General features: G+C 44.1%; 2 protein-coding genes across 2 annotated transcripts in view; both read right to left on the reverse strand.

The window, feature by feature from the left end:
* Positions 1-12,663: 12,663 nt before the first annotated feature.
* On the reverse strand, positions 12,664-40,997 carry LOC116509476 (tripartite motif-containing protein 54-like). The gene is made up of 10 exons (XM_032218627.1): positions 40,830-40,997; positions 35,514-35,674; positions 34,032-34,197; positions 31,681-31,776; positions 26,708-26,941; positions 22,953-22,975; positions 22,720-22,844; positions 19,387-19,625; positions 16,659-16,889; positions 12,664-12,765 (listed from the first exon to the last, which is right to left on the reverse strand). Exons 1-10 carry the CDS (start codon positions 40,995-40,997, stop codon positions 12,664-12,666), a joined length of 1,545 nt encoding a protein of 514 aa, XP_032074518.1.
* A 10,717-nt stretch (positions 40,998-51,714) lies between these two features.
* Positions 51,715-72,089, reverse strand: part of DNAJC5 (DnaJ heat shock protein family (Hsp40) member C5) — a 97,380-nt gene continuing 77,005 nt past the window's right edge. Inside the window, exons 3-6 of the mRNA XM_032218141.1 lie at positions 66,094-66,211; positions 62,371-62,584; positions 57,895-58,066; positions 51,715-54,083 (exon numbers count right to left, since the gene is read on the reverse strand). Coding sequence (XP_032074032.1) covers positions 53,980-54,083; positions 57,895-58,066; positions 62,371-62,584; positions 66,094-66,200 — 597 coding nt within the window. The 5' untranslated portion in view covers positions 66,201-66,211 and the 3' untranslated portion in view covers positions 51,715-53,979. The remainder of the gene's footprint in view (positions 54,084-57,894; positions 58,067-62,370; positions 62,585-66,093; positions 66,212-72,089) is intronic.

Genomic DNA, 72,089 nt, shown 5'->3' on the forward strand with positions numbered 1-72,089 from the left:
TAGGTTTAGGGTTAGGGTTAGGTTAGGGTTAGGTTTAGGGTTAGGTTTAGGGTTAGGTTTAGGGTTAGGTTTAGGGTACTGAGTGCTTGGGAATGCGCGGATTTGCCCTCCGCGATTATGTCATCGCGGTAGGGTCGCGTTTTTCCTTAGCGCTTCGAACAGCGCAAATTAGTCTTCGCGCTTATGTCTCCGCGGATAAGGGCTTCGCGGATTTGTGGTGGAACCCATTTCATGTTCCTATTATTTATCCATTGATACCAGGTTTCCCAAACTGTATCATATTCTCAGTCTTCCTTGTCCCTTGACTCCAATGTGAGTTTATCCATCTCTGCGCAATCAAGAATCAGCGTGGCAGGCTGGGGAATTCTGGGAGTTGAAGTCCACCAGGCTTAAAGTTGCCAAGGATGGAGCCCCCTGCTCTAGAAAGGACATCGTTCTATGTGTTTTTGTATTTATGTCACCATTCTTCCCCCCATAGTGGATTGCATTTAAAAAAATAAAAAAATAAATGAATGTATAAACATTTTATTTCAAGGTGTGGGGCAGGGACACTCCAACACAGTCAAGGTAGGCATTTTCCAAATTTTCAAACCCAAACCTTTCACTTTCCATGGTCTGAAGACAACCACGCTCTTCACTAGGATCCAGGCAGGTTTCAGCACCAAGAACAGCTCCCGCCCCGTCCATTCGGAGAGAAGCAATCTAGAACTAAGGAGAAATTTCCTGACAGTGAGAACAACAAATCAGTGGGACAAATTGCCTCCAGAAGTTGTGAATGCTCCCACACTGGAAGTTTTTAAGAAGATGTTGGACAACCATTTGTCTGAAGTGGTGTAGGGTTTCCTGCTTAAGCAGGGGGTTGGACTAGAAGACCTCCAAGGTCCCTTCCAACTTTGTTATTCTATTCTATTCTATTCTATTCTATTCCATTCAATTCAACATGCTAAATGAGAAAAAAAAAACAAAAGGAACAATACTGGACAAAGGAGAAATTTCCTGACAGTTAGAACAATTAATCAGTGGAATAGTTTTCCTCCAGATGTGGTGGATGCACCATCACTGGAGGTCTCCAAGAAAATATTAGACAGACATTTATCTGGGATGGTATAAAGTCTCCAGTCTTGGGCAAGGGGTCGGACTAGAAGACCTCCAAGGTCCCTTCCAGCCCTATGATTCTGCCCATTTGGTAGTCTAGTGAAAAGAAGGATTAGGGGAGATATGATAGCAGTTTTTGAGGGGCTGCCACAAAGCGCCTGAAGGCAGGTCAAGAAGCAATGGATGGAAACTAATCAAGGAGAGAAGCAACTTAGAACTGAGGAGAAATTTCCTGACAATGAGAACAATTAACCAATGGAATAGTTTTTCTCCAGACGTTGTGGCTGCGCCATCACAGGAGGTCTTCAAGAAAAGATTAGAGAGCCCATTTATGTGGGATGGTAAAAGGTTCGGGGAAAAGGGCGGCATATAAATGAAATAAATCCAAATCCAAATCCAAACCTAGAACTAAGGAGTGTTTCGATGCCTGGAGGCTGTTAGGATCTGGATGGGGGCGAACAAACTTGTGCTCAATCCCGATAAGGCTGAGTGGCTTTGGATGTTGCCCCCGAAGGACTGCTTGGACAGTCCATCCTTAACCCTGGGGGGTGAAAATTTACACCCCCTCAGAGAGGGCTCGCAATTTGGGAGTCCTCCTGGATTCGCAGCTGAAACTGGAACATCATCTGTCGGCTGTGACCAGGGGGGGCTTTCCCCAGGTTCATCTAGTGCACCAATTGCGGCCCTATTTGGACCGGGAGGCACTTCAAACGGTCACTCATGCCCTTGTCACCTCGAGGCTGGATTATTGCAACGCGCTCTACATGGGGCTACCCTTGAAAAGCGTTTGGAGACTGCAGTTAGTTCAGAATGCAGCCGCGCGAGCGATATTGGGTGCACCGAGCTATACCCACGTTACACCTGTCCTCCGTGAGCTGCACTGGCTGCACCAATTGGTCTCCGGACTCAATTCAAGGTGTTGGTTATCACCTTTAAAGCCCTACATGGCTTAGGGCCAGGATACCTTTGAGACCGCCTGCTGCCACATACCTCCCAGCGGCCAGTAAGATCCCACAGATTGGGTCTCCTTCAGATGCCGTCAGCCAGACAGTGTCGGCTGGCGGACCCCCGGAGGAGAGCCTTCTCTGTGGCTGCTCCGACTCTCTGGAACCAGCTCCCCCCGGAGATCCGGACCATTCCCACTCTCATGGCCTTCAGGAAAGCTGTAAAAACTTGGCTGTTCCGGCAGGCCTGGGGCTGTTGACCTCACTGTTGAGGTCCAGCCCCAACTAGAATGAATGTATGAGGGTGTTTGTTGTTTTTAAATTGTTTTCTTTTGTTGTTTTGTGTGGTTTTTTTTTCTTATATTTTTTGTAAGCCGCCTGGAGTCCTTCGGGATTGGGCGGCATATAAATATATTTAATAAATAGATAGATAGATGGATGGATGGATGGATAGATAGATAGATAGATAGATAGATAGATAGATAGATAGATAGATAGATAGATAAATAGATAAATAGATAAATAGATAAATAGATAAATAGATAAATAGATGATAAATAGATAAATAGATAAATAGATAAATAGATAAATAGATAAATAGATAAATAGATAAATAGATAAATAGATAAGGAGGAACTTCCTGACAGTGAGAACAACTAGCCATCGATGAAGCAACGGTTTGCCTTCCGAAGTTGTAGTGCCCCATCTCTGGAGGCTTTTAAGAACAGGCTGGAGAGCCCTTTGCCTGAGATGATATAGATGCTTCTTCTGCTTGAGGAGGGGGCTGGACTAGGTGACCTCCAGAGTCCCTCCCAACTTTGTTTTCCTGTGCAGGTTCTCTCCAGTGTGAAACTAGAACACGGCTTAATTCCTGAATCAGATTAAATGGGGTGGCGGGGCGGGGGGGGGGAGATCCAGCCCCCGAGTTCCACCGCAGTTACTGCCACGCAGCTCCCCTCCCTTACATCATCACCAACATCACAACTCCACCAATTTTTTTTCCCCTGCTCCCACAGCAGGAGGGAGAGTCTTGAAATCTCTCGGCTATAAATAGCATTGCAAGCGTTAACGTCGCTGAGAGTCCGGGACTGCAATCCAGCGGAGGGAAAAGACGGTGAGTTCAAATCCATCTGGGAAAAGCCCACCCACCCCCTTTTTGGGTTGAGGGCTTCGGGAGGATTGACCTGTCCAGAGCAAGGATCTCACTAAACAGCAAGTGCAGGAAAATTTAGGTGGGGGATGCTTGCAATTTAGGGGCTTCCGTCTGGAATGGAGAGAGGGTAGAAAACGTTGGAGGAGGATGGGATTATGAATGCTACGTGGACTAATGGACCAAGGAACAGGTGAGGTGGGAAAGGAGAAGGGCAAGGGAGAAAGTAGAATAAGAAGAGGCTTGAGAGAAGCAGCGTGTGGTTGAGTAGGTTTCTCCAATTCATTCTTTTTGATGGTGATAGAATGGTATACAATCCTATTCATTTGTATGAGGAGCCTCAAATAGCCCACGTCACGCATGCTTTCCAAAAGGCCACTGGGTTTTCTTGGGAGTTTTTTTCCCCTTGAAAATGTTTCGCTTCTCACCCCCAGAAGCTTCCTCGGTTCTGAAGCGAAGAAGCTTCTTGAGTGAGAAGAATAGAAATAGAATAGAATGCGATAGAAATAATAGAAATGGAAATAATAGAAATAGAAATAATGTGGGAATGGAAATGGGGATGGGATAGGATAGGATAGAATAGAAAAAAGGAATAGAATAGAATAGAAAAAAAGGAATAGAATAGAAATAAGGAATAGAATAGAAATAAGGAATAGAATAGAAATAACATGGAAATTGAATTAGAATAGAATAGAACAGAAAAAAATAAGAAATAGAATAGAATAGGAATAAGAAATAGAATAGAAATAAGGAATAGAATAGAATAGAAATAACATGGAAATTGAATTAGAATAGAAAAAAATAAGAAATAGAATAGAATAGGAATAAGAAATAGAATAGAAATAAGGAATAGAATAGAATAGAAATAACATGGAAATTGAATTAGAATAGAATAGAATAGAAAAAAATAAGAACTAGAATAGAATAGGAATAAGGAACAGAATAGAAATAGAATAGGAAAAAAAAAGAAATAGAATAGGAATAAGGAATAGAATAGAATAGAATAGAATAGAATAGAAATAAGGAATAGAATAGAATAGAAATAACATGGAAATTGAATTAGAATAGAATAGAAAGAAAAAATAAGAAATAGAATAGAATAGGAATAAGGAATAGAATAGAATAGAGAATGAAAGAATAGAATAGAAATAACATGAAAATTGAATTAATACAATAGAACATAATAGGAAGGGACCTTGGAGGTCTTCTAGTCCAGCCCCCTGCTCAAGCAGGAGAATCTATACTATTTCATACAAGCGACTGTCTAGTCTCTTCTTAAAAACCTCCAGTGATGGAGCAGCCACGATTTCTGGAGGCAACTTCTGTTCCACTGGTTAATTGTCCTCACTGCCAGAAAATTTCTCCTTATTTCTAGGTTGCTTCTCTCCTTGATTAGTTTCCATCCGTTGTTTCTTGTGCTGCCCTCAGGTGCTTTGCAGAATAGATTGATCCCCTCTTCTTCTGGCAGCCCCTCAAATCCTGGGAAAAGTAAAACGTTTTCAAGGAAAATAAAAACCAAGATAATCCGACTGTCTTTTGAAAAGCACCTTTGGCTGGCCCATAAATCATGAGCCAAATAGACTGCAGTAGATGCACGCAATAAACTAAGCCTGGCAAACTTAAACCAAGGCTTAAACTAATCCAGTCATCTGAAAATAGGTATTTGTTTTAAATGTGTTCTGCAAATGCAGGCTGGTGGTGGGTTGAGAGCAATCCTTCCCCCTCCTTAACACTGGAGTAGGAAGAAAGAGATTCATAGAACATAGAATATAGAATAATAGGGTTGAAAGGGACTTTGGAGGTCTTCTAGTCCAGCCCCTTGCTCAAGTATGAGGTTCCAAAGTGAGGCTTAAGTTTGAGCTGCAAGGATGGTCACAAATCCCTAATTTACATGGAAAGATTGAAAAAAAGAGATTTGGTTGACCCCCTAGGAAGGCAGACCTTCATTAAATGGTACACTGAGGGCTGTGTTGTAGTAGTTTACTTGTGGTTACCAAATATGTTGGAAGGGACGATCAGAGAGGAGTAAAGAGCTTTCTGATATGGTTGGTGAGCTGGTATCCCATCCAACCGAGTCCTCTTCTGAGGTAGAGAGAGGCTGGTGGAAGAAAAAGTTTTTAGGGGATTAATGAATGTGTGGAAATGTCTTAGATCCAGGTCTAATCAGGGCTTAAAAGCTGTGAATTTTGGAGAGAGGAAAGAAGGAAGGAAAGAAGGAATGAAGGAAGGAAGATGAGAGAAAGATATGAAAGATGAAATGGAGGGAGGGAGGAAGATGAGGAAAAGAAATTATAGATAGGGAGAAAGGAAGGAAGGAAGGAAGGAAGGAAGGGGGAGGAAGATGGGGAAAAGAAATTATAGATAGGGAGAAAGGAAGGAAGGATGGATGGAAGGAAGGAAGGAAGAGGAAGATGAGAGAAAAAATGATAGATAGGAGAAAGGAAGGGAAGGAAGGAAGAAAGAAAGGAGAGAGAAAGGAATGAAAGTTAGGGAGGAGGGAGGAAAGATAATTAGAGAGGGAGGGACAAAGTTTGATAGGAAGGAAGGAACTAAGTGGAGACAAAGGAATGAAGGATAGGGAGGGAGGGAGAAAGGGAGATAGGGAGGGAGGAAAGATAATTAGAGAGGGAGGGACAAAGTTTGATAGGAAGGAAGGAGGGAGGGAGGGAGCGAGGGAGGAAGGAAAGAAGGAACTAAGGAGAGAGAAAGGAATGAAGGATAGGGAGGGAGAAAGGGAGGGAGGAAGGAAAGATAATTAGTGAGGGAGGAACGTTTGATAGGAAGGAAGGAAGGAAGAAACAAAGGAAGGAAGGAAGGAAGGAAGGACAGGCTTATCTTTCCTTGTGGAGGCAACCTGTTTAATCAGCTCTCAAAAGTAAACTTTTTACCACATTCATAAATTGAAGGAGCATTGAAATAGCCATATACGGAGCTTACCTGTTGTGATTTTCAGATCTGTAACAGGCAACATTCTTACCTGAACTATTAGCTTGATGTTAAACCCCCTTTAAATGCTGTTCCTTCTGTTAGATAATTTAAGTCCCCGGACACAAAGAGAAGCCTTTTGACACTAGGGCATTTCTCAGAATAATCGCCGGATTCTCCCCTAGGGTTTGGCGATGGCCTTCAAGATTTCTCCTGGGCTTCTCGTCCTTCTGCTGTTTCTCCCACCGACATCCTGTCTCCCGCTGGCCCAGCTTCTGCCGATCAATGACGTGGGTTGGGAGCCGGTGTGGCTGAGCCCCTCCACCTGGAGAGACCCCTCTTTGGGACCGCTGTCCAGCTCCGGGGAAGGGATCTTCCCAGAATCAAGATCTCCCAGATCCTGCCCACCCACAGGGGACCGATCCCAGCCGCAGAGAGCATCAAGATCAGCCTTTTCCAACAAAAGACGAGACGGACGGCCGAATTCCTTAGACTTAACTTTCCACCTTCTCCGAGAGTTCCTACAAATGGCTCGAGAAGAAAAAATGGTTCAGCAGGCACGGAATAATAAAATACTGCTGCATAATTTAGGCAAATGAGGGAGGGGGGCAGGGCGGGGGGGGGCGTGTCAGTTACCTGTAGTCCAATGGATCATTCATTTTACAACTGTGTATTTTTGTAAAGAGCCGTGTGTCGTTTTTGCACAGGTAGTCCTCAAACCAACGATCACAGTCGGGGCCGACATTCTGATCGTTGAGCGGAAGGCCTTGTGAATGAGCCGTGCTGGATTTTACGAACCTCTTCTTCAGCAAATCCCTGCAGTTGTTAAGTGAATCCCTGCCGTTGTTAAGTGAATCGTGGGGTCGTGAAGCCAAACCGGCTTCTTCGATTAGCATTGCTTGTCGGAAGGTTGCAAAAGGGGATCACACGAACCCGGGTCTCTGTAGGCTAATTGCCAAGGACCTGAATGTGGGCCACGGGGCCACAAGGATGCGGTGATGGCTACTAAGGGGGGGGGGTTGTAAGCCGCTTTCTTCGGCGCTGGTTGTAAAGTCGAAGAAATCCTTAAGTCAGTGTTTCTCAACCTTGTCAACTTGAAGATGTCTGGACTTCAATTCCCAGAATTCCCCAGCCAGCATTCGCTGGCTGGGGAATTCTGGGAATTGAAGTCCAGACATCTTCAAGTTGACAAGATTGAGAAACACTGCCCTAAGTGAACAGTTGTAAGTGGAGGACTATCGATAGAGGTTACAATGCCTGGTCTTGATTCAGAGAAGTGCTTCTCAACTGAGGCAGCTTGAAGACGAGTGGACTTCAGCTCCTAGAAACGCTCAGGCGAGGACGAAGGGAGGGAAGGGATTTGCGGCCCAGATTTGCTAAGTTGTTCACTTCTGTCGTATGTATTTCCTCCCCAATGGATTAAAGCCAGCGCTTGCTTTAGGAATGGACCTGTAAAGTGTGCTCAATAAACTTTATTCGAATCGTTGTTGTTAGGTAAGCTCCCCGTTGGGAGAGCGAGTGCGTTCAGAGAAGCGTTGTGAGAGTTGTGTTGGAGAACACACAAACCAGCATACAGAGACACTGCAATTTAAATAGGCTTTTTACTTTCGTGGAAATAGAGATATCAGAGTCCATCAAACAGTCCAAGTCATACACGGATAAGACAGTCAGTCATCAACGTCTTTCAGGTAAGGGATAATCCAAATAACAGTCCAGTATCATACAGTCTGGTACTCAAAGTTTGCTAGCAGTTGCAAAACATACAATAGCTCACGGCACTTTCTAACAGCCAGCTTCCAAAACACTCAGATCAGATCAGCCCAGCATCTAACAAAACAGAGAGCTAACAGTCATTGTGGCTCCCTCTTATGGCCGATTGAGGAAACAGCAACCAATCACAATTTACAGTATGATTTAAAGAAACAGGTACAACATTGTTACATGATTTATATATTGCCAACCCAACCGTTAGATTATATTAGTAACAATTGTCTCTTTTCTAAAACTGGGGCTAAGACACAGGCCTGGTGGCCTGACAGAAACAGAGATGACAAAGGGAATTTCTCCTGATTCAATCATTCAAACAAATAGCCCTCAACTTACGACCACAATGGAGCCCAGGATTCATGTTGCTAAGTGAGAAATTTGTGAAGTGAGTGTCACCCCGCCGCCCCCATTTTACGATTTTCCTTGCCGCATTTGTGAAGCGAAACACCGCCATTGTTCAATGAGTCACGCAGTCGTTAAGTGAATCTGGCTTCCCTATGGACTTCCCTGCTAAGAAGTTCGCAAAAGGGGGTCGCGTGATGCCGGATCAGTGCGACTGTCATAAATACAAGTTAGTTGTCAAGTGTCTGAAAGCCAATCATGTCATGCTGCAATGGTCATAAGTGTGAAAAATGGTCATAAGGCCTTTATTTCAGTTCTGTTGTAACTTTGAATAGTCATTAAATGAACGGTTGTAAGTGGAGGACTACCTGTGCCCTTTTTCTATTATCTTGAGCTTTTTTTTAAAAAAAAAACACACCCTGTCTTCTAATACTTTCAATTGCAAATTTGCTTGCAACTGTTTATAGCTTAAAAATCTCTGATTTGCACATATAGGTCCAAATCTGTGCATTATGTATGCAAATAAACCCAAAGATCCTGGAACTGGAGCAATCCGATTATTAAATCATTACCGTAAATTTGAGCTCATTTATTTAACCTCTCTCCCCCCCCCCCAAGTGATAGGCGGTGGTCCAACAGGGGGCAAAGACTACAGAAAACCTGGGGTGGTTCTATCGAGAGCAGGATTTCTCAACCTTAGCGTGATGGCTGGGGAATTCTGGGAGCTGAAATCCACATGTCTTAAAGTCACCAAAATTGAGAAACACGGATTTAGGCTACTCCTTGTTTAGTGCAGGGACCCAGATTGAAGCATCTCTGAGAGAGAGAGAGAGAGAGAGAGAGGGAGGGAGGGAGGGAGGGAGGGAGGGAGAGAGAGAGAGAGAGAGACAGAGAGAGAGAGAGAGAGAGACAGAGAGAGAGAGAGAGAGAGACAGAGACAGAGACAGAGAGAGACAGACAGAGAGAGACAGAGACAGAGACAGAGAGAGACGGAGAGACAGAGAGAGACAGACAGAGAGAGACAGAGACAGAGACAGAGAGAGACAGACAGAGAGAGACAGAGACAGAGACAGAGAGAGACGGAGAGACAGAGAGAGACAGAGGGGCAGAGACAGAGAGAAAGACAGAGAGAGAGAGACAGACAGACAGAGAGAAAGATAGAGAGAGAGACAGACAGACAGAAAGACAGACAGAGAGACAGACAGAGAGACAGAGAGAAAGACAGACAGAGAGACAGACAGAGAGAAAGAGAAAGACAGAGAGAGAGAGAGAGAGAGAGGGAGAGAGACAGAGACAGAGAAAGACAGACAGAGAGACAGGGAGACAGGAGAGGAATGGGATGGGATGGGATAGGGTAGGATAGGATAGAATAGGATAGGATAGGATAGGAATAGGAATAGGAATAGGAATAGGAATAGGAATAGGAATAGGAATAGGAATAGGAATAGGAATAGGAATAGGAATAGGAATGGAATAGAATAGAACAAAACAGAATAGAAAAATGAATAGAAGAGAAGAGAAGAGGAATAGAAGAGGAATAGGAATGGATTAGAATAGATTAGATTAGAATAGAATAGAATAGCAATAGCAGTTAGACTTATATACCGCTTCATAGGGCTTTCAGCCCTCTCTAAGCGGTTTACAGAGTCAGCATATCGCCCCCACAGTCTGGGTCCTCATTTCACCCACCTCGGAAGGATGGAAGGCTGAGTCAACCTTGAGCCGGTGAGATTAGAACCGCTGACCTGCTGATAGCAGTCAGCTGAAGTGGCCTGCAGTACAGCACCCTAACCACTGCGCCACCTCGGCAATTCTTTATTGGCCAAATGTGATTGGACACACAAGGAATTTGTCTTTGGTGCAGAATGCTCTCAGTGTACATAAAAAGACAAGATACATTCGTCAAGAATCAGAAGGGACGACCCTTAGTGATAGTCATAGGGTACAAATAAGCAATCAGGAAACAATCAATATAAATTGTAAGGATGCAAGCAACATGGTTACAGTCATAAGTGGGAGGAGATGGGGGATAGGAACGATGAGAAGACTAATAGTAATAGTAATGCAGCCTTCGTAAACAGTTTGACAGTGTTGAGGGAATTATTTGTTTAGCAGAGTGATGGCATTTGGGAGAAAACTGTCCTTGTGTCTAGTTGTTCTGGTGTGCAGAGCCCTATAGCGTCATTTTGAGGGTAGGAGTTGAAACAATTTGTGTCCAGGATGTGAGGGATCTGTAGATATTTTTACAACTCTCTTTTTGACTCGTGCAGTGTCCAGGTCCTCAATGGAAGTCAGGTTGGTAGCCATTGTTTTTTCTCCCGTTCTGATTATCCTCTGAAGTCTCTGTCTGTCTTGTTAATGATAAATTATTAATAAATTACTACAGGTCATCCCCGACTTACAACATTCATTTAGTGACTGTCACTAAATCACCATTTGTGACCTTCTCAACCGGCGTCCGACAAACATAATCGACGGAGGAATCCAGATTCATCTTAGCCACTGTTACTCCCTTAACAACTGCATTCATTCACCTAACAACGGAGGCAAGGAAGATCGTAAAATGCGGGGGGGGGGGGGGATTCACTTCACACACGTCTCGCTTAGCAACCGAAATTTTGGGCTCAAACTGTGGTCGTACACCGAGGACTCTCTGTCACCTCTTGCAACGGAGCTTCTTGTCTTCCTACGGGAAGATCTGACCGGATGACAAGGGTCAAACCTCGGCTAGAAATTTGGGATGTGTTGTGGCCCAGCAGGAGCCGTTGGAGCTGCCACCAGACTCTGACAGCGAGGGGCCCTATGAGTCGGCTCTGGAGGATGTGGAGGACCCTGGACAGGGTTCCGACTCCAAGCAGGACGCAGAGAGGCTGGTTGGCCACCAAGAGGCACCTGAGCCTTGGACCAGTGGGGAGGAGACAAGGGAGAGTGATCTGGACGTCAGCAGTGGGGAGGAGACAAGGGAGTTGTTCCTAGATGCCCGGCACCGGAGAGCTAATAGGCGTAAGGAACAGTTGCGCAGTTACAGGAGATAATTGCACTCAGCTGGTGGTCATTAGGTTCCTCTCCAGACTATAAAAGGACTGCTTGTGCACACGCCCCTTTTGCAGAAGTCAACGCAGGAACTAATGTCGGAGGACATTATTGTGAGCTTGGCAGGCTGGATTGCTGCCACGGCTTATCTGTGCTGGATTGCTGCCAAGCCTTATCTGTGCTGGATTGCTGCCAAGGACCTGTCTGTCTCTTAATTAAATGCCGTGACTTATCTTTGGCTCAGAGTGTGTTGGTGTGGGACAAGGGAGGTCAGAACAGGATGTTTTGCAGAACAGTGTCACCGTGGACCAAGAGAAGTAAGGTAAGATCATTCGGAGGCACGGGATAAGATACCATCAATACGCGGACGATACTCAATTGTATCTGTCCGCCCCGTGCCAACTCAATGAAGCGGCGGACGTGATGAACCGAGGTCTTGAGGCCGTTATGGACTGGATGAGGGCTAACAAGCTTGTACTCAACCCGGAGAAGACTGAGTGGCTGTTGTGCTTTCCTCCCAATAATTCGATCGGTGTTCCATCGCTCAGGCTGGGGGGTCAAACTCTATACCCCTCAGAGAGGGTTCGCAACTTGGGAGTCCTCCTGGACCCACAGCTGACTTTTGACCATCATTTGACGGCTGTGACCAGGGGGGCATTTGCCCAGGTTCGCCTGGTGCGCCAGTTGCGACCCTACCTGAACCGGGAGGCCCTCACAACAGTCACTCGGGCCCTTGTGACCTCTAGGCTGGAATACTGCAACGTGCTCTACATGGGGCTGCCCTTGAAGAGCATCCGGCGACTCCAGCTAGTCCAGAACGCAGCCGCGCGAGTGATTGTGGGTGCACCTCGGTTCACCCACATAACACCTATCCTCCGCGAGCTGCGCTGGCTACCTGTTGATCTCCGGGTGCGCTTCAAGGTGCTACTTATCACTCATAAAGCTCTTCATGGTAGTGGATCTGGGTACTTGAGAGACCGCCTCCTGCCAATTACCTCCCTGCGACCAATAAGATCACATAGATTAGGCCTCCTCCGAGTTCCATCTGCCAGTCAATGCCGACTGGCAACTACAAGGAGGAGAGCCTTTTCAGTAGTAGCTCCGACCCTTTGGAATGATCTCCCCGTGGAGATTCGTACCCTCACCACCGTCCAGACCTTCCGCACAGCCCTAAAGACCTGGCTATCCCGTCAGGCCTGTGGACAAAGATAACTGCCCCCACCCGAATGATGAATGAATGTTGTTTACTATTTTATTTCTATGTATTGTTTGTGTCTATTGTCTGTATACCCCCCCCCCTTTATTTTACGTAAGCCGCCCTGAGTCCCCTCAGGGAAAAGGGCGGCCTATAAGCATCAATAAATACCAAATACCAAATAGGTAGATCCGACCTCCCGCCAACTGGTCTTAATCGTGGAGCCAAAGGGTGGGGTTGAAGCAGCTGCTAAGCAGAGGTTCCGCGAAGTCCTCACTTCTCCATCGGTCAGCCGCGGGACTGGAGACAGAAGGCTGGGGAAAAACACGAGAAAGGCTAGGAGAATCAAGAACGGCTTCCATACATAAAGATGGAAACAAGAAGGCCTAGACTCTAGACTTAAGTTCACACAGTGTATCAGGTCAAGTAAAAGTCTAGTAACTACAACTGCGTAACACACTAAGCTTCCAGATGGAAGAGAGTAGCTCAGGGTCGAACTGGAGGGAGGGGGGTCTCTGAGCTTGCTTGTTTTCTTGCAGATGTTTCGTGACCCAACTGTTGTGGCCCATCAGCGGCCAGGAGAGCTGGCAGCAGAGTCGGACAGTAAGTCAAGGACTACCTGTACTAAAAACCTCTAGTGTTGGAGCACCCACAATCTCCAGTGGCCAGTTGTTCTACCGGTTAATTGTTCTAACAGTCAGGAAACTCCTCCTTAGTTCTAGGTTGCTTCTCTCCTTGATTAATTTCCATCCGTTGCTTATCATCCTGCCCTCAGATGCTTTGGAGAATAGGTTGAGCCTCTCTTCTTTGGGGCAGCCCCCGAGATATTGGAAGGCTGCTATCACGTAGAAAAAGGTGTATTAATAAACCTACACCTCAGGAAGAGAGCCGGGTTAATTCATGGCTTATTTCCTTAATGACTCATCCTGATGACTCATTGCAACCAGTTCTACAGAGACCACTCCAGTTGCTTTGGGACGAGAGTGGGAAGGGATGCACCTTCGGGTATAGTTTTAAAAAGTCAAAATGCCAATCATCGTGATGGGATCAAAGCCCGGCCTGCCTTTAATGTATATTGTAGGCTTTTAAGATTTCTGTTGTAATTCCCCACACCAATAAAGAGCATTCTAAAATCCTAGCTGTGGCTGATTTTTTTAAAAAGTCTTTTAGTTTATCACATCTTATACCAAACTGCATCAAGACCATTTTAAAATGTTACTATTTATATTTATATTTATATTTATATTTATATTATTTATATTTATATTTATATTTATATTTATATTTATATTATATTATTTATATTTATATTTATATTTATATTTATATTTATATTTATATTTATATTTATATTTATATTTATATTTATATTTATATTTATATTTATATTTATATTTATATTTATATTTATATTATATTTATATTATTTATATTTATATTTATATTTATATTTATATTTATATTATATTATATTAATATTAATATTATATTATATTTATATTATATTATATTTATATTTATATTTATATTTATATTATATTTATATTTATTTATATTTATATTTATATTTATATTTATATTTATATTTATATTTATATTTATATTTATATTTATATTATATTTATATTTATATTATATTTATATTTATATTTATATTTATATTTATATTTATATTTATATTTATTTATATTTATATTTATATTTATATTTATATTTATATTTATATTTATATTTATATTTATATTTATATTTATATTTATATTTATATTTATATTTATATTTATATTTATATTTATATTTATATTTATATTTATATTATATTTATATTTATATTTATATTATATTATATTTATATTTATATTTATATTTATATTTATATTTATATTATATTTATTTATATTATATTTATATTTATATTTATATTTATATTTATATTATATTTATATTTATATTTATATTTATATTATATTTATATTTATATTTATATTTATATTATATTTATATTTATATTTATATTTATATTTATATTTATATTTATATTTATATTTATATTATTATATTTATATTTATATTATTTATATTTATATTATTTATATTTATATTTATATTTATATTTATATTTATATTTATATTATATTATATTATATTTATATTTATATTATATTTATATTTATATTTATATTTATATTATATTTATATTTATATTATATTTATATTTATATTATATTTATATTATATTTATATTTATATTTATATTTATAGTTATATTTATATTTATATTTATATTTATATTTATATTTATATTTATATTTATATTTATATTTATATTTATATTTATATTTATATTTATATTTATATTTATATTATATTTATATTATATTATATTTATATTTATATTTATATTTATATTTATATTTATATTTATATTTATATTTATATTTATATTTATATTTATATTTATATATATTTATATTTATATATATTTACATTTACATTTACATTTACATTTACATTTATATTATCTATATCTATATCTCTATCTCTATCTATATCTCTATCTATATCTCTATCTATATCTATATCTATATCTATATCTATATCTATATCTATATCTATATCTATATCTATATCTATATCTATATCTATATCTATATCTATATCTATATCTATATCTAATCTATATTATTTACATTTACATTTACATTTATACAACTGCAGCTAGATTAACCCAACCTGGATTGAGATCTTCACTTGATCATGGGATTCACTGGATAAATTTGAATTTATCTTTCAATCAAAACATGTCTCACAAGATTTTTGCATGGAGAAAAGAAACCAGAAGGGATAATGCAAGGAGAATTAAATATGCAACACAGGTTGTCCTTGACTTACAACAGTTCATTTAGTGACTGTTTAAAGTTACAACAGCACTGGAAAATATGGCTATTTTTAACACTTATGACCACTGCAGCTTTCCCATTTGTCATGTGATCAAAATTCAGATGCTTGGCAACTGACTCATATTTATGACGGTCCTGGAGTCACGTGATCCGCTTTTGCGACCTTCTGACAAGCGATGTCAATGGGAAAACCAGACTCACTTAACAATCTGGTTACTAACTAATCAACGGCAGCAATTCACTTAACAACTGTGGCAAGAAAGAATCTTAAAAAGCAGAAAAGATCACTTAACAGCTGTCTCGCTTAGCAACAGAAATTTTGGGCTCAATTTTGGTCAAAAATCAAGCACTACCTGAACTGTAGGAGCAGGAAGATTCTCAACCATCCAGCTCATGGCTATCCCAAAAGTGCTTTTCCAAAAGGCATCTGGATTTTCTTGGATATTTTTCGTTTCCTTGAAAAGATTCCGCTTCTCGTCTTCTTGGATGAGAAGCAAAATGTTTTCGAGGGAATAAAAAGCAAGAAAGTCCAGTTGCCTTTTGAAAAAGCACCTTTGTGTTGTGACCAGCCAGTAGCCAGCAGAGCTGGCAGCAGAGTCGAACAGTGAGGAGGTTGGGGAGGAACCTGGGCCAGTCCTGGAGTCTGGGGAAGGCTCTGACGAGGGCTCTGCGTTGGAGGCAGAGAGGGGGTCAGGGACGTCTGACAGTTCTCAGCTGCCTTCGGAGTCGGAGATTAGTGAGGCAGAAGAACAGCTGGAGCCTGTTTCTGGTGTGTGCATGCGCAGAACTGCCAGGAGAGGGGAACAGCTAAGGAACAAGGACTGACTCAGGAGTAAAGGCACAGGTGGATGGTGAATGGCCCCTCCCATAGGGAATAAAGAGGAGCGAAAGGGGAGTGGAGTTTGCAGGAGACAATTGGTTCAATTCCTTAGGGTGAAGATCTCTTCCTGATTTCTTGCCAAGTATTGTCTGCTACAGCATGGAGTTTGGAGGATATCGGCCTGGCAACTCTCCAAGCCTGATAAAAGTCTGTAGTTGTGAAATCTCTTGAAAGACTGTCAGCCGGGACTTTGCTGGAGAGGAATTCCCTTTAAACTAAATAAATGGGTTTTTTTATCGTGACAAGGGGTCTGCTTCGTGCTCTTGGGAAGCCTAGGTCAGAACATTTTGGGAGCACCTGTTCTGTAAAGAAATAATTTCAAAATGCATACAATTTTTTATGGGGCCCAGAAATCTTTTGGGGGGGGTCATGACTTGACTTCATTCAATCACTCAGAGGAACCTCAATAGCTAATAAGGTAGCAAACCTGGCTGGTGGTGGATGCCATTCCGTGTAGCAGGACATGTTCTCCTTCAGGTTCTCGGTGGCTTTCCTGGCCACCACCCTCTCCGTTCTCTGATGAGCTCTCCGTGGTGCTGAAATCTTCTCCAGGAGATTGCTCCATGCTTTGAGGAGGTCCATTATCTGCTAGGTCACCCTCAGGCAGAGGTGAGGGTGAAGTGGAATCGGTCACCTGGAGTCCTCCATCAAGCTGACCCTAAAACATATGCATATCCAGAAGATGAAAAAAAAGGGAATGTAAATCTGGATATTCAACAAAATCCTGGATTTGAGAATGTTGTGGTAGCTTTGGGCCCATTTCCATATCGGATCACCAGGCATAAATCAATCTACAATAGATTTGTTTAAAAATAAATCCAGTTGGGGGGGAAAAACTATCAATCTACCCGTTTCCTTGTAGAAAGAGTGTAGAGTTTCTAAGACACTTCTTAACTGGGTGTATACCACACATTGAACGTAAATCCTAGGAAATCACCAGCACTCGCCTAACGTGATTCCCAAAACAGGCTACATTACAGTAAAATCTTGATCGAAACTCAAGGGAAAGAGCTATCTGTTATCGGGTGTGACTCACGCTGTTGTCTTGCTTAGCAACAAAAATTCTGGTGCCAATAATGGTTGTGAGTCAAGGACTACCTATATCTGGAATTTGAACAATATGGGCATAAGAATCATTGGGCACATGAGCGTCTAACTAACATACCAACATGAAAGACCATTCATGGTTAACCTGATTACTGAACTAAATATTCTGTGTCCTCAGCTTCTTCTATGAAACCATTTCCCAGGTGTTTGGAGAGTAGTAAACTGCCAGAGTCACTTCCGAGAGAGGGGGGACCATATAAATGTGGTAGACTGTTTGTTTGTTTGTTTGTTTGTTTGTTTGTTTGTTTGTTTGTTTGTATTGATGGATGATTGTTTGGATGGATGGATGGATGGATGGATGGATGGATGGGTGGGTGGGTGGGTGGGTGGGTGGGTAGGTGATTGTATGTATGTAAGATTAGATGGACGGATGGGTGGGTGGATGGGTGGATGGATGGATGGGTGGATGGATGGATGGATGGATGGATGGATGGCTGGCTGATTGTTTGGATGGATGGATGGGTGGGTGGGTGGGTGGGTAGGTGATTGTATGTATGTAAGATTAGATAGACGGATGGGTGAGTGGATGGGTGGGTGGATGGATGGTTGGATGGATGGATGGCTGATTGTTTGGATGGATGGATGGATGGATGGATGGGTGGGTGGGTGGGTGGGTGGGTGATTGTATGTATGTAAGTTTAGTTAGATGGATGAATGGATGTTTGTTTGTTTGTTTGGATGATTATTTGTTTGGATGGATGTTTGTTTGGATGTTTGTTTGAATGATGGATGGGTAATTGGATGGGTTTGTGCGTGTGAGAATGTGGAGAGAGAGAGAGAGAGAGAGAGAGAAGGTGATCATGTTTTCCTTCACTCTTCTATTCTCAAAGTCAAAACCATCTGATTCCTTCAATCTCCTCTTCTAAAACTTAATTTCTTAATTTTTAATTCTTAATTAAAAACTTAATTTCTAGCCCCCTGGGAAAATCCTTTCTTGGTGGTGCCCACTAACATGAAGTTCAAGCTGGTGTCAGAGCAAAGCAGGAGTAAGGGGAATAAGGGACGCTTCTCACATGAACCAACTGGGAAAGTGAGAACTGAGAAACTTTGCATCGAAACTATACTCAATCAAGAGAAAAGAAAGTAGAAAAAGGAAGAAGATGGCAGAGGAAGAACCAAGCGGAGCTGGAACAAATTGCTTCCAGCTTTTCGAGTGTCAGGCTCAGATCCATCTTTGGTCAACGTTCTTTCCCATGAGGTCAAGGTCGGGCTGCTGGCACCTGGAGTGGAGTCAGCGAAGTGTGGCGGCAGCTGAAACAGGGGATTGATTGGGCCATGTGATGCGAATGTCACTGGACGGGGCAGGGTGTGGGTTTTAGTGTGACTTCGCGGGATTTCAGATTCGGATTTTCCCCAGAAGTGCCAATATGAATCTCCTCCTCTTAATAAAATCTTACTTTGATGGACTTTGTCTCAGGAGTTCTTTTTTTTTTTTTTTAATATGATTTTTTTTATTTTAACACACAAAAAAAATCATCCTTCATTACATCTTGTAGAAAGCATGTCGATTGGTTACAGATAACCTTCATGCATTTCTTCAACAGTCATTACTTATAGTTCATATTATATTATATAAATCAAAAATCTTTGCATATCTTATTATCAATGTATCACAATTCTCATTTCACTACCATTATTTGAACATGTTTTTACCTCAAATCATTCATACTTTTTTTTTTTAATTAAAAAAAAATTTTTTTTATTTTGTTACTTAAACAACACATGCCCACACCAGTGGGAAAAGAAAAAATCAAAAAGTCAAAAACACAGAGAAGACAAAAAGAACCAAAAACAAGGCGGGGGGGGGGGGAGAAGAAAAACAAAAGAAGAAAAAAGAAAAAGAAAAAACACAGGTATATATTATAAAAAAAGTATATCAGCTGGTTACAACATGTTTTGGTGCATCTCTTCCATTAATTCATATTAATTCAAATATCTTAACTCAGGAGTTCTGAATTGCAACGAGGGGTTAGGTGGAAGATGACCTTAACCCGAATCAGAAATCTGAGTGGGATCTCTGGATCAAGAGATCGGGATTGGGCTCTTACCTGCTGGCTGGACCATAATTCTTGGCTCCTTTCAGCTAGAGATGGAGTGAGCTCTGGGGTTGAAGCTCCTCCCGCAATGGCAGCACCATTCCTCGTCCCGTTGACCAGAGGAGATAATCCTTGCCAAGGGTCTTTGAGGTTCTCATCCCTCTCACCACCTTCTGCTTCAGCCTCTCCTAAGATGTCTTCTGATTCCCCACAGCCCCCTTCTTCCTCAGCCGCCAATTCGGGGTCTTCAACTAGAACAAAGACACATGGGATGAACATCAAACGCTTTCAAAGATTCCAAGGACTTCCTTGGTTCATTTTTTCCCCCACTTTGAAAACATTTTGCTTCACATCCAAGAAGCTTCTTCAGTTCTGAAGAGCCAGTTCTGAAGAATTGAAGAAGCTTCTTGGATGAGAAGCGAAATGTTTTCAAAGGGGGGAAAAAAACGAAGCAAGGAAGTCCAATTGCCTATTGGAAAAAGCACTTTTGGGACAAGACTGACCTGGATGATTGAGAATCTTCCTAGACAATGAAAAGGCATTCAACAAAGGACACCACAATCTACCGTATTTTTCGGAGTATAAGATGCACCATTTTCCCCTCAAAAAAGAGCTGAAAATCTGGGTGCGTCTTATACACTGAATACATTTTGTGCCTCCCAAAACCCCGCCCCCTTCACCAAAATTGCCATGCATAGCCTTTAGGAAGCTTTTAGAGAGCTCCTGTGAGCTGGGGAGGACAGAAATAAGCAGAAAATAGGCCGTTTTTTGCTCAATTCCACCCCCCCAGTACTTAGGAGCACTATATAAGCCTCCTAAAAGCTATCCATGCCCTTTTGTTGGCAAAATACATGCCTGTTTTCACAAAAAAATGGGCCATTTTTTTGCTCATTTCCCCTCGACCTCTCCAGGAGCACTCTACAAGCCTCCTAAAGGCTATACATGCCCTTTTTTAAAAAAAAAAATGGGCCCATTTTCACGAAAAATGGACCGTTTTTGGGAGATTTGCACAGTGCAAAACATTTTTTTTAAATTTGCCTCTTCAAAACCTTGGTGCATCTTAGCAATAGCAATAGCAGTTAGACTTATATACCGCTTCATAGGGCTTTCAGCCCTCTCTAAGCGGTTTACAGAGTCAGCATATCGCCCCCACAGTCTGGGTCCTCATTTCACCCACCTCGGAAGGATGGAAGGCTGAGTCAACCTTGAGCCGGTGAGATTAGAACCGCTGAACTGCAGATAGCAGTCAGCTGAAGTGGCCTGCAGTACTGCACCCTAACCACTGCGCCACCTCGGCTCCTTCAATCTTATACTCCAATGTGTCTTATACTCGGAAAAATATGGTACTTCTTGGTAAGTTGGAAAAAATGGGATAGATTGCATCACCACCAGATGGATTCGTAACTGGCTGACAAGCCGTACTCAATGAGTAATCCTTAATGCAGTGTTTTTCAACCACTGTGCCGCGGCACACTAGTGTGCCGTGACATAGTGTAAGGTGTGCCGTGGGAAAATTACTTTATATATAGTCAATATAGGCACAGAGTTAAATTTTTTTAACATTTTCTAATGGTGGTGTGCCTCGTGATTTTTTTTCATGAAAAAAGTGTGCCTTTGCACAAAAAAGGTTGAAAAACACTGCCTTAATGGGTCTACGTCATGGGTAGTCAACCTTTTTATACCTACCGCCCACTTTTGTATCTCCGCTAGTAGTAAAATGTTCTAACCTCCCACCGGTTCCACAGTAATGGTGATTTATAAAGTAGGGAAGTAACTTTACTTTATAAAATTTATAAAGCAGAGTTACAGCAAACCCCTACCGCCCACCATGAAAGCTGGAACGCCCACTAGTGGGCGGTAGGGACCAGGTTGACTACCACTGGTCTATGTCTTCATGGAAGGAAGGAAGCAGTGGGGTACCACAAGGTTGCGTTTTAGGCCCAGTACTCTTCAATAACTTCATAAACAACTTTGATGAGGAAATAGAAGGGGAACTTACCAAATTTGCAGATGATACTAAGTTGTTAGGAATAGCCAACAACCTAGAAGATAGGCTCAAGATCCAGGTGGGTCTTGAGAGACTTGAACCCTGGGCCCTAACTAACAAAATGAAATTCGATGTAGAGAAAAGTAAAGTCTTAACACCTAGGCAAGAAAAACCCAAAGGACACATATAGACTGGATGAAACAAGGCTTAATAGCAGTGACTGGGAGAGGGATCTTGGAGTCTTAGTGGACAACCAGCTAAATAGGAGCCAGCCGTGTGCAGCAGCAGCCAAAAAAGCCAATGCAATTCTCAGTTGCATTAACAGAGGGATACAATCAAGATCAAGGGAGGTACTAATACCATTCTATAAACCCTTAGTAAGACCACACTTAAAATATTGTATCCAGTTTTGGTCACCACACTATAAAAAAAGATGTTGAGACTCTAGAAAGAGTGCAGAGAAGAGCAACCAGGATGATTAGGGGACTGGAGGCTAAAACATACGATAGACAGTTGCATGAACTGGGCATGGCTAGTCTAGTGAAGAGAAGGACCAGGGGAGACATGATAGCAGTGTTCCAATATTTGAGGGGCTGCCACAAAGAGGAGGGGAGGGGGCTATTTTCCAAAGGCCAGGCAAGGAACAATGGATGGAAACTGATCAAGGAGAGATTCAACCTGGAAATAAGGAGACGTTTTCTGACAGTGAGAACAATCAACCGGATGGGACAGAAGTTGCCTTCAGAAGTTGTGGGAGCTTCATCACTGGAGGCTTTCAAGAAGAGACTGGACTGCCATCTGTCAGAAATGGTGTAGGGTCTGCTGCTTGGGCGGGGGGTGGGACTAGATGACCTACAAGGTCCCTTCCAACTCTATTATTCTGTCTAATCAGTAGAAAAGCTTGTCTCCCAGAATTGTGAGTGCTCCATCACTGGAGGTTTTCCAGAAGAGACTGGACAGCCATTTGTCTGAAATGGTATAAGGAGGGGTTGGACTAGAAGATCTCCAGGGTCCCTTCCAGCCAGGGGTGGGTTTCAACCGGTTCGCGGCGGTCCCCGCGAACCGGTTGGTCGGCAAACCTGGAAGTAAGTAACTTCCGGGAACGGCGAAGGGCCCACCCCCCCGCCTGCGCTCCTTACCGATCTTTGAAGGCTTCTGCGCTTCCACACAGGCGCATGGCACATACAGCGCCTGCGTGAGTCTCCGCGAGCAGCTGGAGCATCGCGCAGGCGCTAAGACGCATGCATGAACTGCGCGCGTGCACGAGGACGCCCCCGGCCCCGTTCCAACCGAACCAGTTGGAACGGGATTAGCAACCCACCCCTGCTTCCAGCCCTACGATTCCATGATTCTATGACCTTTAATGAAATCCAGCTGATAGAGGATCCGTTCCTCCGCATTGAAGTCCACCGTGTAGTGTTCCATGTTGTCGTATCCCGGCTCCAGAACCTCTGGCTGGCAGCTGTCACTCACTTCCAAAATTCTGAAGGAAGGGGGAGGCACACAGTTACACGTGGAAACCTTCGGTTTTATTCATTTTTTTTTTGATTCCCAAAAGCATGGATATTCTAAGAGAATAAATCATACTCACTTTCGGATGAGAACTTTGGCGTTCTGAGACATTGGACGAAAGAAGATCAAATCCAAAAAAGAAACGATGTAAGAAAAACAGTGTGAGAAAGCAGTTAGCAATAGCAATAGCAGTTAGACTTATATACCGCTTCATAGGGCTTTCAGCCCTCTCTAAGCAGTTTACAGAGTCAGCATATCGGCCCCAACAACAATCCGGGTCCTCATTTTACCCACCTCGGAAGGATGGAAGGCTGAGTCAACCTTTGAGCTGGTGAGATTAGAACCTCTGAACTGCAGATAACAGTCAGCTGAAGTGGCCTGCAGTACTGCACCCTAACCACTGCACCACCTCGGCTCGCGTCGAAGGAAGGGAAGGGGGGAGAAGGAGAAGACAAAGTAGGAAGGGAGATAGAGAAAGAAAAAGAGGAGGAAGAGGAGAGATATAGAGAGAGAAAGAAAAGGAGAAAATGAATGAAGTGAAAGGAGGGAGGAAGGTGAAAAAGGAGGAGCAGGAGGAGGGGAGATGGAGGCAGAAAGGAAAGGAGAAAATGAATGAAACAAAGGTGGGAGAAGAGAAGAAAAGAGGAGGAGGAGGAGGAATCAAGAGAAACTTGGCTACTTGAAGGAAAATCCGAATCAACCCTGAGCCGGTGAGATTTGAACAGCCGATCTGCAGCTAACAGTCAGCTGAAGTAGCCTGCAGTGCTGCACTCTAACCACTGCACCACCTCGGGTAGGATACGGGGTCATCCTTGACTTAGCATTCATTTAGTGACCGTTCAAAGTTACAACCGCACTGAGAAAAGTGACTTATGATCGTTTTTCACACTTGCAACATGCCCTGGTCATATGATAAAAATTTGGATGGCAATTGACTCATATTTATGAAAGTTGCAGCATCCTGGGCAGAGGTGGTATTCAGGCGAACCTTTAGCTCCGACGATCAGCTGCTCCCCCCACCCCCACCCTATCTTGTCCTTTAGTTCCTGCTTTCTAGCTTACAATACAATAGCAGAGTTGGAAGGGACCTTGGAGGTCTTCTAGTCCAACCCCCTGCCTAGGCAGGAAACCCTATATCGTTTCAGACAAATGGCTGTCCAACATCTTCTTAAAGGCTTCCAATGTTGGGGCATTCACAACTTCTGGAAGCAACTTCTGTCCCACTGATTAATTGTTCTGTCAGGAAATTCCTCCTCAGTTCTAAGTTGCTTCTCTCCTTGATTAGTTTCCACCCATTGCTTCTTGTTCTACCCTCAGGTGCCTTGGAGAACAGTTTGACTCCCTTTGTGGCAACCCCTGAGATATTGGAAGACTGCTATCATGTCTCCCCTGGTCCTTCTTTTCATTAAACTAGACATACCCAGTTCCTGCAACTGTTCTTCATATGTTTTAGCCTCCAGTCCCCTAATCCTCTTTGTGGCTCTTCTCTGCACTCTTTCCAGAGTCCCCACATCTTTTCTACATCACGGTGACCAAAACTGAATGCAGGATTCCAAGTGTGGCCTTACCAAGGCCTTATAAAGTGGCATCAACACTTCAAGTGATCTTGATTCCATCCCTCTGTTGATGCAGCCTAGAACGGTGTTGGCTTTTTTGGCAGCTGCTGCACACGCCTGGCTCCTATTTAAATGGTTGTCCACTAGGACTCCAACTTCCCTCTCGCAGTTACTACTGTTGAGTGGAATCTTGGAGTCCTAGCTTATCTCAATCGCGCGGCACAGCTGATTCCCCTCCCCAGCTGTTCTACTTACCGTTGCTGACTTGGAAGATAAGCAGCTGAGCTTCTAAATGCTCCATTTTCACCGCTTCGGCCACACATGCGCTCATCGAATGGGATGTTAAACCGGCCGCATCCCACCCTTGATCTCGGGGTCATGTGGTCCTCAAAATAACCAACCCTACCTGCATTTCTCTTTGTAGTCAAACGAGATGAGCTTAGCTCAGGAGCACCTTGGCTTTTTATAACTAGCAGGGCAGCCATTTTGTGACACTGCTTGAAATTCTACCAGGCCATAAAGATGAGCCTTAAATATGCTGCTCTATAGTATAAATATAATATACTACAGTATATACTACACTAAATATACTTCTCAAAACTACATTGTAGTTCAGAATGTGTACAGAATTTGTCCTTGACCTACAACAGTTCATTTAGCGAACGTTCAGAGTTAGAACAGCACTGAAAAATATGACTATTTTTTAACACTTAACGACCATTGCAGCTTTCCCATTGGTCACATGATCAAAATTCAGATGCTTGGCAACTGACTCATATTTATGACGGTCGCAGTGTCCTGGGGTCATGTGATCCCCTTTTGCGACCTCCTAACCAGCAAAGTCCAGATTCACTTAACAACCATGACCAGGAAAGTCGTAAAATGGGGCAAACTCACTTAACGAACATTTCACTTGGGCTCCATTGGGGTGATAAGTTGAGGACTATCTGTATCATCATCATCATCATCATCCTCTTTTAATGACCCCGTAATCCCTCGTGGGGTGGAGCCTGCACAACTGAATGGAGCTGAGTCTTTACTGGCCCGATGCCTTTCCTGTTGCCAATGAGGAATTTTATTCGGCAGATATAGTATTAGTGTGCCCAGAGAGAGAAATATCTGCCTCTACCTGGGATCGAACCCACAGCCTCCTGGTTGTGAGGCAAGAGTTCCACCATGGCACCACCCTTGAGTACTACCTATATATGTTACATTTTGCTGGTGTCAGGGCTCCAGAATGCAGCCGCGCGAGCGATACTGGGTGTATCTAGGTACACCCACATTACACCTATCCTCCGTGAGCTGCACTGGCTTCCTACTGGTCTCCGAGCACGATTCAAGGTGCTGGTTATCACCCTACATGGCCTAGGACCCGGATATCTTCGAGACCGTCTTCTGCCGCACACCTCCCTAAGACCGATAGAATCGCACAGGATGGGCCTTCTCCAGGTGCCATCAGCTGGACAAGGCCGGCTGGCGACACCTCAGAGTAGGGCCTTCTCTGTTGCTGCTCCGGCCCTATGGAATGAGCTACCCCCAGAGATCCGGACCCAGAGGTGGGTTCCTACCAGTTCGCACTTATTCGGTGGAACCGGTTCGTCAAATCTACCGAACCGGTTAGAAGAGGTTACACCAGTGGACCCGGAAAGCAGGCCACACCCACAGAAGAGGTTCCAAACTTTTTTGAAACCCACCACTGGTCCTTGGATATGATTATTCTACACTATCATGCTCCCATTTATAAAACTCAGGGCCTCTGTGAAAGGTGAGGATGACTACTGCGTTTGTGGTGCAATCAGAACGTTGCGTGTGTTGAAGTTGTTTTAACGCAAACCAAAGATGCCTTTTAAAAAACAAGTTTACATCATATTCTTATGCATGCCAGTGCAGTGAGAGAGGTAATTTAAGGTGGTTCTGACAAGTGTCGTCGGCATCTTCATATCCGGTCACATGGGTGGCAAGCCACTCCCACAAAGGAGGCCACACCCACAGAGTAGGTTCGAACAATTTTTGAAACCCACCACTGTCCGGACCCTACCCACTCTCATGGCCTTCCGAAAAGCTATTAAAACCTGGCTATTCCAGCAGGCCTGGGGCTGTTGACCTCTGGATTGAGGTCCAGCCCCGCTTAGATTGGGTGTATGTTGTGTCTTTTAAATTTGTCGTGTTTTTATCTGTTTTTAATTTTTCTCAATGTCTGTTTCTGTAAGTCGCCCGGAGTCCTCCGGGATTGGGCGGCCTATAAATTAAATAAACAGTTAAACAGTTAAACTCTTACCTGGACAAAAACAGACATCTGAGGCTCTTCCATGGATTGCAAGGCTGTGTCCACCAGCTTGGAAGAAGATTCGATGTGGTCACTGCAAACTTTGCTCAGCTCGTTCAGGTGCTGGGACTTGCTCTCCTGTTCATACGTGATCCTTTGAAGCATGATCTTCCTCCGTTCTTCCAAAATTGCCCCCATGCGGTCAAACTTCTCACCCAGCGCCTGCTTCTGAGCTTTGCAATTGGCCTGCTCGAGAAGGAAGGATCAGGTGATACAGCCAGGTTAGAGGGTCTTGCCAGGGTAATAAACCATGGTTTGTTGCCGAGGTTGGGTTTGCCCAACAATACACTTTGGTCGGGTGGTGGAAGATACAACTGGCGGATTGTGTTATTTGAACCCAGGGTTGTGAATGAATGACCTCAGAATAACAGAGTATCAGAGTTGGAAGGGACCTTGGAGGTCTTCTAGTCCAACCCCTTGCTCAAGCAGGAAATCCTAAACCATTTCAGACAAATGGTTGTCCAATCTCTTCTTAAAAACTTCCAGTGTTGGGGCATTCACAACTTCTGGAGGTAACTTCTGTTCCACTGATTAATTGTCCTCACTGTCAGGAAATTTCTCCTTAATTCCAGATTGCTTCTCTCCTTGATTAGTTTCCACCCATTGCTTCTTATCCTGTCTTCAGATGCTTTGGTGAATAGGTTCACCCACCCACCCACCCTCTCTGGAGAAACCCCTGAGATATTGGAAGACTGCTATAATGTCATCCCTGTTCCTTCTTTTAATTAAACTTGTCAGGGCAATGACGATTTAACAGCTGACCAGCTGCTGTAAGGCTGCACACCAAGATCTTCACCACATGAAGATGAATCTACAGGGTTACTGCCACTTTAAGAAGCTGTATATATAAGGGAGCCCATGTGAGGACATCTCTCTCTCTTCTTGTGTATTAGTTTCATAGCAGTTCTCCATGTAGAGTATGAGATTGATTGATTGCTTAACTGTGCCTAGAAAGTGTGTGTGTGTCTGTGTGTGCGGCACATGCGCACGCGCACACACACACACACACACACACACACACACACACACACACAGCATATTTTTGGTGTGTAAGACGCACCTTTTTCCCTCAAAAAAGAGGCTGAAAATTTGGGTGCGTCTTATACACTGAAGATAGCATTTTTTGCCTCTAGAAACTCCGCTCCTTTCACCAAAATGGCCATGCATTGCCTTTAGGAGGCTTTCAGAGAGCTCCTGGGGGCTGGGAAGGCAGAAATGAGCGAAAAACAGGGCATTTTTTGCTTAATTTTGCCCCCCCCTTTATATATATATATATATATATATATATATATATATGTATATGTATATGTATATGTATATGTATATGTATATGTATATGTATATGTATATGTATATGTATATGTATATGTATATGTATATGTATATGTATATGTATATATGTATGTATATGTGTATATATATATATATATATATTTAAAGTCACAACCCCTGGTATGCCCAAATATGGGAGGAAGGTCACACTTCCACTCTCTGTCTTCGGCTCGTCACAAGAGACCATCCAGACAGAAACCCAATATTTTTACTGTTGCCTTTTTGTTATATTTGTTATATTTATGCTGATAAATAAATAAAGGGAGACTAGTATAGATCTATTTCAAGCTATTTAGCTCTCATCAGCTAGCCATACCCTTGCTGGGAATCGAACCTGTGCTCTATTGCCTCTAAGGCAGATGTGTTAACCATTGAGCTACAGGGCTTGACTCCTTATCAGCCAGGCCAGGGTGAAAGGTATATATTTTAATATATATAATTAATACATACATACATACATACATACATACATACACACACACACACACACACACACACACAAACTTGAAAGAACTCAAAGTGTTTGAAATCGCACTGGGGAGATGATTTTTCCCTTGGTACCTTCATAAATACTTGATTCATCCTGAATCACATCTAGAATGATGCCATCAAACAAATTTAGATAAAAGTCTTTTGCACCTTCTATTTTTTTATATATCTTTACTCGCTCCATCTTTTATATCCAGCTTGTGGGTGAAGAAATACAGATAATCCTTGACTTTAAACAGTCTGAAATGGCATAGGGTTTCCTGCCTAGGCAGGGGGTTGGACTAGAAGACCTCCAAGGTCCCTTCCAACTCTGCTATTGCATTGTATTATTAAGTTCATTTAGTGACCATCTTTCAAAGTAATGTGGGGACTCAAAAAAGTGACTTATGGCCATTTTTCACACTTATGACCATTGCAACACCCCCATGGTCATGTGATCAAAATTCAGCCCCTTGATAACTGACTCACAATTATGACGGTCGCAGGGTCCTGGGGGGGAGGTGTCACGTGATCCCCTTTTGCAATCTTCTGACAAGCAAAGTCAATGGGGGGAAGACAGATTCACTTAACAACCACGTGACTAATGTAAAAAGGGCAGAGATTCACTTAGCGATGGTGGCAAGAAAGGTTGTAAAATGGGACACGGCTCGCTTCACAAATCTCTCACAAAGCAACGGAAATTCTGGATTCAATTATGGCTGTAAGTCGAGGACTAGCTGTACACTATGGATCCGTGATGGCGAACCTTTGGCATGCCTCCCTCTCTGCGGGCACGCGAGCTGTTGCCCAGGCTAAGCTTCACCGTGTATGCGTGCGCACCTCCTGCCGGCCAGCTGGTTTTCGGGCCTCTCCTGGGCATGCAGGAGACGTGCACGCATGTGCGGGGGGGGGGGTGTCATGCGGGTGGTGGTGGTGGTGTGGTTACATGCAAATGTGCAGGGTTTGGAGGAGCACTGGGGTTGCGCCCCCCCCCCCTCTGCGGCTCGTGTTTACTCCTAGGAGGCTTCAGGGAGGCCCGCTAGGCCCAAAACAGAGCACAGGGGGGGTCGTGTGCATGTTTGAGGCAGAGCAGGGTGTGTGTGTCACACTAATGCGCGGGGGGGCAGGGAGAGCACAGGGGGTTGTGTGCGCATGCGCAGGGGAGGGCGGGGAGCATTGCATTATGGGTGTGGTCACAGGCGGACACGATTTCAGCACACAAGGAGAAAAGAGTTAGCCATCATTGCTCTAGATAGTCCTCAACGTACGACCACAATTGGGACCAAAATTTCTACTGTTAAACAAGATGGCTATTAAGTGAATCGTGCCGGATGCTTTCATCTAATCCCTCAGAGGTGGGAGTAGAACTCACCTGGGGATTGGCCCAAAGTCACCCAGCCACTTTTTCAGGCCGAAGATGGGACTAGAACTCACCGTCTCCTGGTGATTGGTTCAAAGTCACCCAGCCACTTTTTCAGGCCGAAGATGGGACTAGAACTCACCGTCTCCTAGTGATTGGCCCAAAGTCACCCAGCCACTTTTTCAGGCCGAAGATGGGACTAGAACTCACTGTCTCTTGGTGATTGGTTCAAAGTCACCCAGCCACTTTTTCAGGCCGAAGATGGGACTAGAACTCACCGTCTCCTGGTGATTGGTTCAAAGTCACCCAGCCACTTTTTCAGGCCGAAGATGGGACTAGAACTCACCGTCTCCTAGTGATTGGTCCAAAGTCACCCAGCCACTTTTTCAGGCCGAAGATGGGACTAGAACTCACCGTCTCCTAGTGATTGGTCCAAAGTCACCCAGCCACTTTTTCAGGCCGAAGATGGGACTAGAACTCACCGTCTCCTGGTGATTGGTTCAAAGTCACCCAGCCACTTTTTCAGGCCGAAGATGGGACTAGAACTTACCGTCTCCTGGTGATTGGCCCAAAGTCACCCAGTCACTTTTTCAGGCCTAAACTGGGACTAGAACTCACCGTCTCCTGGTGATTGGCCCAAAGTCACCCAGCCACTTTTTCAGGCCGAAGCTGGGACTAGAACTCACCGTCTCCTGGTGATTGGCCCAAAGTCACCCAGCCATTTTTGCAGGCCGAAGATGGGACTAGAACTCACCATCTCCTGATGATTGACCCAAAGTCACCCAGTCACTTTTTCAGGCCTAAACTGGGACTAGAACTCACCGTCTCCTGGTGATTGGCCCAAAGTCACCCAGCCACTTTTTCAGGCCTAAACTGGGACTAGAACTCACTGTCTCCTGGTGATTGGCCCAAAGTCACCCAATCATTTTTTCAGGTCTAAACTGAGACTAGAACTCACCGTCTCCAGGTGATTGGCCCAAAGTCACCCAGTCACTTTTTCAGGCCTAAGCTGGGACTAGAACTCACGCTCTCCTGCTTTCCAGCCAGGTGCCTTAACTACTAGAACAGTGATGGCGAACATTTTTCTGTTCGGGTGCCAAAAGGGTGCGGGTGTGCGCGATAGCACATGGCCCACACCCATAATGCAATGCCCTTCCCCCGCGCACATGCACGCAGGTCTCACTGAAGCCTCTGGACTTCCGATAGGCCCACTGGGCCATTTTTTGCCCTCCTCAGGCTTCAGGAAGACTGGGGAGGGCGAAAACTGCCTCCCCCGTCCTCTGGAAGGCTGAAAATCAGCTGGCCAGTGCACACATGCGCGCTGGAGCTGACGTAGGACAACTCCTTGCGTGCCCTCAGATATGGCTCTGCATGAACCATTGGTTCACCATCACAGCACCAGATCAAACTGGCTCATTTGCAATATGCAAGGGTCACCTAACCACACTCTGCGGTGGATTTTGCTGAAAAATTCCGCTTTTTCAATTGTCAGCAAAACCTCACCCCTAGCAAACAATGGATTCCCATTTATGACCGCTGCATCCCCTTAATGACCGTTGTAAAAATTGTCATAAAATCGGGATGGTCACCGGGTTGGGCAGGCAGCATTCCGGTCATAACTCCAGGACTACCTGTATTTCTCTGTTCCACTTAACAGAGCATTCACTTGGGTGAATGCAGCGAGTGAAAAATGTTTGGGCGTGTGAAGGAGGCTGGAAGACATTCCTGGTTTTCAGAAGAAATGGGAAGAGGAATCAGGGCCCACCTCAATATTCCTGCACCTGCCTTGGAGTTCTGCCATGTAGGTTTGGATCCGGTCATTAGCTGCCACGAGGGCCCCGATTCCAACGGTGAGCTCCGCCTAAATGGGAGAGATCGGAAGCAGATGGCCTTGCGGTTAAGATATTTATTTATTCACATCCCACCTTTATCATCTTCTTATAAACAACTCAAGGCAGCAAACATCTTGATCTTACTATTTTCCTAATAGTAGGAAATAGCTACCCTGTGGAATGGGGGGGGGGGGCAGAGAGAGAGAGTGACTGGTCCAAAGTTACCCAGTCGGCTTAAAGGTGAGACTAGAACTCCCAGTCTCCTGGTGATTGGCTCAAAGTCACACAATTGGCTTTCATGCCTAAAGCAGGACTAGAACTCCCAGTCTCCTGGTGATTGGCGCAAAGTCGCCCAGTTGGCTTTCACGCCTAAAGCAGGACTAGAACTCCCAGTCTCCTGGTGATTGACGCAAAGTCACACAGTTGGCTTTCATGCCTAAAGCAGGACTAGAACTCCCAGTCTCCTGGTGATTGACGCAAAGTCACACAGTTGGCTTTCACGCCTAAGGCAGGACTAGAACTCATAATGTCCTGGTGATTGACCCAGTCATCCGGCTTGTTTTCATGCCTAAGGCAGGACTAGAACTCACAGGCATCTTGTGATTAGCCCCAAATCATCCAGCTAGTTTTCATGCCTAAAGTGGGACTAGAACTCACCATCTCCTGGTGCTTCACCCAAAGCCACTTAGCTGACTTTCATGTCTAAGCAACCAGTCATAAGGCAAGAACTAACTAGCCTTTTAAGACAACAGGCCCAATCACTCCCTTTAATAGATTGGAGATGGCGCAAATTGCAAACCAAACATACTCAGAGGTAGAAAAGTTGTTCTAAAACACACTAAGCAGTTCCATAAATGTTAAGTATGCCCTTTTTATGTTGTAATAGTGTGTGTACATGTGGGTATAAAAATAATTTTTTCTTCTTCGGAATTTCATTTTAATGTGTGCCATTGTGCACATAGAAAAATGACTATATAAAGCTTGTCTTGTCCCATTTTCTCTCCTCTCTTCTCTCCTCTTCTCTTATTCTTTTCTCTCCTCTCCTCTATTATTTCTCTCCTCTCCTCTATTCTCTCCTCTCCTCCTCTATTCTCTCCTCTCCTCTCCTCTATTATCTTATCTCATCTCCTCTATTATTTTCTCTGCTCTCCTCTATTCTCTCCTCTCCTCTCTATTATTTCCTCTCCTCTCCTCTCTATTATTTTCTCTGCTCTCCTCTATTCTCTCCTCTCCTCTCTATTATTTCCTCTCCTCTCTATTATTTTCTCTGCTCTCCTCTATTCTCTCCTCTCCTCTCTATTATTTCCTCTCCTCTCCTCTCTATTATTTTCTCTGCTCTTCTCTATTCTCTCCTCTCCTCTCTATTATGTTCTCTGCTCTTCTCTATTCTCTCCTCTCCTCTCTATTATTTTCTCTGCTCTCCACTCCTCTGTTCTCTCCTCTTTATTATTTTCTCTGCTCTATTCTCTCCTCTCCTCTCTATTTTCTCTGCTCTCCTCTCCTCTGTTCTCTCCTATTATTTTCTCTCCTCTCTCCTCTCTATTATTTTCTCTCCTCTCCTATGTTCTCTCCTCTCTATTATTTTCTCTCCTCTCCTCTATTCTCTCCTCTCTATTATTTCCTCTCCTCTCCTCCTCTCCTCTCTATTATTTTCTCTGCTCTCCTCTCCTATTATTTTCTCTGCTCTGCTCTCCTCTCTCCTCTCCTCTCTATTATTTTCTCTCCTCTCCTCTCTATTATTTCCTCTCCTCTCCTCTCTCCTCTCTATTATTTTCTCTGCTCTCCTCTATTCTCTCCTCTCCTCTCTATTATTTTCTCTCCTCTCCTCTATTCTCTCCTCTCCTCTCTATTATTTTCTCTGCTCTCCTCTATTCTCTCCTCTCCTCTCTATTATTTTCTCTCCTCTCCTCTATTCTCTCCTCTCCTCTCTATTATTTTCTCTCCTCTCCTCTATTCTCTCCTCTCCTCTCTATTATTTTCTCTCCTCTCCTCTGTTCTCTCCTCTCTATTATTTCTCTCCTCTCCTCTCTCCTCTCTATTATTTTCTCTCCTCTCCTCTATTCTCTCCTCTCCTCTCTATTATTTTCTCTGCTTTCCTCTCCTCTGTTCTCTCCTCTCCTCTCTATTATTTTCTCTCCTCTCCTCTATTCTCTCCTCTCCTCTCTATTATTTTCTCTGCTTTCCTCTGTTCTCTCCTCTCTATTATTTTCTCTGCTCTCCTCTCCTCCTTTCTTCTCCTCTCTCCTCTTTCATCTTATCTTATCATCTGTAGGCCGGGACACACCTTCTGCTTTGTGCAGATGTCCGAGAGTGGAGCTACTTCGCATTCCTTGTGTTCCCCGAAAACCTTGCACAGGGAGCACGTGGGAACAGCGCACGTCACACAATAAATGTTGATCCTTTCCTCCTCGTGCTCTTCACAAGTTGGGTGCTCAGTTTTCAACAGAGGCCTGTTAAAGAAGGAAGAAAAATATGGGGGGGGGAATATGCAATGGGAGGGATAGATCTCCCCAAGATTCTCAGATCCCCTTTAATTTTTGTTAAAATCAAGTTATTTATTTATTTATATATAAATATTTTGAAGACAGTGTACTGTCCTGGCATTTAATTTTACAAAAGAAGAAAATAACAGATATACTGATAGTAATATTAATAATGCATATAGTAATTATAACAATATTTGTAATTGTATTAGCTTATTTATAATCATATTAATTTGACTAGCTCTTATAATTGTAAACAACATTCATACTTTATTTATGCATAACAATAATCTTTCTTCATCTAATTTCTACCTCTTATCTCTAACCATCGATAAAACCTATTTCCACGTTAAGTAATACTTTATATCTCCTTTATCTTTTATTTTCAATGTCAAGCCATCCATCTCTGCACAGTCCAATATTTCCCGAACTACCGTATTTTTCAGAATATAGGACGCACCTTCCCCCCTAAAAGAGGGTGAAAATTTGGGTGCGTCTTATACACTGAATGTAGCCCCTCCCATCCTGCGCCCCTCAACCTTTGGCCTCTGCCTCCCAGCCATTTACCTCCTTGCAGCAAACAGGGAAAATGGGGATTGAAGAGGCTGCAATAGGCTATAGCTAACCCTGCAGCCTGAAACAGCTGATGATCGGGAGGCCACTTAAACTGAAAGTGAAACTTGCTGTTTGCTTCAGGAGGCAAACAGCTGGGAGGCAGAAGCAGATTTTTTTTTCTTGTGCTAATTAGGCTATTCGCTGCAAGGAGGAAAGTCAATAACTATAAACGCCTATAGAATGTTCAGATTATTAGACTTATTTTTTAAAGACTGCTTTGTTATTGTTCTAGAAAGCTTAACAAAATGAAGCTTTTAAAAATAAATGCTTGATCTGAAGAGGCCCAGTGCTATTGTATCTTCTTTTAAATGGCAGAGAAGAACTATACTTCCAGAAAGGACATCCATTTTTAACAACATCCGTACAAGTATAGTCTGAAATGTAACACTAGAAACAGTGTATTTTCTCTGTACTGATTGCTGTTTGTTGCAAGGAGGCAAATTGCTGGGAGGATGAATTCGATTTTTTTTTTTTGGCCTTGTTTCCCTCCCCCAAAAAGCTAGGTGTGTCTTATACTTCGAAGCGTCTTATACTCCGAAAAATACGGTATGTTTTCATCAAATCCTCTTTAATTCTGCATTGGGTCAAATCCATTTAATAAACCAATCAATGAATTCTGCCCACATTTGGGGATGTGGCGCGAAAGACTGCTGAGAAAGATAGCCAACCTTTCTGGTCCCCTGGCTGACGCTTGTTTGTAGATGTCGATGATGTTCTCCACCAGCAGATTCCGCTGCAGGCCGTAAATGCCGTGTCTGTCCAGGACAACTTCGTGGCGGCACGATGGGCAGCGAAATCTCCCTGCAGAGCCCAAGCTTGTCCCCCGAGACTGTGGGGTGCAAGAGACCATGAATACACCGATAGGTAAGATGGTAGGTAATAGGTTTGGAGCGGCTTTGCTGTAGAGATCTCCATGGAGCACTCAAGTGCAGTTGAAACCATCAAGGTATTTAGTTGGTTAAAGGGAGGGGGAAGGAGGAGGAGAGGAAGAGAAGGAGAAGGGGAAGGAAGTGAAGAAGAGAGAGAGAGGAGGAGAAGGAGAGACAAAGGAGAAGGGAGAGGAGAGGGAGGAAAGGGAAGGAGGAGAAGGAGAAGGGAAGGGAAGGAGGAGAAGGAGAGAGAGGAGAGGCGGAGGAGAGACAAAGGAGAAGAAGGGCGAGGAGAGGGAAGAAAGGGAAGGAAGAGAAGGAGAGAGAGGGAAAGTGGAGAAGGAGGAGAGGGAGAGGGAGGAGAGGAGAAGAAGGGATAGGGAGGAAAGGGAAGGAGGAGAAGGGGAAGGGAAGGAGAAGGAGGGAGAGGGAAAGTGGAGAAGGAGGAGAGGGAGGGAAGGGGAGGAGAGGAGAAGGGATAGGGAGGAAAGGGAAGGAAATTTCTCCTCAGATCTAAGTTGCTTCTCTCCTTGATTAGTTTCCACCCATTGCTTCTTGTCCTGCCCTCAGTTGCCTTGGAGAATAGTTTGACTCCCTCTTCTTTGGGGCAACCCCTGAGATATTGGAAGGCTGCTGTCATGTCACCCCTAGTCCTTCTTTTCATTAAACTAGACATTCCCAGTTCCTGCAACCGTTCCTCATGTGTTTTAGCGTCCAGTCCCCTAATCCTCTTTGTTGCTCTTCTCTGCACTCTTTCTAGAGTCTCCACATCTTTTCTACATTGTGGTGACCAAAACTGAATGCAGGATTCCAAGTGTGGCCTTCCCAAGGCCTTATAAAGTGGTATTAACCCTTCATGTGATCTTGATTCTCTCCCTCTGTTGATGCAGCCTAGAAGTGTGTTGGCTTTTTTGGCAGCTGCTGCACACAGCCGGCTCCTATTTAAATGGTTGTCCACTAGGACTCCAAGATCCCTTTCACAGTTACTATACTATTGAGTAAGGTACCACCTATACTGTCCCTGTGCATTTCGTTTTTGTTGCCTAAATGTAGAACCTTCCTCTTTTCACCCTTGAATTTCATTTTATTAGATAGTGCCCGATGTTCAAGTCTGTCAAGATCCTTCTGTGTCTTAAGCCTAACTTCTGGAGCGTTGCCTATTCCTGCCAGCTTGGTGTCATCTGCAAATTTGATTGCTCACCATGTTAGAATGCTTTCTTGAACTGCCTTGTATTTTTGCCCATCTCACATTTCAAAAACGGGGCACCTCGGGGAGCAACGCAAGCAGTTCCAGAAGTTGACATATGCCCCTCCCTCTTTGCAGCCCACATCTCTCCAAGGTCAGTGGTTCAATGCTCAGCTCTCCAGGGGTTAGGAGGGGGCCTAACTAGACCAGCTCCAGCAAAAGGGCATATTATTTTGGCAAGGAAGCCAAACACCGACTGGAGCCAAGCCTCGATATCCAATAATAGCGCAAAGGCAGGTGTCGGTGATCCCCAAGGAGAGACAAAGGGCTAGAAACCAGAGCATTCAAAGACCTTCAGTAATTGTGACTTGGGCCCACGAATGTCTGGGAAGAAATTTCGATGGCCTATATTGCATGCGCGCGCATGGGCACACACACGGCTAGACTTGTGGAAGATCTCAATCACATGTTTATTTATTTCTTTGTAACGTGGCTTTAATATGTGTGTGTGTGTGTGTGTGTGTGTATATGTATGTATGTACCGTATATACTCGAGTATAGGCCGACCCGAATATAAGCCGAGGCACCTAATTTTACCACAAAAAAACTGGAAAAGTTATTGACTCGAGTATAAGCCTAGGGTGGGAAATGCAGCAGCTACCGGTAAATTTCAAAAATAAAAATAGATACCAATAATGTTTTTGAATATTTATTTCAAAGAAAAACAGTAAACTAGCGGTGTATTCAATGAAATACTTCACTCACCTCATGATGCTGATGTCCCGCTGTGATGATGATGTCCCGTGCAGCCGCGGGAGCGATGTCCCGCCTCCTATGACACATGGCACAGTGATTCCTATCATTGGATCACTGTACCAGAGGAGGTGGGACATCGCTATGTGGCTGCTTGCCATAACAAGGAGGAGGTGGGACATCGTTGCAGAGCGGCAGGAGGGGGAGGAAGGGGAATCGTAAGATAGCCCTGCATTACATTAGAATGTGAGGAGGGGGGATGGTGCGGTGCGCGCTGCGCGGCAAACTGACACAGAGGGAGGGGAAACTCACAGGGGCACTGGGCCATTCACGAGTGTCACCCAGCGGCATGGCCCCGCCCCTTTTTCTCCTCCATTTCGGGCAAATTTTTCACTGACTCGAGTATAAGCCGAGGCGGCTTTTTTCAGCCCAAAAAGTGGGCTGAAAAACTAGGCTTATACTCGAGTATATACAGTATGTATGTATGTATGTACGTATGTATGTATGTATGTATGTATGTATATATATATATAAACACACATGTGTTGTATTTATGCTGATAAATACACATATATACATACACACACACACATACATACACATATATATCCAAAATAGGGATGGGGGTGTTATTGGTTTAACCCTTTGTATCTTGCGTTTGTTGTTGTTATGTAAGCAGCTTAGAGTTCCTGAGATTACTGTATTTTTCGGAGTATAAGACGCACCTTTCCCCCCTCAAAAAAGAGGCTGAAAAGCTGGGTGCGTCTTATACACTGAGTACAGCATTTTTTTGCCTCCCGAAACCCTGCCCTCTTTGCCGTGCAGAGCCTTTAGGAGCCTTGCAGAGTGCTCCTGGGGGCTGGGGAGGGCAGAAATGAGGGAAAACCAGGCCATTTTATGCTCAATTTTGCCCCCCCCCCAGCCCCCAGGAGCACTCTATAAGCCTCCTAAAGGCTCTGCATGGTTATTTTTCTGACAAAAAAGGGGGCCCGTTTTCATGAAAAATCGACCATTTTTTGCTCATTTTTGGGGGTGCCACCCCCAGGAGAACTCTATAAGCCTCCTAAATGCAATTCATGCCCCCTTTTTTTAAAGGCCCATTTTCGCAAAAAAAACAGACTGGTTTTGGAGGTATGCAGAGTGCAAAACATTTTTTTTTTTAATTTGCCTCTTCAAAATCTTGGTGCGTCTTATACTCCAGTGTGTCTTATACTCTGAAAAATACAATAAGTGGGCAGCTATATAAATTCTCATAACACACACAAAAAATAAATCCTGCAAGGTGGGTTGGGGTGGGAGAGAGTGAGACAGAAAGGGACAGAAAGAAAGAGAGACAGAAAGAGAGACAGAGAGAGAGAGAGAGAGAAAGGAAGAGAGAGAAAGAAAAAAAAGAGAGACAGAAAGAGCTTATGATTAAGATCAGGAATGATATAAATTGTTTAAAGTTAGCCTAGCAAGGAGGAGCTAAGTTCAATTTAAAGATGTTATCAATTTCCTACTCTTTTTTTCAAATATATTTTAGACTGTTTTTGTTAAAGATTTATACCATGTATTGGTTCTGGGAAGTCAGGGGAGGGAAGGTTGGGGGGAGAGGGGGGAGGGAGGGAAGTATATTAGGCTTGAGGAGGGGTGTTAGGTTTTAAAGTAATATGATTGTACATGTATACTGTCTTCTCTTATTTTTTCTTTAAAACTAAGATATGTGATGTATATTGAAATGGAAGTATAAATACCATCAACACAGAATGGAGTTTGCTCAGAAGCTGAAATACACCAAGTGAATGAGAGGAAGAGTGGGAAGCAGAGGAGAGAAGAAAGGTAGGAAGAGAGGGATAGGAGAGAGGGCAAAGGGGGGGAAGATGAGGAGAATAAGGAGGAGTGGAAAGAGGAGAGAGGAGAAGGACAAAGGAAGGGGAAGTAGAGTAGAAAAGGATGATGGAGGGAAGAAAGGAGGTAAGGAGGGGGAGGAGAGAGGCAGAAGAAAGTGGTGTATGGAGAGCAGAAGAGCCAATAATTGGTTTTTATCTTTTTTAGTTTTTTTTTTCCGGGAGTTGATGGCAAGATGAACTGATGTAATTATTAATTAATACAATATGATATTGGTTATGTAACAGTGTACATGTGATTATATATTATGAAAATGGAAAATAAAAAAAGTATTTTATCAAGAAAGAGAGAGAGAGAGAAAGAAAAGAGAGAAAGAAAAAAGAGAGACAGAGACAGAAAGAGAAAGACAGACAAAGAGAAAAAAGGAAAGGAGAGTGTGGAAGGAAGGAAGAAAAAAGAAAGAAAGAAAGAAAGAAAGAAAGAAAGAACGAAAACAAGAAAACAAGAAAGAAAGAGAAAAAACTAGCCCAAAGCAACTCAACTGGCTTTTATGCCTAATCAGAGGTGGAGTCCTACAGATTCGGCACACAAATTATTTTGCCCGCCCCAGCGCTATTTAGCCACATTTTCTAAGCTGTGCACATATGTTCAAGTCGTGCATGCGAGCCAAGCACATGCGCGGGCGGTTGTGCATATGTGAAGAATGTGCACACTCACATTTTTTGGTGCGCGGTGAACCAGTGAAACCCACCTCTGGACAACTGTACCTATTCTCTGAAGAACAGAATATCCTAAAGGTAAAGGTTCCCCTCGCACATATGTGCTAGTTGTTCCCGACTCTAGGGGGCGGTGCTCATCTCCGTTTCAAAGCCGAAGAGCCAACGCTGTCCAAAGACATCTCCATGGTCAGGTGTGCGGCATGAATAAAAGCCGAAGATGCACAGAACTCCTATTTTTTTCCTACTTGCATTTTTTACATGCTCTCGAACTGCTAGGTTGGCAGAAGCTGAGACAAGTAACGGGAGCTCACTCTGTTATGCGGCGCTAGGGATTCGAACCACCGAACTGTCGATCTTCCTGATCGACAAGCTCAGCGTCTGAGCCACCGCGTCCTTTCAGAATACCCTAGTCGCCCACAAACACTTACAATGCAATCCCAACCGTCTTGTTTTCCCATCCGCTTGAAATCCTGTGATCTGCTGTGATCCTTTGAAACCTCTGAGGGCACCTTCCCAAACTCCCCCAAAGGGTTGACCCAACTCTGCTCCCCGATTCTGAGAGCCAACTGCTCCAGGTTGAGAAAACATTGCCATTAATCTGCTTCGAAAGGTTCCCCACCCACAACTGACCTGAAAAATGTCATTGGCGCATTTCCGGCAGAGGTTATGTTGACATGGAAGAATGACCACAGGCTTGGTGAACATCTCCAAGCAAATAGGGCAGATGAGTTGCCTCTCCAGGTTCTCCATGGTGGGACAATCTCTCGGGTAGGACGTGTACTCCATGTGCTTCGACATGACCAGGGTCCAAGGGAGCCTTGTTTGTGGAGGTGCAGCTCCTTCTGTGTGTCCTTGCAAGACACGGCGGTGGGAAAAAGCTGGAGATGGCCAGAAGCGCCTGACGGCTTTGTGTTCCCCAGGGGTCTGCCACGTTACTTGAAGGCTCCAGAAATATAACCGTGGTGTCATGCTCCCCACCAGTGGTTTAGGTTTCGACTCAGTCTTAAAGGGCCATTTCAGCTCAGATGCAAAAGTTGGCATCTCAAAGGTGGAAGGAAGGATTAAAATTTTGGAAGGAAGCCAGAGACGACTAGGACTAGGGGTGACATGATAGCAGGGTTCAAATATTTGAGGGGCTACCACAAAGAAGAGGGGAGGCCCAATTTATTTTCCATAGCATCTGAAGGCAGGACAAGAAACAATGGATGGAAACTGACCGAGAAGCAACCAAGAATTAAGGAGAAACTTCCTGACAGTGAGAACAATCAGTGGAACGGCTTGCCACCAGAAGTTGTGGGTGCTCCAACACTGGAGGCTTTTAAGAAGAGAGTGGACAGCCACTTGTCGGGAATAGTACAGGGCAGCGGTGTCAAAGTCAATTTCATTGAGGGCCACATCAGGGCTGTGGTTGACCTGGGCAAGGGGAGTGACTAGGGGTGTGTGGCCAACTGGGTGGGCATGGCCAGCTTAACAACATTCACTGGGCATGGCTGACTGGGTGGGCATGGCCATCTTAACAACACTCACTGGCCGTGGCTGACTGGATGGGCATGGCCATCTTAACAACACTCACTGGGCATGGCTGACTGGGTGGGCATGGCCAGCTTAACAACACTCACTGGGCATGGCTGACTGGATGGGCATGGCCATCTTAACAACACTCACTGGGCATGGCTGACTGGGTGGGCGTGGCCAGCTTAACAACACTCACTGGGCATGGCTGACTGGGTGGGCATGGCCAGCTTGACACCACTCCCCAAACTGCTGGCATGTTTCCTCTTCACATTGGGTAGACAGCGCCGCAGTGACGCGAGCTGGCCCCTTATCATTTCCAGGATGGCCTCATGACCACTGCTGAAGCAAGAGACCCTATACCAGGGGTGTGGAACACAAGGCCCATGGGCCAGATCCGGCCCATGGGCTTTGCATTTGATACCCCTGGTATAGTCTCTTGCTTCAGCAGGGGGTTGGACTAGAAGACCTCCAAGGTCCCTTCCAGCTCTGTTATTCTGTAGTCTTTTTAAGAAATTCTTTCTGGTACATGGATGCAATCCGGTTCTTTTTAAATCCGATTACAGCTGGTCCTCGACTTACAACCACAATGGAGCCAAAACATTTATGTTGCTAAGCGAGACATTTGTTAAGTGAGAGTCCCCCCCCCAATCTGACTGTTAGGAAATTTCTCCTTTGTTCTAGGTTGCTTCGCTCCTTGATTAGTTTCCATCTTGCACCGAAGGGGTCTGTAACATCCTTTCCTCTCTGATGTGATGGGGGTGAAGGTAGTTGTGTAGGTCACCTGGCCCTAAGCCGTGTAGGGCTTTAAAAGTCACAACCAACACCTGCACCGAATGCAACTTGCACAGCAGAGGTGTGTTATCTTTAGGCCTGTGTGGCTGCATTTTCTACCAACTGAAGCTTTCAGATACTTTTTAAGGATAGCCCCATGTAAAGTGAATTGCAATGGTCCAGTTGCTTTCCAGCAGACCTGGGTCACCTCCCACCCAATATCCTTCCAGCTATATTTCTTAATCCAAGCAATAGTGCATTAGACTTACCTGCCGCTTCACAATGTTTTTACAGCCTTCTCTAAACAGTTGAGAGAGTCAGCATCTTGCCCCCAACCAAATGGGCCCTCATTTTACTAATCTTGGAAAGATGGAAGGCTGGGTCAACCTTGAGCAGGTCAGGATCGAACTCCTGGCAGTGGGCAGAGTTAGCCTGCAATACTGCACTCTAACCAGTGAGCCACCATGGAAGGACGGCAGATCAAAGGAGAAAGGGAAGAAGGAATAGCACTTAGACCTATATACCGCTTCACAGTGCTTTCCAGCCCTAAGTGGTTTACAAAGTCGGCCTCTTGCCCCCAACCATCTGGGTCCTCATTTTACCCACCTCGGAAGGATGGAAGGCTGAGTTTGATCCTTGCCCGGCCAGGATCAAACTCCTTGCAGCCAGCAGAATTACCCTGCAATACCGCATTCTAATCACTGCACCACCATGACAGACAGACAGATATACTAGATAGATAGATAGATAGATAGATAGATAGATAGATAGATAGATAGATAGATAGATAGATAGATAGATAGATAGATAGATAGATAGATAGATAGATACCTGTTGTGGCCCAGGAGGAGCCTTTGGAGCTGCCGATAGCAAGGAACCCTATGAATCTGCTATGGAAGATGTGGAGGACCCTGGGCAGGGTTCAGACTCAGAGCAGGGACCAGAGAGGCTGGTTGGCCACCAGGAGGCGCCTGAGGCATGGAGCAGTGGAGAAGATCAAAGGGAGTTTGTCCCTGACGCCAGGCAATGGAGCAGTGGGGAAGATCAAAGGGAGTTTGACGTCGCCAGGCAACGTCGGGCAGAGAAACGGAGGCAGCAGTTACGGAGACAGACTCATAAGAGATAATCAAGCCCAGGTGGTTGTGGCTTGGCCCCTCCCAAGAGAGTATATAAGAAGAGACTTTGGGAGGAGTCCTTTTGCAGGACACAACCGTTTGTAACAATCTGGAGAAGCTCTCGCCTGCATTGTCTGTTGGAATCTGGGTTGCTGCCAACTTCATGCCTGTGAGTCGTGTTTGGGCTTTCAGCCAACAGGATTGTAATTGCTGTAACTAAAGAGTGGCAAACAGCTAAGCCTGTGTCGGCGTTAATCACCAGACGGAGGGGGGTCAGAACAGATACCGTAGATAGGTAGATAGATCTGTAGGTAGGTTGGTAGGTAGATAGATAACAATAGCATTAGCTGTTTACATATACCACTTCACAGTGCTTTACGGTCCTCTTCAAGAGGTTTACAGAGTCAGCCTCTTGCCCCCAACAATCTGGGTCTGCATTTTACCCACCTCGGAAGGAGGGAAGGCTGAGTCGACCTTGAGCCGGTCAGGATTGAACTCCTGACAGTGAGCAGAGTTAGCCTGCAATGCTGTATTCTAACCGTCTTCAAATCTAAGACTGAAATTTGCAATGCAGACAGGGGGAGGAAGGAATTAGAAGTGGCTGCTTATTGGCTTTCTTTTGGAGAGAAATTTAAGTTAATTCCAACTTTTATCCCCAAGGACGGAAGGAGCTCAATTGCTGAGCAATACGGAACAGAATCTTTCTCTTTGTTTCATGTAGTTTGCCTCTTTTCTCTTTAATTAAACCCCTTTTGTTTCATTTTAACACAAGCTTGGCTGGCATTTTCGGCCTCGGCAATGTTTAAGTTGAGTGGACTTCAACTCCCAGAATTCCTCAGGCAGTACTGGTAGTCCTTGACTTACGACAACAATGGAGTCCGACATTTCTGTTGCTAAGACAGATGTGAATTATTCCCCATTTTATGACCTTTCTCGCTACAGTTGTTAAGTGAATCACTGCAGTCATTAAGTTAGTAACACGGTTGTTAAGTGAATCTGGCACCCCCCATTGATTTTTCTGATCAGAAGGTTGCAAAAGGGGATTTACGTGAGCCCAGGGACACTGTTGTTACTTCGAATGGTCATTGAACAAATGGTTGTACGTTGAGGACTAGCTACACCCGTGATGGCGAGTGTAGGAGTCATTTGTTAGGGCATGCAAGGCGTTGCCCTGCCAGCTGACTTCGGCCTTCTTGATTGGCTGCCTTTTTCGGGAACAGACTTCCCATTTGTGCATTGGGCCATTTTTCGCGCTCCAGAGACTTCAGGAGGCGAAAAACGGCCCTACGGGTAACCTGGAAGTTTGGGAACGGTGACTTCTGGTTTGCCTAGGGCTGTTTCTGGCCTTCCGGAGGGCCTCCAGGGGGCAGGGGAGACTGTTTTCGCCCTCCCCAGGCTCCTAGAAAACCTCTGGAGCCTTAGGAGGGTGAAAAAAGCATGCCAAAATTGGGGGGAGCCTTAGGAGGGTGAAAAAAGTGTGCCAAAATTGGGGGGGAGGGGGGCATGCACGGGTATGTGTGTGCCGCACGCATAGCATTATGGGTGTGGGCACGCCCGCTCATGGCACCCCCCTGCATTCCCCCTGCTTTTCGCACACGATCAAAAAAAGGTTAGCCATCACAGATGGCTACATACCTCCCACATACCTCCCAGCGTCCGATAAGATCACACAGGATGGGCCTTCTCCAGGTGCCGTCGACTAGACAATGTCGTCTGGCGGCTCCTCGGAGAAGGGCCTTCTGTGTAGCTGTCCCAGCCCTATGGAACGATCTACCCCCAGAGATCCGGACCCTGCCCACTCTCTCGGCCTTTCGTAAGTCTACTAAGACCTGGCTATTCCGGCAGGCCTGGGGCTGTTGACCTCATGACTGAGGTCCAGCCCCACTAAGACTGAGTGCATGATGTGTTGTTTTTTTTAACCTGCTTTCTTCCCTATTTTATATCTTTTGTATTCTTTCAGTTGTTTTTATGTAAGCTGCCCGGAGTCCCTCGGCATTGGGCGGCATATAAATTCATTAAATTTACAATTTATGGATCTAAACAATGAATCCGGCTACCAGTTATGGATTTTCTCTTCACTTAAAATCCATTTTTGGCTAGAAAACGGCAAACGATTGTAGCGGAGAAGAAAGGGGAAAAAAATGCAAATGAAGCCAAGAGGTTTTTTTTTTTTTGCCATGAAAACATTTATTTTACAATCTTGGTTTCTGGTAATTTAGCAATCTTTATTTTATTTTATTTTTTCACTTTTTAAGTTCCTACTCAGACATACAATACATAAATTACCATGCTAAAACAATAATAGAATTCCTTCTGGAACTGGAGGTATGTACAGGAGCCTCAGGACCTGCGAGTGTTAACAATCCACAAAGTGCGTATAAGCCACAGTTACTTACATACAATTCAAAGGACGACCCTTTAAATAACATAACAAAATATATATATATATATGTTCTATGTATATATATATATTTATATAATTGCTTTTCAAATGCATCTATACTTTGATTGTTTTTTTTTTCTTTTTCATGATTAACTTTTTGTTTTTGTTTTATTTTTACTTTTTAACACATTGGGATATCCCCCCCCCAATTCCCCCCCTTCTCCCATCTCGCAAATATAAGTGCAAAAAGAAAAAGAAAAAGAAAAAACAGTTACCTCGACAGGTTACATGGATTTCAAGAGGTCGCAGTAAAATCTAAAAATCTTCTTAAGTGAATGATGTGCACCCAACATCCGTTGGTGTTTCACAACCTTGTTTTTTTGGAACGTTAACAGAACTCAACCAACACGTAAAACAAGATATACTGGCCAATTTACCCCTTAAGTCCAGGAATCGCCAAACTTGGCAACTTGAAAGACTTGTGGACTTCAACTCCTAGAATTCCTCAGCCAGCATGGCTGGCTGAGGAATTCTGGGAGTTGAAGTTCACAAGTCTTCAAGGTTGAAAATCAGTACCTTAGTCCATTCCTTATATACATGAGACCCACTAAAATTGACTAAATACTAGGGAAATAAATTCACCCCCACCCACCCCCCAAAAACAACAAACCTTAAGAAGAGCAGGCATAGGAGGAAGGGATGAATGGAACAACTTGCTTAACAAGATGAAGCTGGCTCACATTCACACAGAGACATCCACACCCGACGAGAAAAACGGAACATCCTTGAAGGGCTGGTTGCTTGATAAGAGGTTTCAATCAATCCCAGAGAAATAATTTAAAAAAAACTGTTGAAAAGATCGACAATGAAATAAATTCTGTGACCTGCATGGTGCAGTTACATGATTGTCTTGATTGCCTCCATAAATCAAACTTCCACCTGTCTATTTCAGCGGTTTTCCCACACAGACATCGTGAGGAGGACCACCAAACCTTCTCCAGAACGTTTCGGCCAACAGGAAAAAAACAACAACAACAACACAGGAGTTTTTCCAGCCAAGACGAAGGCGGGCTGGTGGGATGAACCAAACCATTGAATCTTGCCACCGACCCTGTCTGCTCTATCTGGTAGCTTCATGGCCTTCAGAGACCTGAGAAGGGGACCTGGGGGAAGGAGACCTTCGCAGGTGGCTGGAGGACGTCCCTCCTCATTTCCTTTGGATGGTGTTGAGGATGTTGGAGGGGAGAGGAACGAAAAAGCAGAACACAATCTTTAGACGAAGATCACCGTAACGATACTCTGTACATCTAATTCGCTGCTTCCCGGGTCATCTCGGAAGGCCTCCCTTTGGTTCATGAAATTCTTCTGGAAAACTCCACCTTTTTATTTTAGCCGTAAAAGAATCCTAATCCGGGGACCCTTGAGATCAGGACTTCTCATTCCTGCTCGGAGTATGAGCTGCAGAAAAGTGCATTTGCAGGGGATTGGCGGGATGTGAGCCAGAATGAGGCTACGGATTTTACTTCGGTTCTGTCTAAGAGAGCGCTGGGCTGGGGGAAATGCTGAACGAGCATGCTGTGTGATTCCACGGGGTGTGTGTGTGTGTCTTTCTGTGTACACAATCGGGGTTCTTATCCAGAGACTTCAAAACGAAGGACGCTAAACTGAAACCAGAAGTACAAGACAGGGCAAGGTGTACACACGGCTGCTTTGGGGATATTTACATAACAGTGTCTACAGATATGAAACCCGGAAGCCATACGGATGTGACTTGGGCTTTTGATGAAGGCTTTTAGCTTGCTAGGAAAAGCCCTGTGTTCTTCTCCATTTAAGCAAAGGCTCCTAATTTATGTAGAAGGGGGAAAAAGGCAGGGGTTGGATTCATGCGGTTTGGAGGAAGCTCCGGTGACCAGTTGCCCCCCCCCCCCAACTGCTAGTCTGCCCTATATTTCCTTAGTTTGAAACCCGGCTGATCGGGGCGGCATTGCAGGTTGACGCACCTCAGCTGTTTTACTCCACGGGGCTGAAGTAGAAGGTTTAAGTTTTAGAGCTGTTTTCAAGTGCCCTGCGCATGCGCAAAGCGAATTGGTCATTACATTGGTTGAATCCCACCACTGGGAAAAAGGGAATGGGAATGGGAAGGAGGAAAAGGCGATGGAGACAGTGAAAGAAAGGGAAAATAGCAATAGCAATAGCAGTTAGACTTATATACCGCTTCATAGGGCTTTCAGCCCTCTCTAAGCGGTTTACAGAGTCAGCATATTGCCCCCAACAACAATCCGGGTCCTCATTTTACCCACCTCGGAAGGATGGAAGGCTGAGTCAACCCTGAGCCGGCGAGATTAGAACCGCTGAACTGCAGATAACAGCCAGCTGAAGTGGCCTGCAGTACTGCACCCTAACCACTGCACCACCTCGGCTCGCCTCGAAGGAAGGGAAGGGGGGAGGAGGAGAAGACAAAGCAGGAAGGGAGATAGAGAAAGAAAAAGAGGAGGAAGAGGAGAGATATAGAGAGAGAGAGAAAAGGAGAAAATGAATGAAGTGAAAGGAGGGAGGGAGATGAAAAAGGAGGAGCAGGAGGAGGGGAGATGGAGGCAGAAAGGAAAGGAGAAAATGAATGAAACAAAGGTGGGAGAAGAAAAGAGGAGGACGAGGAGGAGGAGGAATCAAGAGAAACTTGGCTACTTGAAGGAGAAACGAATCAACATCTGGATAAATTTTCAGGTTTAGGACACATGAGCAATTTGCTAAGTCAATTTTCTGGCTACGGGCCAGAAAATTTAGCAGCAATATATGCGCTGGAAGACTGCCAAATCAGAAAACTTACAATTTGGGAAACATATCATGTTTAGTTGAATCAGAGAAAAAAGAAAATGCAAATGTTATATACCGGCAAAGTTCTGGCTTCAAATTCATTGGCACGGAGTCTTCTCATAAACCAAAGTCAGTGGACATTTTTTTTAAAAAGGATTTATGGATTTAGGCACCTGTCTTGGATCTCAGTAGCTTCTTTTGGCTTCCAAAGGGGGAAAGATGCTAGGTTTCACCAAATGGATGCCTGAAATACAGCTTGGCCATAACTCTGGGGAAAATTAATTCTGGGTGTAATACATTTTGGCCCTTACTTATACCTACCATCAATGCGTTAATATCTATTGCCAAGATTTTGATAAAGTTAGAAAAATCAGAAGAAACAGCTGCTTGAAGGTATTGTGGCAACACACAACAGATGGTAAATTAAAACCAAAGTCAAGCTACTGGGGAAAAAAAACTCAGCTTGAATTTGCATCTTATCCATGACTGAAAAATCAGGGAAACCAGGCTGATTTGAACACAGAACCTCTGCAAAAAATAGGTCAAATAATTTTAAAATCTCCACTGCTCAAGACACAGGCAGCCATCTCTCGGGATTTTAATATTTGGGCTTGATTTAAAGAGAGAGAGAGAAAAAACTATGTACTAACAAGATTTCAGAAACCTGTCTACACCAGGGAAGGGGATCTTTGGCTTCAACTAACTTTAAATTCAATCTAATTAATCTAAAACTTCAAGATTCTGGGATGGAAAACAGCCCTGATTGGACGTCTAAATCTGCTGTTCATTTTATACTGGAGATCAGGGTCCAGAGTAATCGAGATCTGTGTACTTCCTGAATAGAATTAAAACAGTGTTTTCCCAAACTGATCTATGTTAAGATGCGTGGACTTCAACTCCCAGAACACCCCATTGCTGGCTGGGGTATTCTGGGAGTTGAAGTCCACGCATGTTAAAATGGCTAAGGTTGGGACACAATGAGCTAGAGAGGAATCAAAAAAGTTTACAAGAACATGATAAGGTCCTGCAGAAAAGAATGAACATAATGAGAATAAAAAGAATAGAATAACATTTACAATGTAAATTACTAGAATGGTTATGGTACCATCTAAAACATGGTTTTGTGGTTTTTGGCTGTTTTAAAAAGTCTGGATTTCAACTTCCAGAATGCTGGCTGGGGAATTCCAGGAGTTGCAATCTGCCCTTCTTAAAAGTAGCTAGGTTTGAAAAACATTTGTGAAAATCCATCTTTCTGTTCCATCTTAATCCATATTAAATAATAACATCACGGACATTCATGGGAAAAGTCCAGACGGCCACGATCCTACCATCGAAGTCCTGCCGGTGTCAAATGCACAACTTGTGTTCAAACGTGACAAAGAGTTTGATTCCAAGACTGAGGACATAATTTTGACTTCTGTGACACCTCCCACTTGGAACAGAGGTGGCATTTAGCCCTCTTTGGTTCGGGTGAACCAGTAGTGACGGCTGCGGGAGGCTCCGCCCACCCGCCCTGACGTAATGCGCGAGCATTCCCAATCTGGTAAGGAAGGGAATGCCACCGCTGACCAGGAATCCCTTTAAAATTCTACAAATGAAGACCTATGTGCCTGGAGTATTTATGAAAACATCAATTTTATAAGCCAATTAACGAGATAGCAGCAGCTTGTGATTTAGAATTATAAACCACTAGGGCAAAGTATCCTAATGAACAAAACTGACAAAAAATGGAAGTATCATGCCTGAGAATGAGTGGGGTTTTTTTTTTTCTTTTTTGGCTAAATATTACAATTCAACATCCAAATTTTGTTCGGTTAGCCTCAAGTCAAGTGATGTTTTTGCCTTGGAAAAATCAAGAATAAACCAGGAACACAGTGAGATTAACACCGGATTATCAACACATCAGTCATGGTTTATACATTTTGCTCTGACCCCATTGGTTTTTTAATTTTATTTCGGATGGGATGATAAACCGGATGAGGCTTTGACAATCCATATATACGAATTAATTCATAAACGGCATTTATTAATTAGAGTTATTAGGCATTGTTCTCTCGACATGTTTTGGCAAACCGACGGGGGATGGTTCAATTTTTTGTCAGTGAACTCAAAAGTATAACTGAGCTAAGCAGGGCAGTATCCAATTGGTAATTTTGAGAAATGGTTTTTGGGTTTGCACATCATCTTTCAAATTGTTTTAAAAATATATATCAAAATTATATCTAGGTTCAGAAGGGGCAGAGGGAGCCACGGAGAAGCATTTAAAAAGAAGCTGTGAAAATCAAGGGAAGGGGAAATTCATCAACACCAAGGGACCTTGGTGACTTTAAGACCTGTGGACTTCAACTCCCAGAATTCCCCAGCCAGCCATGCTGGCTGGGGAATTCTGGGAGTTGGAAGTCTACAGGTCTTAAAGTCACGAAAGTTGGACACAAAAGTGGAACAACAACTAGACAGACTGACCAACTATTTCAAGTATTATGCGAAATAAAACTTTTGCCTGTTTTTTAAAAAAGGGTGACCATTGTAAAATAGAAAACCTGCGAGAAGATTCCCCGAAAAGCTTCCTAGAGTGAACGTTTTGACTTCGCGACGATGCAACACACGCACAAATATACACACCAGGGAGCATTCAAACGCCTGGCTGCCACCTGCTCTCAGAAATTATAACGGTCCTTTCTGGCGCAGACGCCCAGTAGATGTTACGACAATGTCACAACGAGCCACGACAAAACCTCACAAACCGTGATGCGAAGGCTGTTGTTGCTGGTGACGGGATTTCGTGGGCATCCACGCACGCACACACACACACACGGAAAGAATGCGAAGTGGGAATGAGATGGTGAGACAAAAAAAAGAGGGCGGGGAAGCGATCGAAGCAGCTGGAAAAAACAGGGGAGGTTCTGACTTTTGTTAACACAACCTAGTGTATTGTACCGCAAAGTGACAGAGGAAACGTTGAGATGCCCGCTGCCTGGATGAACACACAATTTCCATTTGTGGTGGATTCTCCCACTCATCACAGAAAAAAAAGCGTTTCAATACAACAAGCCCAATTGGAATTGGGTCCAGAAGAACATCTGCAGAACATTTCTCCAGATCAGGGGGGTGTCTAAACTTGGGCACTTTAAGACCTGTGGACTTCAACTCCCAGAATTCCCCAGCCAGTTGGCTGGGGAATTCTGGGAGTTGAAGTCCACTGGTCTTAAAGCGCCCAAGGTTGAATATCCCTGCTCTACACAGATACAAGGATGAGCAAGTGGGGTTTTTCTTTTTTTAAAAAAATGGCCTTTTAGGCACACAACTCACACAACTCTACCACACACTGCTTCAAATAGGTAAAAGTATACCGCACAACGAAATTTGGACATTGGAGAAGGACCGCTCCTGTTTTTATAAAGGAAGGACTGAGGCAGAGAAGGAAACCAGCCCACCAACCAACCAGATAAATTCAGGCATGGATGCGGGGTTGATCCGGCCACCCCAGGTCCAACTCATTCCCCATTTCCTGCTCAGTTCTAGTCACTTTCAATCTGATTTGTGCTCTGCAGGTTGGAAACGGGGAAAAAAAATGGAAGCCACAGTCATCACTGTCAGAATGGTGACCTGCTAGTTCACTATTCCTTACCCTGGTAGCCCTCCAGATGTTTTGGAATTGCAGCTCCCAAAATTCCCAGCCGTGAACACTGAGAAAGGGAAGGCGGGGGGAGAGGGAGTGACATCACATGCATTAAGTCTGCTGAGGTGCAAAGGATGTGAATTATGTGCTTTCTATCAGCTTCGTGATACTATGGCAGCCACAATATCGCATATCGCTGGCCGGGTGTAGAAACCAAAATGTCATCACCCAAATCGCGAGCAAAGGGGCTCAAATTATATCAATGGATGGATGTCATCGAGTTATGCTTGACATCACTGCCTTACACCCCGAGAACAGGAGGTGAACATCGCTGGCTGGTGAATATTGAGGGCTGCACCCCAAGACCTGCCGGATAATGGCACCGATTTAAGGAATCGTGAGCCGGGATTATTTTAAAATATAAATTAAAAATAAACCTTAAGTATCGTGTGTGTGTGTGTGTGTGTGTGTTTGTATGTATGTATGTATGTTTAAAAATCTAAAAGTTGCTCTTGGATATCGCTAACACTTCATTCCAACTGGGCAGTGAAAACATGCATATGTACCCCAACCCCCCCCCAAGCGGTTTAACTATAAATAGTTTGGGGAAATGCTTATATTTTTAAAAATTAAAACAAGAATAATATGCGTTTTAATTTAAAGAGACGATTCAAGTAATTTCTAGTTTTGTAGTTTAAAAAACCACTACTTTGGCCCTCTCCCCACACAAGGAAACTACAAAGAAAATTTTGCAGAGGGGATCGCCCTCCAGATATAGGGGGATTACAACTTCCTGCACCTAGAAGAGGTTGGACAAGACGCCTGCGAAGCATCCGATGGCTTTGGAAGAAGAAACGGAAACAGCATTTCCAAAAAAAACAGCATTTCCCCCGCCCCTTAAACCCACCACATCCTTCCTTCCTTGCAACATCAGCATTTTTTTTTTCAAAATAAAGTTATTGAGGCAAAACGTCAGGTGGGCAATCGGAAATCTCTGTTGCGCCCCAGTGGAGCAGGAAGGGGATTGGTAGCTCAACTGTATGGAAGTTTTGTGGCTCCACTTGATCAATTTTAAAAGTTCTCTTTGAAAAAAAAAAGGTTTCCATGTTTCTAACTGGTTGGACTGCTCAAAATGCAGAATGTAACCTGTCACACTCGTCATGATAAACTCCTTAGTACATTTACAACACAAAAAACGTTTATAATGTAAACTTGACACATGCTATTTTTCCTTTTGAAAAACAGAACCGGGGGGGAGGAGGACAACGAAAGAGAGAGAGAGGGGGCGGGGGAAGAAGGAGACTAAAGCTAAACAGGTTCAGATTCGGCATGCTACAGTACTCCCATGTCTCATTGAGATACGACACTGAAGGTGACAAAAAAGATGACGAGGGGGTTACAAAATATATTTTTTCTCAGCAGGTTACGAAGCTGCCCAATTGACCGTCGGCGAACGCCTTTCCCTTCCCCATAATCTATTCCTAATGTCCATGATTCTAGTGCTGGATTGGCCATTTAATGATTTACTCTTATCCGTTCGGGTTAAATAAGTGCTTCCTTAACTTAGTTAAATCCATCGGTGTGGTAGCTGGTGTGGGAGTCTGCCGTGAGCTGGGTCGTCTCTGTGGCAGAGGCTGGCTGGATCATGATGGGGACTTCGGTGTTCTCTGAAAAACAGACAGCACCTGTTTGAAAGTTGAACATCAAGAAGGACCTACCAGCATCTGCCAGGGTTCCAGGTAATACACCCATAACAAACAGAACTCCAAAGAAAGCAGAGGCTCCTCAAAGAACAGGTATAGTGGATAGATCATATTGGAACAGACTGGAGAAAACCGACTCTAAGGTTTCCCATGATTTTCACCTATTTCTGTATTTTTCGGAGCATAAAATGCACCTTTTTCCCTCAAAAAAATCTGGGTGCGTCTTATATACTGAATACAGCATTTTTGGCTTCCCGAACCTCCCCCCCCCTTTGCAAAAATGTGCATAGCCTTTAGGAGGCTTCCAGAGTGCTCCTGGGGGCTGGGGAGGGCAAAAATCGATCTCCGGATGCGCTTCAAGGTGCTATTAGTCACTCATAAAGCCCTGCATGGTAGTGGATCTGGATACTTGAGAGACCGCCTCCTGCCAATCACCTCCCTGCGACCAATTAGATCACACAGATTGGGCCTCCTCCGTATTCCATCAGCCAGCCAGTGCCGGCTGGCAACTACAAGGAGGAGGGCCTTCTCAGTAGTTGCCCCGACCCTTTGGAACGAACTCCCCGTGGAGATTCGTACCCTCACCACCGTCCAGGCCTTCCGCACAGCCCTCAAGAACTGGCTAGCCCGTCAGGCCTGGGGACAAGGATAGTTGCCCCTCCCGAATGATGAATGTATGTTGCTTATTACTTTTATTATATGTGTCTATGTTACTGTTTGTACTTCCCCTCCCTGATTTTATGTGAGCCGCCCTGAGTCCCCTCAGGGAAAAGGGCGGCCTACAAATGTTAATAAAATCAAATCAAAAAATCAAAATCAAAAATGAGCGAAAAACAGGCTGTTTTTTGTTCATTTTTGTCCCCCCCAGCCCCCAGGAGCACTTTATAAGCCTCCTAAAGGCTGCATGGCCTTTTTTTTTTTTCTCCAAAAAAAGGGCCCATTTTCACAAAAAAACGGGCCGTTTTTGGGTGGTCTGCAGAGTGCAAAAACTTTTTTTTAAATTTGCCTCTTCAAAATCTTGTGCGTCTCCGAAAAATATGGTAATCAAAAGTAAAAGTTTCCCCCGCTTTCCCAAACAACCAGTACACATGGTCCAATCAAAGTGCTGTCCGGTTGCTTGGAAGCTTCACTCCTCCTCTCTTCAACCACCTTTGGGAATGTCCTTGGTTCTCAGGGGAAACTATTTTGTTTTGGCTAAAAAATCCAACTATCTCTATTCCCCCACCCTCCCTTTCCCTCAGCACCATTGTGGCAACACTGAAGCCTCCAAGGCGGCCTCGGTCAGGCCAGCTAAAGAGGTGACAGAACCTTTCCTGACTGACATATTTTATTAAAAGTTTATTTAAGCCAGTGTTTCCCAAAGTGTGGTACGCGTACCCCAAGGGGTACGGGAAAAGTTTGGTGAGGGTACGCGTTGCACCGGAGTTTGGTGGGGATCACGTGGGAATATCACAACAGGAGAAGATATCTTTAATGTTATGAATACATTTATGCAAGAGAACAAAATTGATTGGAATAGATGTGTTGGAATAAGCACAGATGGAGCAAAAAGTATGGTCGGAATTAATAAAGGACTCGTTGCAAGAATTCAAAATGTTGCTCCAAATGTCATATCCACACATTGTTGCATACACAGAGAGGCTTTGGCAACACGTAAGATGCCCGCTGATCTACAGAAAGTTCAGAAAGCGTGAAAATCATTAACTATATTTTTTATGGAGTTATGAGGGGTACTCAGCGTTTTTTATGAGGGGTACTCAGTGTTACGAAAATTATAGAAGAGGTACACATATGTCAAAAGTTTGGGAAACACTGATTTAAGCATTAGTGGTATATGCAAGGTGTCATCGTTGGTGGAACGGAGTATTTACCAGAAATTCCCGACCTATTGTAAGGAAAGTATTCTGCAGCTACTCAGATGGTACCGGTAGTCCTTGACTTACGACCACAATTTAGCCCAGAAGTTCCACTGATGAGCAAGATAGTTATTGAGTTCTGCCCCATTTTACAACCCTTTTTGATGGTTGTTGTGAACCACTCCTGTTGTTAAGTGAATCTGGCTTCCCATTGACTTTGTTTGTCAGAAGGTCACAAAAGGTGACCACATGACCCCAGGAGATTACGAATATCATAAATATATGCCGGTTGCTATGTGCTGGAGTTCTGATCATGTGACCACAGGGATGCTGCAACAGTTGTAAGTCTGAAAAACGGTCATAAGAGCCTTTTTCCAGTGCTGTTGTAACTTCGAATAGTCGTTAAAAATGGTTGTTAAGTCAAGGACTACCTGTAATGGGTGGTGTAACAGGCTGGTGAGAACAAGTTGCTATGACATTCTATTTTGAACATTCATCCATTTTACAAATTTCACATATTTCATTTTTTTAAAAAAATTGTATCGACTTGAATGCTTTATTTATGAATTTGCTGTTATTTTTATATTAAGTGACTTACTGTCTGATGAATTATAAAGCTTTTAAGCAAGTCAACAGACGTAAAAAAAATGTCGATAATTCATGCCAGTAATTTGCTTAAGTACCTTAGAAAGAAAAGTTTGGGGCTGCGATTTTTGAAAAGAAAAGGAATCTAAAAGTACAAAGGGTAGACGGAGAATCTAAATTTGGAGAGGGGAGCGGGGAGACAGTAAGAAAGGTAATAAGCAAAATCATTATTTGAGAGCTCTCCCTGGAGGCTGTCGCAACACACCTATGGCAATGGGGAGTGAAGGTGTCATCCGAAATAAATTTTGTTTTATTTACACGTTTATATATTTATTTATTATTTTTAGAAATAACTCAAGGTGGCAAACATAGCCAGCATACCTTCTTCCTCCTATTTGCCCCACAACAACAGCCCTGTGAGGTGAATTGGGCTGAGAGAAGGGGGGAGACTGGCCCGAAGTCACCCAGCTGGCTTTCATGCCTAAGGCAGGACTAGAACTCACCACCTCCTAATGATTAGCCCAAAGTCATACAGACGTCTTTCAGGCCTAAGGCAGGACTAGAACTCACAGTCTCCTAACGATTAGCCCAAACTCATCTAGCAGGATTTCATGCCTAGGTTAGACTAGAGAAAACTTCTTGCTGATTGGCCCAAAGTCACCCAATCAGCTGTCATACCCAAGGCAGAACTATAACCAGGGGTGAGCTGCTGGGGGTTTGCACGGGTTCAGGCAACCCTCTAGCTAGGATTCTGCCCAGTTCGGCGAACCCCCAAATACTATTCCTGGCTGGCCACCCCCACCCCATCCCGCCTCTACCAGGAGTCTCCAAGCGGCGCCCATTCATCCTGTCAGGTAAGTGCAGGGCCTGTGCGGAGGCTCAGGGAGTGGCGGGGGGGGAACGGGCCTACCGGAGATTCTGGAAGTCTGGAAACGGGCCAGTTTCCGGCCTCCGGAGCCCAGGAGAAGCAGTTTTCACCCTCCCAGAGGCTCAAGGAAAGCCCCCGGAGCCTCGGGAGAGTGAAAAAAGCCCTCCACATGGTGCAGGAGACCAACTAGGCCACGCCCACCCAGCAGCAGGGTAGCGAACCCGTTGCTGCAATTTTTGAAGCCCACCCCTGACTATAAACTCACTGTCTCCTGATGATTAGCCCAAAGTCACCCAGCTGGCTTTGAAACCTAAGGTGGGACTAGAGCTCTCTATGCTTCTAGCCTGATGCCTTAACCACTACACCAACTCTATTGCACCTTAAGTCACATTGTGTCACCCCTTCCCCCTTTTCTGATGTGTGGATGTGTTCCTGGCGGATGAAAACGAGAGCAGCCCATACTCACCCCTCTCGTCTGATTGTACTTGGGCCTCCAGGTCTTCTGGAGAGACGTAAAATTCCGGTTCATCTCCTTCGGGGGGTTTGGGTTTACACTTTCCACAGCAACAGTTACAGCAACAGCAGAGACAGCAGCAACAGTAGCACCCGGTTATGAGCCCACAGAAGACGAACAGCGCCTGGGTAGGGGAGAAAAGAAACGTAGATTGTCCGTACGGAGCAAGCAAACAAGCTTGCCTCTGGGGAAGACAAGTCACAGAAACAAAGTGACCAGAATTGGGTCTTCTGAAAGGTTGAGTGTTGAGCATTGAACTCTTGAGCATTGGAAAAATCTACTGCTGAGTAGGTGCCTTGAGAGCTGATGACGGCTCATTGGGTGTGGTCTTCCACCTTGACTATACGGACTGATTTATGACAGCTGTTCAGCAACATGTCCTGTGTTTTGAGACACTGATTCAAAGGCATTCAGGTTACCGTATTTTCTGGAGGATAAGACGTACCAGAGTATAAGACACACCAAGATTTTGATGAGGTGAATTAAAAAAAAAAAACGTATTTGCACTCAGCAGGCCTCTCAAATCCTCTGCATGCCTTGTTTTTCACAAAATGCAGAGTTTGAGAGGTCTACAAAATGCTCCTGGGGGCAAAAATGAGCAAAAAATGGCCTGTTTTCTTCACAAAAATGGACCCACTTTTTGCCAAAAACAGGGCAGGCATAGCCTTTAGGAGGCTTGTAGAGTGCTCCTGGGAGCTGGGGAGGGGGGGCAAAAACAAACAAAAAACGGTCCTCTTTTCGCTCATTTTTGCCCTCCCCAGCCCCCAGGAGCACTCTGGAAGCCTCCTAAAGACTATGCATGGCCATTTTTGCGAAGGGGGTGGGGTTCTGGGAGGCCAAAAATGCTGCATTCAGTGTAGAAGGTGTACACAGATTTTCACCCTCTTTTGGGGGGAAAAAAGGTGCATCTTATACTCCAAAAAATACGATAGTTAATCAGCCAATTCTACACAGGGCATCCTTGGAAGGCAACTCAGAAGCAAACATGGTGGATCAGTTTGCAGGTTGGATGTCAAATGCTGGCTGGACAATTCTGGGAGTTGAAGTCAATCACTCTGAGGGGTGTCCAAGATTGGACACCCCTACCAACTGTGTCCATTTGGGACCATTGTGTCCCCCATGTCGTAAGTCTTTCAAGACCGTCATAATTCCAACGTGCCTTTGGGTTTAATGATTGTGTGTGAACCCTCCTATTATATTAACGTCATAAATACATTAACAATATTTATTCTTGTTTTGTTTTGCTTGGTGAACACTGCACTGTGTCGCAATGAATTGTGAGGAATAAAAGCATAGATGCATTTAGAAATATTTCTAAACCTCTCATTAGCCCTCCTGACCAATTTTTCCAGCATTCGGACTGTCATAAGGACAGCCTGGATTATATATTACCAAAATATACCATATTTTTTGGAGTATAAGATGCACCTCCCCCCCCCAAAAGAGAGGGCAAAAATATAGGTACGTCTTATACACTGAATACAGCATTTTTGGCTTCCCAAAACCCCGCCCCCTTCACAAAAATGGATGTGCAAAGGCTTTGGGAGGCCTGCAAAGTGCTCCTGGGGGCCGGGGAGGGCACAAACGAAAGAAAAATAAGCCGTTTTTTGCTTGATTTTGCCATCATCCCCCTCCGTCCCCAGGAGCCCTTTGCAGCCTCTCAAACTCTCTGCATGCCATGTTTTTCACAAAAAAAACGAGGCGTGCAGAGGGTTTGGGAGGCCTGCAGAGTGCAAAATCTTTTTTTTTTAATTTACCTCTTCAAAATCTTAGTGCGTCTTATATTCCAGTGTGTCTTATACTCCGAAGAATACGGTATATCTGATCTAATACATCTAAACTGCATCCATTAGCACAAAACTCTTTCTTTTGTATAGGAGAGTAGCAATGGCTTAAGCATGACCAAGCTCTTTGATGGAGGGAGTTCAAAATGCTTCTCTCGTGGTAGAGAATCCAGGAAAAAGCTGAAAAGTCATAGATAAGTGTGGCTGACTCACCAAAACAGGAAAGCAGAGCCCTCAAACCTACAGGAGGCTTAAAATGTGTGACAGCATATAATATTCTTAAGCTAAAATACCAGCAACCCTTTTTCCCCCCCGTTTACTAGATTTACCATATTTACCATATATTGATGAGTATAACATGCAGCAAGGTTTTGAAGAGGCAAATTTTAAAAAAAGTTTTTGCACTCTGCAAACCTCCCCAAAACGGCCTGTTTTTCGCAAAAACGAGCCCATTTTTTGTCAAAAAAAGGGCATGAACAGCCTTTAGGAGGCTTGTAGAGTGCTCCTGGGGGTGGGGCTGGGACAAAATCGAGCAAAAAACGGCCCATTTTTTGCTCATTTCTGTCCTCCCCAACCCCCAGGAGCTCCCTGAAAGCCTCCTAAAAGCTATGCACGGCTATTTTGGTGAAGGGAGTGGGGTTTCGGGAGGCAAACAATGCTGTATTCAGTGTATAAGATGCACCCAGATTTTCAGCCTCTTTTTTGAGGGAAAAGGGTGCGTCTTATACTCCGAAAAATTAATTAAGATGTGTTTCGAACTGTAAGGAGGCCCCCAAAATCTAGAATTTTCAGGAAATAGAATAGGAAAGATAGTCCCCATCATTATCATTAGGTTTGTGCAAAGCACGTAGGGCAGTAAATATTTTCCAGCATTTGTGATCATTCGCAGCATCCTTGGCATCGTCCCAAGGGACGTTAATATAATCAGAAAGATATGGCTCATGAAAAAATCTTCAAATTAAAATGTGTTGTTGGCCTCAAATGTGCACCTTGCCACGCAAGATGAAAACAAATTCATTTTAGAAAAGCTGATCGTGATTATGATGAATGTTTGAAAAACAGGGCTGCAAATGGCAGACTTAAAAAAAAAAGATGAATTTTTAAAACGCCCGCCCTTGTAAAATCAGGAACGGCAATTCACTGTCCTCTGCTAAAGTGTTCGCTTTTCCTTTCCTAGGCTGAGGGGGGCATCTAGAAAAAAATACGATCTCCTACGACCTTTCTGAACTCCTTAAAAGACAAGGCTGCTTCTTTATGAAATCTTTATGACCCCCAGGAAAATTAACCGGCGCACAAATCATGCGTGATTTAACATTTCTTTAATCATGCTGCAGCTAGCATTTTTACAAGCCTCAGCAGCTATTCAATTTATGGAGGGGGGGGGAGAAGGAACAGGAGAAAGAGGCCAAAGAAACTAGCGTGTGGTAGCTAAGAACCTACTCCTCTTTTAATGACCCCATAATCCCTTGCGGGATGGAGTCTGGGCAACTGAATGCAGCTGCGTGCTTAGTGGCTGGATGCCTTTCTTGTTGCCAATGAGAAGCTTTATTCAGCAGATATATTCTCAGTGTGCCCAGAGAGAGAAATATCAGCCTCTACCTAAGGATTGAACTCACAGCCTCCGGATTATGAGACAAGAGCTCCACCTCTAGGCAGTGGCGGGATTCAGCCAGTTCGTACCTATTCGGGAGAACTGGTTGTTAACTTTCTAAGTCTGTGATGGCAAACCTATGGCACGCGTGCCGGAAGTGGTGCACAGAGACATCTCCCCGGGGACGTGAGCCATCTGAGCTCTTCTGGGTTCTGGTGCGCCAGCCAGCTGGTCTTCACATGTGCGGGAGCACCAGAACTTGGAAGTGCATGCATGCATGCGCCAGCAAAATGATCTTACAGTTTCCAGCACCCACATGCACACCAGCCACCTGCTCTTCCAGTTTCTGGTGCGCATGCGCACATGAAGACTAGCTGGGTGGTGTGCATGCACACACAGGAAACCAGAAGATCTCTTCCAGTTTCCGGTGCATGCATGCATGCATGCATGCAAGACTAGGTGGCACGCATGCCAGAAATCAGAAGATCATCTTCCTGACGGCTGGTCTTCTGTTTCCAGCGCTCCCACGTGCGCACGCCCCCATTTCGGCACTCAGTGCCAAAAAGGTTCACCAACACTGTTCTAAGGAGTTCTGAGAACCGGTTGTTGGAAGAAATCTCATTTTGTTTTTTTCCACACTTTACAGAGCTAATCCTGTAAGGAAGGCAGGAAGGAAACACTCTGGTGTTGTTTCTAGCCTCATCTTTACTGCCCTGCTTACAGAAACTGCCTCTCCCGTTAACCCTTATTACATCGTCACAGCTAAGGCAAAGCGTTGAGTTGGCCAGGCCCACACAGTCACATCATCATCGAACCACACCTACCCAGATGGTCATTGAGGCAGAGAACTGGTTGTTAAATTATTTGAATCCCACCACTGCCTCTAGGCCACCGCATCCGTAATAGCTAGATGGAAGCCAGAATATTTAATCTTTTTTTCCCCCCCAACGTTAGCAAAAGGGCAAATTCAATCCTTGAAACGAATGAGGCAAATTTTGTTTCAAGACCACATTAATTTAATTAATTTCAGGACAGAACCCATTTAATACTCACCTTTGCCCACCAGCTGGATAATACAAAATAAGTGTTCACATTCTCTTCTCCAAACTGTTCTGCTACATACAGCCCCAAAGAACCGTACTTATCATAAATATTCCTTTTTGTGGCATCAGTCAATATTGCGTGTGCGTTGTTAATCTCTTTAAATTTATCAGAGGCTTCTGGATTATCTGGATTCTTATCGGGGTGATATTTCAATGCGAGTTTCCTATGGAAGAAGAAAACAATATTTAGGATGTAAGGGGGGGGGGAAGCTTGATAAAACTTTAAATATAGCTGCTGGAACAACTCCCAGGGGAGTCACTCTTCAAGCAGATGGAATTCAGGGGAAAAAAACGAAGCAACACACAATCATTTATACCCCAAACATGGTGTGTGTGTGTGAGTGACACACAGACTTCACATTCTGATATACTGATATTCACATGCTGAGAATGCTGCTTTGGGAGAGTGTCTGTCTGTTGTAACTTCGAACAGTCACTAAGTGAGGACCACTCCTATTGGCCAAGGCATCCGGCTAGAAACCTGGAGCTTTTTGTGACCCGATTTCAAAGTTACGACTGCTGCAACTCTTTCTTGCAGACATGCAATCACATTTGGGATGCTGGGAACTGGCTCCCTTGATGGCTGCTTGCCACCTCCACTAGAAATATGGCGATTTTTTAAAATTTTTTTGCCAGTTTTGCTGGTGTTTACCCCCAAATTGGGTAAATGGATCTACTTAATGACCAGTGTAAAAAATGCCATCAGATCAGGTCTACTTACATAGTGACCCATTTAATGACCACCATGACTTACCACCATAACTCTAGGCTCAATTATGGCTGTAAGTCGAGGATTAGCTGTACCTGACTCTTCAAGAAAGAGGACATCACAAAGAGCCAAATTGTTTTACTTTTATTCAACTCTGCCTGTGTGGCTTCTTTTAGGAGGCATGAACAGAATATAGAATAACAGAGTTGGAAGGGATCTTGGAGGTCTTCTAGTCCAACCCCTGCCTAGACAGGAAACCATACACCATTTATCCAACATTTTCTCAAAAACTTCCAGTGTTGGAGTATCCACAACTTCTGGAGGCAACTTCTGTTCCAATGATTCATTGTTCTAACTGTCAGGAAATTTCTCCTCAGTTCTAAGTTGCTTCTCTCCTTGATTAGTTTCCACCCATTGCTTCTTGTTCTACCCTCAGGTGCCTTGGAGAATAGCTTGACTCCCTCTTCTTTGTGGCAACCCCTGAGATATTGGAAGACTGCTATCATTTTTCCCCTAGTCCTTCTTTTCATCAAACTGGACATTCCCAGTTCCTGCAGCCGTTCTTCATATGTTTTAGTCTCCAGTCCCCTAATCCTCTCTGTTGCTCTTCTCTGCATTCTTTCTAGAGTCTCCACATCTTTTCTACATCATGGCGACCAAAACTGAATGCAGGATTCCAAGTGTGACCTTACCAAGGCCTTATAAAGTGGTATTAATCCTTCACGTGATCTTGATTCTCTCCCTCTGTTGATGCAGCCTAGAACTTTGTTGGCTTTTTTGACAGCTGCTGCACACGGCTGGCTCCTATTTAAATGGTTGTCCACTAGGACTCCAAGATCCCTCTCACAGTTACTACTACTGAGCAAGGTACCACTTATACTGTCCCTGTGCGTTTCATTTTTCTTGCCTAAATGTAGAACCTTACTTTTTTCACCACTGAATTTCATTTTGTTAGATAGCGCCCAATGTTCAAGTTTGTCAAGATCCTTCTGTATCTTACTTTTTATTGATCATTATTCTTGATCAGCCTCAGTTACAGACAGATTTGGAAACACCTGATGCATTTTTAGGATAAATCCTGAAACTTTATTTTTGCAATTCATTGGCAGGATTTCTAACACCCGCTGATTAGAAGCAGCTAAAGAACAAGGTGACCCAATCCCCCAATTAGATGACTGAAATGAAAAAAAGGTTAAAGTAATTAGGATAATTCCTGGCATGCAAAGAATAACAACACGTCCCAAGTTTTTGGACCTGCTTGATTCTATTTTTAATTCGTGTTTTTGCATGTGGGTTTAAGCTAACGCTAAGAGGGACACTCCAAGTAGATTTGGCATTTTCTTTCTGCTCTATGTGGCAGCATCTTTGAAACTTCAATGCCTTCTTTACCTGAATCATAGTTGTGAACCCACAAAAATATGCCACACTTTGGGGGCACAACTACTCCAAAGCACTTTTCTTCAGCTCTCAAGTGTTCCACACCCCCGTTAAACATAGCAAAAAAAAAATGGTTAAAAAACCCTAACGGTCCCTCAAGTCTTCCCGTTGAGGTTTTTATTTACTTGTAGAGTGCTCCTTGGGGCTGGTAGGGGGTCAAATATGAGCAAAAAATGACCCGTTTTTCACAAAAACAGGATTTTCTTGCAAAAAAAGGGGCATGCAGAGTTTTGGGAGGCTCTTAGAGTGCTCCTGGGGGCTGCCTCCCCCCAAAAAATGAGCAAAAAAGGGGACTTTTTTGCAAAAAAAAAAAGGGGGAATGCAGAGGTTTTGGGAGGCTTGTAATGCTCCTGAGGGTTTGGGGGGCCAAAAACGAGCAAAAACAGCCTTCCCCGGCCCTCAGGAGCACTCTGGAAGTCTCCTAAAGGCTATGCACGTCCATGTTTGAAAAGGGGGTGGCGTTTCGGTAGGCCAAAAAGGTTGTATTCAGTGTATAAGACGCACCCAGATTTTCACCCTCTTTTTTGAGGGAAAAGGGTGCATCTTATACTCCGAATTATTTTTAATTTTCTTGTCAGGGTGATGGACGTGTGTTTATTCCAAGCCTGTTTAAACAGTCACTGATAATGGACCCACTACCTCCGCTGGAGGTTGGTTCCAAGCTTCCATTACTCTTTTCAAGAAGTAACCCTTGCTAACGTTACTTTTGAGCTTACCACCTGCCACTTTGAGGTTATGCTCCTGTGGTCTTAATTTTTGCTTTCTACTGAAATCAAACAAGTTGCTTTATAAAGTGAAAAGCTCGTATTTAACTAAGTGATATTGTCAGTTGCAAAAAAAATAAAAAAAATAAACCACCTTGGAAGATCAGAGTTGATCGAATTTTTGTTGTCTCCCCAACTCAATAAAGTTGTGGGGATTCCAACGGCCACATTTTCTCCGATAGAAATAGCTAGTGAGTGCATTTACTGGTCCATACACCAGCTGATCTCGTAAAGGTAGACCTCATCTTACAATCATCCATTGAATGACTGCCCGAAGTTATAACAGCACTGGGAAAAAGGGACCGGCAACAGTCCTGCTGGTTACGACTATCACAGCATCCCCACAATCATAGGATCAAAATCCAGTTGCTTGGCAACCAGCATGTGGTTGCAGCATCCCAGAACCCTGTGATGGTCATTTGCAAGCTTCTCAGTCAGCTTCCAACAAGCAAAGTCAAGGGGAGAAGCCAGATTCACTTAACGGATCGTGCGATTTAACTGCAGCCATTCACTTAATCACCACCTTACTCCCCAAAAGAAATTCTGGTCCCAGACATAGTTCTTAAGTTGGGGACTACCTGTTTCAGGTTCTAGAAATTCGGAGACCCCCCAAATCGCAAGCTGAGCTGGTTGTATCAACAAAGGTCCGTATGCCACCTACTTATGCGCCACCTGGAGATGTTTCAAACTCAAGACGGCCTGCAAATGTTTAAAATGCATCTGAAATCCATACTATCTTCAGGATGAGGTTCCACCTCCTTACCTGTATGATTTCTTAATATCATCTGAGGTGGCATTCTTGTCCAGTCCTAAAACATGATATAGTGATTCTCCGGATGTGGATAACGAACGTTGCCTCTGATCTCCCATCCTGAGCTACCCTGTTGGGAAGAAAAGTGTTCAAAACATGACGTGACATTGTCTGTGGAGTGTCTCAATCATCCTAGTCATATTTGTCCCAAAGATGCTTTTTTCCAAAAGGCCCGCCAGCTGTTGTGGATTGCCAGAGGCCAGTGGAGCTGGCGGAAGACTCGTACAGTGAGGATGCTTTCGGAGTCAGACACCAGTGAGGCAGATGAAGAGCTGGAGTTTGTTCCCAGTGTGCGCATGCGCAGAGCTGCCAGGAGAAGGGAACAGCTAAGGAACAAGGGCCAACTTGGGCGTAAAGGCACAGGTGGATGGTTGATGGTCCCTCCCATAGGGAATAAAGAGGAGCGGAAGGGGAATTTGCAGGAGACAATTAGTTCAATTCTTTAGGATGAAGATCTGTTCCTGACTTCTTGCCAAGTACCATATTTTTCAGACTATAAGACGCACCAAGATGTCGAAGGGGTAAGTAAGTAAGTTTTTTGTGCTCCCCGGCCCCCAGGAGCACTCTGCAAGCTTCAGCAGGGCTGGGGGAAGGCAAAAACGCCCTCGTTTTTGCAAAAAATGGGCCAATTTGCGCAAAAACAGGGGGATTTTTGCCTTCCCCCAGCCCTGCTGAAGCTGCAGAGTGCTTCTGAGGGTTGGAGGAAGGAAAAAACACCTGGGTTTTTTTGCAAAAAATGGCCCATTGTTTTGCAAAAATGGGATGCAGGAGCGGGGCTTCGGGAGGCCAAAAATGGCTGTATTTGGTGTATAAGACACACCAACATTTCCATGCTCTTTTAGGGGGGGGGAAAGGTGCATCTTATACTCTGAAAAATATGGTAATTGCTGCTACAGCGTGGAGTTTGGAAGATATCAGCTGGCAGCTCTCCAAGCCTGATAAAGGTCTGTCGTTGTGAAATCTCTTGAAAGACTGTCGGCCGGGACTTTGCTGGAGAGGAATTCCCTTTCACCTAAATAAAAAGGGTTTTATCGGGATGAGGAGTCTGCTTCGTGATCTTGGGAAGCCTGGATCAGAACACAACCAGACTTTCTTGGTTTATTCTTTGAAGACGTTTTGCTCCTTCTCCAGTTCTGGTGGGGAATGGAAGGGTTTCTATTCCTCAGCAGTCAATCTGGTTGTTAGCACTCTGAAGGTCAAATCATGACCTCTCTGGAGGTTGGTTATTAGCTCTCTCTTGGGAAGACAGCAGAATCCACATTCTGGATAGAGAGGACCCATTGAAAATGGGGTCAAAGAGGCCATTTATATTAAAATTGAACAGGCCTTGTCAACATGACACCACCTAACTCCCATCTACAGCAGTCCTCTCAGCAGTCCCCAAAAAGCTTCCTTACCAGTGATGGGTTCCTACCAGTTTGGCTGAAGCGATAGTAGTGTGGTGGCCTAGGTTGCTGGAACTGCAGCGACTCAGGCCTGCCGCACCACTGAACTGGTTCTCCGGGTGGCGCCACTGGCACCGCCATCTTGTTTTTCGCTTCTGCCCATGCACAAAACAATTTTTATTGCACCGTTCATGGGTGCACGCGCACACAACACACACACAAGCAAACTGGCAGTAGTGCCTGCCAGAACCCACCCCTGTTCCTTAGCAATAGCAATAGCAGTTAGACTTATATACCACTTCATAGGGCTTTCAGCTCTCTCTAAGCGGTTTACAGAGTCAGCATATTGCCCCCAACAACAATCCGGGTCCTCATTTTACCCACCTCGGAAGGATGGAAGGCTGAGTCAACCCTGAGCCGGTGAGATTTGAACAGCCGAACTGCAGTCAGCTGAAGTAGCCTGCAGTGCTGCATTTAACCACTGCGCCACCTCGGCTCCTTACCCATTTGCACTCTGATCCAGGTGACCCCGAGAGTACAGATAAACTCCCAATGGTCTCAGTGATTCTCAGAGAGCCAAAAGACCAACCTTCAGAACGCTAATAAACAGGTGACTGCACGGAATATAAATATAAATGGACACCTAACATCATCATTAAAAAAGCACAACAAAGATTGTTCTTTCTGCGCCAATTCAGGAAGCTCAAATTGCTCAAAGAGCTGCTGATTCAGTTCTACAGAGGAATGATTGGGTCTCTCACCTGCACCTCCATAACTGTCTGGTTTGGCTCTGCAACCTAATGAGACAGACACAGACTTCAGAGGAGAATCAGAACGGCAGAAAAAATAATGGCTACCAACCTGCCTTCCATTGAGGACCTGATTTGATTGCTCATTTGTATCGTCTTTTATTAAAGATTCAGATTCTTGATGAATGTATCTTGTCTTTTTATATACACTCAGAGCATATACACCAAAGACAAATTCCTTGTGTGTCCAATCACACTTGGCCAATAAAGAATTCTATTCTATTCTAAATCCTTCCATGCCCCACCATTCAGCCAGAACTGAAGAAGCCTCTTGGATGAGAAGTGAAATGTTTTTAAAAAAAAAAAAAATAAATAAAACAAAAGAAGAAAGTCCAGTTCTTTTTTGAAAAGCCCTTCTGGAACATGACATAAAACTGGTTTCCCATCTCCATAAAACTAGCATTCTGCAATATGCAGTGGTGAGTTGGATTAAGAAGGCCAGACCTCTCAACCCACTGCAGCCATAAAGTTCATTTGAAGGACACTCCAGGATATTCTGCCCGCCCAACCAACCTTATCAGGAGAGGAACAGGATTCAATCCTATGTATTTTGATTACAGTACCATGAAGGAAGGACATTATCAGGCTTTGAAATTTGCTTTTGCTGTTTCAGCCATTTTCGACTCTCGGGTTGCCAACAACCCGAGGCGGAAAGGAATGTATGCTCCAGGCAATGAGACAACCAGCCATGGAAACCAAGGACACTTCAACAGGTGTTTGTCAGAGCCAAAAAGATTTTCCCACAGCAATATTAAGAAACACAACTGGACGATGTGATCTGGCCTAAAAGGGGGAGGGAGAATCCATACTTTAACTATATGGGTTTGTGCGGGAAATAACTAGGTATGGTTTTGCTTTCATATGTGCCGAAATGATGTACTCAATAAAGCTTTGCATAAGATCCTTTTTCCACAGAAAAAAAAAGATGTTTTAATGATGAACATTATTTCTGTGACCTTGATAAAATGTCTTACAACCTTGACTTACAACCATTCATTTAGTACGTGGCACGACAAAACCGCGCTCGACTAAAGTGCGCCCGATTAAACCGCATTGCTGACGTCATCAACAGGGCGACAACAGCGAGCGCGGAGAAAGAAGGGCGCTTTAAATAGCGCTTTGAAAGCAAGCCGATTCAACTTAAGGTAAGGGTTAGGTTTAGGGTTAGGTTTAGGGTTAGGTTTAGGGTTAGGTTTAGGGTTAGGATTAGGTTTAGCGTTAGGTTAAGGGTTAGGTTTAGGGTTAGGTTTAGGATTAGGTTTAGGGGGGTTAGGTTTAGGGGTTAATTTTAGGTTTAGCGTTTACAGCGTGCTTTTTTCTCCGCGCTGTTGTCGTGCTGTGATGACGTCAGCTACGCGGTTTCGTCGAGCGCCCTTTAGTCGAACGCGGTTTTGTGGTGGAACCCATTTAGTAACCATTGGAAGTTGCAACAGCATTGGAAAAAAGTGACTTACGGCTGTTTTTCACACTTACAACCGCTGTAGCATCACATGATCCAGGGTCACATGATCAAAATTCATATGCTTGGCAGTTGGCATATGCATTTCTGATAATTGCAGGGTCCTGGGATCACGTGATTCCCCTTTTGTGACCTTCTGATGAGCAAACTCAACGGGGAAACCAGATTTCCCAAACAACCATGTTAGTGACTTAACAACTGCAGTGATTCACTTAACAACTGTGGCAAGAAAGGTCGCAAAAGGGGGCAAAACAACCACGGTCTCGCTCAGCAACAAAAATCCTGGGCTCCACTGTGGTCATAGGTCGAGGACTACCTGAAATCCATGCATTGACTTCTAACCATCAAATCTCTCAAAAAGGTTTCCCAAATGCATGTCAAGAATGAAATTTTGGCAGCTACCTGCCTCTTTGTTTCAACTTGCCATTGGAGTAACGTGGGAGGGAGGTGTTGCTTTAGAATGGGTTAGATGGAGAAACGAAAGCTCCATGATTCAGCTGAAGACCAAGAGAGCCTGAAAGCTTTTCAAGGACATTGTAGCAGGTGTGGAGTTGAAGCAGACGGTTCCCATAACCCAGTTTGAAACATGGACTACGTAAGAGGCTGGGGGGGGGTGGTTGGCTGGGGAAAGTATTGTTTAATTCTATGAACTGGTGTTTGGGAAACTCAAGAGTTAGTTTTCCTTCGACGTTGCCATGCAGTGTATTCAAGAAACAGTAAGATTTTCAGAAATGGAATGAACCTGGAGTTTTATTTGGATTCTCGAGCTGGATGTTGACAACATGTTCCGCTAGTTTGCATCAGCAACATTTATGCCTTTTGAGTTCAAAGCTTTTATAACCCCCAATTTTCAGCCTGAAAGCCTCTTAGGCAGAAAGTAAAAGGTGACAGGGAAAGGAAACCTATGTAAGCAGGGGTGAAATCCTCCCAGTTCGGCCTGGTTTGGCTGAACCGGTAGGGACAATTTTCCATGGTTCTGTGAACCGGTAGTTTTAAAAAAAAGCTTCCGAGGATTGCGTGGCTCAGCTGTCTGTCTGTCATGGTGGCACAGTGGTTAGAATGCAGTATTGCAGGGTAATTCTGCTGACTGCCAGGAGTTCGATCCTGGCCGAGTCAAGGTTGGGTGTGTTTTATATACAGAATACAGCATTTTTTGCCTTCCGAAACCCTGCCTCCTTCACCAAAATGGCCCATTTTTTGCTCAATTTTAACCGCCCCAGTCCCCAGGAGCATTCTATAAACTTCCTAAAGGCTATCCATGCCACCCTTTTTTTGCAAAAAAGGGCCCGTTTTCATGAAAAATGGGCCGTTTTTTGCTCGTTTTTGCCCCCCCCCCCCCCCCAGGAGCACTCTGCAAGCCCCCTAAAGGCTATTCATGCCTCTTTTTTGGAATAAAATGCACCCGTTTTCGCAAAAAATGGGCCATTTTGGGGAGGTTTGCAGAGTGCAAAAACTTTTTTTAAAAATTTGCCTCTTCAAAACCTTGGTGCGTCTTATACTCCGGTGTGTCTTATACTCTGAAAAATAATCTATCTATCTATCTATCTATCTATCTATCTATCTATCTATCTATCTATCTATCTATCTATCTATCTATCTATCTATCTATCTATCATCTATCTATCTATCACATCCATCCATCCATCCATCCATCCATCCATCCATCCATCCATCCATCCATCCATCCATCCATCTATCTATCTATTTATCTATTGTTGGAAGCTCTCCCTCCCCTGCTTTTTAAAGCATTTTTTCTGTGCTGGTTTGTGCGAACTGACAGGGGAAAAAATGCCTTAAAAAGCGGTTCATAGCTCGCAGATTGTCAGGTCTTTTTTTAGATTTTTAAAGCATTTTTCCGCGTTAGAAAGCGGGGGAAAGTTGGCCATGCCCACCCAGTCACATGACACCACCACCAAGCCACGCCCACAGAACTGGTGCGGGGGGGAAATTAGATTTCACCACTGTATGTAAGTCACTATGTAGTAGTTTTTGCTAGCTGCCAGCTAGGGACAAAATAGAAGGATCTGGAAAATGCAAGGAACCCCGTCGTCACTAAAGCACAAAGTCTGTTTTTTAATTTTCCCAGAGGAGACCCCAGTAACTCATGTGAAGATGACCTGATGGGCTCAGCAAGCCACAATAAGAATCCACAGGGTAACCCCGAGGATGCCTTGCTCATAACTCACATCATTTTCCCTTCTGGTACAAAAAAAACTGCTGAGCAACAGAGGTGACCGTTTCCTGTTATTTCCACAAAGGAGGAAAAGCAAGGAAAAAAAACCCAAGCAAGTCCTC

Source organism: Thamnophis elegans, chromosome 5, assembly GCF_009769535.1.
Source record: "Thamnophis elegans isolate rThaEle1 chromosome 5, rThaEle1.pri, whole genome shotgun sequence".
In the NCBI taxonomy this organism is placed as follows: Eukaryota; Metazoa; Chordata; class Lepidosauria; order Squamata; family Colubridae; genus Thamnophis; species Thamnophis elegans.

Excerpts from the sequence above, each read along its gene's own strand:
- LOC116509476 (XM_032218627.1), bottom strand. The coding sequence starts at position 40,997 with ATGTCGAAGCACATGGAGTACACGTCCTACCCGAGAGATTGTCCCACC. Across the intron at positions 22,845-22,952 it reads GCCAAAGTTCTCATCCGAAA|AATTTTGGAAGTGAGTGACA; the intron begins GTGAGTATGATT and ends CCCTTCCTTCAG. Across the intron at positions 16,890-19,386 it reads AATTATGGTCCAGCCAGCAG|GGTCAGCTTGATGGAGGACT; the intron begins GTAAGAGCCCAA and ends CATATGTTTTAG.